General features: G+C 36.9%; 1 long non-coding RNA gene across 1 annotated transcript; it reads right to left on the bottom strand.

Annotated features, from left to right (window-relative positions):
* Positions 1 to 33007: 33007 nt before the first annotated feature.
* Positions 33008 to 42684, bottom strand: LOC143056638 (uncharacterized). The gene is made up of 3 exons (XR_012972433.1): positions 42399 to 42684; positions 41173 to 41280; positions 33008 to 33170 (listed from the first exon to the last, which is right to left on the bottom strand). It is a non-coding gene; the product is annotated as an uncharacterized LOC143056638 (long non-coding RNA).
* Between the last annotated feature and the right edge of the window lie 29405 nt (positions 42685 to 72089).

Here is a 72089-nt window from a genome sequence, read left to right as displayed (position 1 = left end):
CTAATAGACAGATCAGTTTAAAGGAAAATAACAAAAATACCGAACTCCGAGGAAAATCCAAAACGGAAAGTCCGTAATCAAATTGCAAAATTAAAACCTCAAACACACCAAAGGAATGGATAACAACTGTCATATTCCTATCTTGGTACATACATTGTCTTATGTAGAAAATTGGGGATAAAACATGGTTTCATAGCTTAACCTCTCTAAGTGCATATATTATTCAATTCAGTTTTATGTCTACAATATCTTACCCATATTGAAGCGAGTTTGATAACAGCAATGAATTAAAGAACGTCCATTTCAAAGTATGTAAACATAACAACAAGGATTAAAAGAAGTATCGTATCACATCAATTTTCTGAAATTTTTTATTTTCGGAAACGATTTTCAGAAAATAAATGTAAAACGATACTTCTTTTGATCATTGCTCTGCATAAATATGTTTAAAGGGAGAGACTAATATATAAGGTGTTTTGAACCAGAATGAACACAATGTAATTATTTCTTTAACACTTACTAATTATGTATTAAATTACTATTTGAATACCACTAATTTAACAAAATTATGTTTTGTTTTAAAGTTCACCCTGTTACTAGTGAGCTGAAATAGAAACACACATTTCCTTAATGAGGCTTTTATTTAAAATTAAACATTTTGTTTTACGTCAGTCGAATATTCTAACTGCATATGAAACCATAAAAAGTAAAATAACTACCCCCCCCCCCCAAAAAAAAAAAAAACCAAACAACCAAAAAACCCTAGCTTAAATGAAAAGTTAGAATGTAAAGTTCTTTCTTCAATGACAAATTCAAAAGCTCAAGCACATTTAACGAATGAAAAACAACAATCAAATTCTGACTTGGAACAAGCATTTGTTTATGTAGAACATGGTAGATAAAAAATGTTTTATAGCTAGCTAAACGTCTCATGGGTATGGCAGTCTAATAGAATTGCATTTCATAGACACCAAAATTAAAGTGTAGACGTAGAGTCAATTCTTGATAACAAGCAAGTGCTATTTTTGATATAGAATATTAACAAACAAAGTCTATAATCTTCCTACAAACAGTTTAAAAAAAAGAGAATTTTCTAAGGATCTCTTGTAAAATAATAGTTTAACATTCTTAATTACAGCTTATTTCCTAATGCATGTATAGCAAAGCTTTGGTTAGCTTGCTTGCTTTCTTTCTATATTGTGCATTTGTAACTGGGATAACGTTCAATCAAATACATGCATTAATAAAATGCATTAAAAAATTAATCTATGCAAATGATATAGGTAACCATAAAGCAAAAATATCTAACGTCTTAACATTTTTGAAGAAAAGAAAGACGAATCGACAATAAATAATTAAAGGTAAGAAATACAAAGACATACTGCTCTGAACAGGTAAATACGTTGAGTCACATTATATCAAAACATTCAATGATCTAACATACCGATAAAAGGTCAGGGTTTTAAACATGACATAAGTTTAGTTTATCATTTCTCAATGCACGGTTTTAAATGTATACAAATTCAAAATATCATTGATGTGAAAGAATGGACATTTTGTAAAGCTATAATTTTTTCAACATGAGATATCTTCAACTCATTTATTATCATGAACGAAAAATGATAAAAATAGTGTACATCAAGTAGTTTAACAATGTTAAATTTAAGTAGACAAAAAAAAACAACAAAAAACGAAATATCATTACATCCCAGCTCCTTTGTTCTAACAGGGGTGATCTGAGCCGGATCACCCCAAACAGATCACCACAGTTTGAGTTTCTTTGTTATGCATGCTTTCCTTTGTTCTGTAACATTTTGGCGGGAATGTCAAATCCACCATAAAACTTATAATTAATTATACGGAAAAGACTATCTATCAAAATTCAGGTAGAAAAATCCAGTGTATATGCTGGGATTCGAACTCAAGACCTTTAGCATATCAAGCCACGACACAGTCATACCACTACACCAGGACGACTGGATACGAACTTACAGTGATTTAGCATACTTAAAGGAAGCAAGATCTTTTTTGCAGTCAATCAAGGCGTGCGTCTAAATTGGCGGAATCTCGAAGTACATACATACATACATAAGTGGAGCGAGTTGACAGACCTTTATTCAGTGGGGTTTAAACCTTTGTCGTTAATAAGTGAGATGTCAGACTGATTGTTCAATTTGATTTTACACTTTTTCAAAAGTTGGGCTAGTCGGTAAACAAGAGTGGGGCGATTTTTTTTATAAAGTGGCGATATAGTGTAACCGATTGGCAAGTGGGGCGAGTTGACATTGTTTGATATCTACTCATCGTGTTCATTAATAGTTATCCCACTCGGACTTGGTGTGTCAGTGTAAGATCACCCTCAGGCACCCGGCCATCGGGGTGATCTTACACTGACACACCGCGTCCTTGTGGGATAACTATTAATGATTGCACACAATCCAAAGTGTTCTGATGCGTTGACAGGTTAATCGCGTCATGCTATGCATACATAATCTCAATAAGTTATTCGCAATACCAATCCACACTCATTCAATTCATCACTTATACAGAAATATGAAACAATATTAGAACTGCAGACAATTCGCTTGTGTGTTGAAACACATGCACAACATATGCCAAAATTGCATTATCGTGAGAACAGTCGTTCCAATAGGATTATACATATAGATAAAGAGATAATACATGAATATAAGAAAATGTGGTATGAGTGCCCATGAGACAATTCTCCATCCAAGTCACAATTTATAAGAGTAAACTATTATAGGTCAAAGTAATGTCTTCAATACGGAGCCTTAGCTCGCACCGAACAGCAAGCTATAAAGGGTCCCCAAAATACTATCCATGTAAAATCATTCAAACAGGAAAACCAACTGTCTAATCCATAAAAAATCGAGAAACGAGAAACACTTATGAACCACATCAACAAACGACTACTATACATCAAACTCCTGACTTAGGACATGTGCAAACAATTGCAGCATTTTTAAACATGCCCATATACTACAAATATGTCACTTCCTAAGTTGCATTAAACATTTGAAGGCATATACTATAGTTGAACATAATTTTGTCTTCTTTTTGTGTACAAATTGACATTATCTACTTACACTGTCAAACATTCGATCGTTTGAAAATGGGCAGCAAAATCGAAATATTAATACGGAAAAGAAAAAAGTCCGAAAGATCTTAAAAAGCAAGATTAAAAATAAATCTCAAGATACAAGAAGAGATTGATCTTGATTCAATCACATATAGAGAAACATCTTTCAAGATGAATTTTCAGTTTGAATAACTTTTCGTTCAAATTCTTTTCCATCTAAAGGATTTCATTCTTATCATTTTGTTAAATTTTAGGCATTATTATTTTGAATTACAATACATATTTGAAAATATTCTATTTTTTCAAAGACAGGTAAGTTTTAGATACAAGACGGAAAATACTGGATTATCTGCGAATGGAATATGATTTATTTTTACTCTGAAAAAAAGTAAATTAAAGATAAAAGAGGGACGAAAGATACCAGAGGGACAGTCAAACTCATAAATCGAAAATAAACTGACAACGCCATGACTAAAAAAGAAAAAGACAAACAGACAAATAATAGTACACATACCATATACCTTCAGCATAGTTGTTAAGCAATATAACAGGTACTACTAATACATCATCAACTGCTCGCTCCTACTGTGCATTCTTGTGTATTATAGATTTTAATGGGATTCGTCATATTAATCTTAAAATTATAAGTCATCTGTGTTGTTTGTATTTTGTCTTATTATTTTTAGTGAAGATGCCAGTCTATATGACTTTGATCCTTGGATATTAAGCTATCGATACATAATGGGCTTTTATATTTTTATGTTAGTTTATGTTCTGTGTGATGGTAAACTAGACAGCTTGAAGGCGCTTTTGGTACATCAAGTTTATAAATCATTATTTGCATTAGTCTTTTCCCCCTCTTAAAACATTTTTAGATTCAAGACAAACCGGACATATATATATAATATAGTTAATTGCTATTGATTAGTATTGCAATGTGCATTGTGTTTAAATGTAATATCAGTATTTAGTTCTATTATAACCTTATATCAATCCTATTTCTATCTTATTTTTTTAGACATAATTTTTCAAATATGACGTCATATTTGTGCTGTTTCAGAAATTCAAATGTCTGCATGACGTAATATTGTGTCTTTTCACCATTTCGTTCGTATGTGACGTCATTGTTTAATTTTTGCATTCAGGCCTGGTTTGTCACTGAGTCGGGCGTGTCTATTTTCTGTGTTGGTCTTCAATGTATTATGTATTCGGGTTTTGTTTTCTGTAATTAGTTAAGACGTCAGTTTTATCATGTAAATCTTTTATATTCATTTGATAAAATTTACTGTTTGCAATAGCATAAATTGTTCTATATAATAAGGATGTTCTTATCACAAGCAGAAAACCCTAGCCGTATTTGGCACAACCTTTTTCAACTTTTGATCCTCAGAGCTTTACAACTTTGTACCCCACCCTTTTTGTTGACTTTCCAACTTTTATATCTGGGCGTCACTGGTAATTCTTGTTTGGACGAGGCACGTTTTTGACGTAATGAATTTTAAACCTGATGCCTTTTGTTATCTATTATTCATGTGTTTCTTTGCCTAATACGTTCTCCTATTTATTTGTATTGTAGTCCTGTATTATTATGTTGTCATTTTAATGTTATATTTAACAATGCCATCAAAGTGCGAGGTTTGGCATGCCACAAAACCAGGTTCAACCCACCATTTTTTTCTTTAAAAATGTCCTGTACCAAGTCAGGAAAATGGCCATTGTTATATCATAGTTCGTTTCTGTGTGTGTAACATTTTTACGTTGTGTTTCCGTTGTGTTGTTTGTTTTCTCCTATATTTGAGTGTGAATTCACAATACTATAAGACGTGTCACTTTTCTATCCCAAATTCATGTATTTGGTTTTGATGTTATATTGGTTATTTTCATCGGATTTTGTCTAATGCTTAGTCCGTTGCTGTGTGTGTTACATTTTTATGTTGTGTCGTTGTTCTCCTCTAATATCTAATGAGTTTCCCTCAGTTTTAGTTTGTTACCCCGATTTTGTTTTTTGTCCATAGATTTATGAGTTTTGAACAGCGGTATACTACTGTTGCCTTTATTTAGGTAATGCCAAATACTATTGTGTACCAATTGAATAGCCGCATTCAATTAAAAGCTCACATCTATAACAAAGGAATAGGTTCAGTAAGACCCATTTTGGCCCCAAAATATAGCAGTTTTACAAAATTGTTAAAATGTTAACTGTTTGTTATTTATTGGAAAGTAGAATGCTTCTGCTACATAAATATGGGTTGTTTTTTACAATAAAATGCACATATACCGGATACTAGCATCATTAAGTCATATTAAATTACTGAAATCACAATTTCAGCATTTTAGTTAAATTTTTGACGTCTTCAATGAAAATGGCCGCATTTGGGTTCATTCTTAATATTGAAGTGTAAGTAGTATTTGATGATAATACACAACATATATAAATGTTGAGGATGAACACGGATGGTCACTTTCATTTTTGACAAAAACCATCTGAAAAGGACATTTTTTTTGCATATTTGATAGATTTTACATATTTAATTAGTTATCAAAGGTACCAGGATTATAATTTAGCACGCCAGACACGCGTTTCGTCTACATAAGACTCATCAGTGACGCTCATATCAAAATATTTATAAAGCCAAACAAGTACGAAGTTGAAGAACATTGAGGATCCAAAATATCAAAAAGTTGTGCCAAATACGGCTAAGTTAATCTATTACTGGGACAAGAAAATCGTTAGTTTTTCGAAAAATTCAACGTTTTGTAAACTGGAAATATAAAAAAAATTACATAGCTTGAACCGGAGTGTTTTTAATGACTAAATCAGTAAAAATCTTACATATAAACTAATTAAATCAACTGAAATAGACACTATAGTGTTTAAAAAGTGTCAAAAATCTTTCGTCAGATGAACTTGAAATTTGAGGCCATAATCGGCCCTGACCGGACCTACTCCTTTAACAGTTAAAGTTTATTTTTCTCTGCTAAAAAGTGTATTTCGAAACCCATGAGTTGCATATCACACCAGTTTAAAAAGTAAAAGAAAACATTTATAATTTTCGAAAAGTTACAACGGCCAGGAAATCCGTTTAAGTTCTTTAATGATAGGCAATGCCATATTCGTTTATGTAGTGTCGAAAACAAAAACATTGTTTTTGTTCACACAACAAATTTTATAATCCAATGAAAGAAACCAACAAAGAATGTATTAATTTTCTTTACAGCCTTTCGCATTCGGGGTCATGCTAACAGTATCTTACCCATTTTGAAGTTATTATCCCTATTTCGGTATTCCAAGAAAAAGTATGCATATAAAGTGGAACATGAATAAGAATTTCCTTATTTAACCCCTGGTTATACAACTAGTCGTATTGTGAAATGATGCAGGTTCCAAAAATTGATTTTCCTCTGATATGATCGTAGTTTTTACCTTGATGACATCAATTTAAAGGTAGCTTTATTTGACACCGATTTTTCGGAAATTGAAACGCGGAAGTTCTGTGAAATTATTTAGATTCTGTTCAAATGTTGATTGCATTTGAATAAAAGTGTATTGAATCAATATTTTAATCATAGAAAACCGTTGGTGCAAGGCTTATATAATTGAAATGGGACACAGTTTACAAGGACTGACGAGATATGACATGATAATAGCAGTATGTCGTTATTGATTTAATTGACAAGTATGTGCACCATTGGTAACAATGAATGCACAAGCCCCTCAATGTCAATTCAAGCAAACAAGAATAGCAAAAGAAAACAATCATCAAAGAGATGATGCATATAAACAATAATCTTGTTTATCTGATTTTTTTAGCACTAAATAGTACGTAAACAACGCGTAGGATAAGATACTTGTTGGTTTGTGATTAGTTCGTGGACATAATTGGGGAAAATTAATGGTAATAGATAATTGGTAAATGAAAAAAACCAACAAAAAAACCGCATCTTATATTTAACCAAAATACTTCATATATTGAATTACCTTAAACTCTAAATTAACTATATTAGTTGGTGTTGATGTAATTTAACAAAATATATTAAAATGTATCAAAAAGATGAAAGCATTGCATTTTTTTTAAAAATATCATATGATACAATATTAAGGAGTAGTCAGAAAAAAAATTCACATGTGAATATACATGATATATGTAAATATATTGGCTATTCGAATCACACATCTGCTTACTAATTAATAAAACAATTGTCTGAATATATTTGAAAACATTTGCAATCACAAAAAAAAATAAAAATAAATGAATAAAAAAAAAGGACTAATAATAATAAAAAAAGAGAGAAAAACAAGCAGGCAATTTATTAGAAACTAAAAAAAACAAGACAAAAATAATTAGAAGCAAATACAAATAGAGTCTTAAAGTTTGTGCTATGATAATTTAATTTCATTTCAAGCTTTATTTGTATAATAAAGTATCCTAGCTTACTGTTGCCACACTGGTTAAGCTTTTGTATGAATTTTTACAATAAAAATAGCAAATGATACCGAAGAGATGGTATCCACAACCAAATAAGTTTTACAGATCTTTTCATTTGATTTGATTTGATAAATGCCATTTTGTGCTTCTTCGTTAAATATTTGTTGTTTTTATTGTGATTTAGATTAACAAAAAATGTTGAATGCTGTAACCCAATTTTTGACATTTTTACTTATGTCGATTTGTTTTGTTCACGCATCGTTGTCAATGTAATGGAATATGATGCGACTGTCATACAAATGAGAGGTATAGCTAGCTATAAAATCAGGTTTCATCCGCCCTTTTCGACATGAGAAAATGTCTGTACCAAGTCAGGAATATGATGTGTTGGAACTTTTGATTTTGCCATTTTATTAGGGAATTTCCCTTTTGAATTTTGGTATTTTTTTCAATGTTATTGTGAGTTTACTCTTTTTTCACTCAAAGCAAATGTTATATACTGTGGCTTTCATGACAAAGATGTATCCGCGAAGTTATTGGTTTGTTTTGACAATATGAAACCAAAACAATTTCTAATACAAATTACTACTCAATAGTCCGTTTTTTTAATCTTACAAAGTCATATTCTTAATTTTTGTTCAATTTATTCTGTTGAAATCGAAGCTTATGTCACTGTTAGCTAACCTTAATTAGTAGAGAAAGTAACAATCTTGTCATAAGGTATCAAACATTTCAAAATAAAGTATGGCTAGTTTAACTTTCAGATATATATATTATTGCATTCTGTCTAAGCAAACAGATTCTCGAATAAATCACTGTTACCTTTTCTCTATATACCATCTCTACCATGTAGACATATTTTGTCAAAAATAACTCGATTTTATTCAAAATTTACAAGTAACATAAAAAGGAGTATAATATGGTTCTGGATCGTTTATACATTAAAATAAGCATCAATCTCTTTATTAAAATAAGTATCAATCTCTTTATTAAAATAAGTATCAATCTCTTTATTGAATATATCGCCGCGATATAGCCTTTTTTTGCTAATGCGGCGTAAAGCAACCAACAATCAATCAATCTTTATTGAATACATTCTGTAAAACAAACGCTCGTTAATAGTGGTAATAACGTAATAATCAAATCAGTATAAGTGCATTTATTCATCAATCAAGTTTAATGCTAACAATAGCTTACCCATATTAAAATAAATCCTTTAACAGCAATGAATTAATAATGTCTGTTTCAAGATATTTAAAACTCACTACGATTTTCAGAAAATAGTTGTAATACGATTTTCAGAAAATCATTGTAATACGATATTTCTTTTGAATTTATCTAGGCTCTGCATAAATATATGAAACTTTATTGTATGCACATAAATGCTATAGCTGAAAGGTTTAAAGGGAGAAAATAAAAGTAAAGGGTTATACACTCTATTGCATGATGAAACATAATGAACAAAAAGCGGCAAGTATAATGTTATCTATAATTTCTTCATTGTGTCTGTGATTTAAATTATTTGAACACCTCAAAGTTAACAACATGATTGCGTTGTTTTCATGTACACCCTGTTATAAGTGAGCTGAAACAAATACATCAATCTTCTTAATAAGGCTTTTACTGAAAATGAAACATTTTGTTTTACGTCAGTCTAATGATGTTAATGCGTAATATTTATCATCAAGGTCTTAAATTAGATCGTTGGTTTTCCCGCTTGAATGGTTTTATACTAGTATTTTTGGGGGCCCTTTATAGCTTGCTGTTCGATGTGAGCCAAGGCTCCGCGTTGAATGCCGTACCTTGACCTATAATGGTTTACTTTTATAAATTGTTACTTGGATGGAGAGTTGTCTCATTGGCACTCATACCACAACTTCCTATATATTCTTGGTATTCTCTGAAGAACTGTTTTATAAAAAGAAATCTGCTTTGGATCTAGCTACTGTCGACTGAAGTTTTTACGTTCTCTTTAATCTCATCGATGCATCTATAGTCAGGGCAAGATTATATCGATTTTCTACCCGATGAATAGATTATCGGAGCGCAAAACCTGTCGGAATATTGGTTAGACAATGATATTCTTCTTCATACGCTATATGGCTTTTCAGCCTTTTTTGTATGCGTCACTGATGAAAGTTTGTTCAAGCACATTTATTTTTAAGGCGTTACATTAAAGCTCACTCCAAGAATAAACGATGAACGTTGATTTTTCTTTTCTGGATTTCAATTGTATTTCGAACGCATGAAATGCATATCACACCAGCCTGAGAGTAAAACAAAAATCAAGAATTTGAAGTTAAACTATCTAGAAAGCTGTTTAAGTTCTGTAATGACAGGCTATGCCATATTCCTTGATGTAGTGTTGAAAACCAAAAAATATTTATTTTTTCAAAAAACAGATTTTGTTATTCAATGGAAAAAAAACCAACAAAGAATGTCTTAATCATTATTTACAGCCTTTCGCATGTGGGGTAATGTTAACAGTATCTTACCCATTTTGAAGTTGTAATCCTTATTCCGGCAATGCAAGAAAAAATATGAATATAAAGTGGAACATGCATAAGAATTTCCTTATTTACCACCTGGTTATACAACTAGTCGTATTGTGCAATGATGCAGGTTACAAAAATATGTTTTCCTTGGATATGATCGTAAGTTTTTACCTTAATAACAGCTATTTAAAGGTAGCTTTAGTTGAGATCGATTTTTCGAAAATTGAAACGCGGAATTTCGGATAAAATTTCAGACTCTGTTCAAATATCGATCGTATTTGAATAAAAGTGTATTGCATCAATATGTTAATCATAGAAAACCGTTGGTGCAAGGCAAAAATAATTCAAATATAGTAAATTGAGAAATGGGTCACAGTTTACAAGGACTGAGGAGATCTGATATGATAATAGTAGAATTCCATAATTGATTTAATTGACGAGTATATGCACCATTGATAACAATGGATACACAAGCCACCCAAAGTTAATTCTAGCAAAAAATATTTGCAAAACAGCAATCCTCGAAGAGATGATGCATATGAACAATAATCTTGTTTATCTGAAATTTGTTTAGCACTAAATAGTACGTTAACAACTTTTAGGATAATGTACGTGTTGGCTGGTGATTATTTCGTAGACATGAATTGGTGAAAATTAATGGTGATAGTTTAAAATTGGTAAATGAAAAAAAAACCATCTTATATTTAACCAAAATTCTTTATACATTGTATGGCCTTAAACTCTAAATTGAAAAAAAGAGTCTAAATTACCTAGATTATTTGCCATTTTTGTAATTTAACCAAACAGGTTAAAATGTATAAAAAGATGAAACCATTTCATTTTTTTTAATTGACACAATAATCGGGAGAAGTCATAGAATATTTACATGTGAATATAGATAGCCTGGCTTTTCGAATCACATATGTGCTTACTAATTGGTAACTTATAAAACAATTGTCCTAAAATATTTGACAACATTTGCAATTACAAATAAATAAATAAAAAAAAAAAATAATAATAAAAAGAATAAAAATAAAAGAAAAATAAAAGAAAAACGAAGCAAAAATTTGTATAAATCTAAAAAGAAAAAAGAATAATAGTCAGAATTAAATGCAAATAAAAGTCTTTTAGTTTCTGCTCTGATAATTTAATTTGATTTCAAGCTTAATTTGTATAGCAAAGTAACCTAGCTGACTGTTGTCACATTGGTTAAGCTTTTCTATGAAGTTTTACAATAAAAGTAGCAAATGATACCCCGGAGATGGTATCCACAACTAAATTGTTTTTTGAGATGTATTCGTTTGATTTGATAAATGCCATTTTATGCTTCTTTGCTAAATATGTGTTAGTTTTTATTGTGATTTAGATTTAAAAAAAAGGTTGTATGCTGTAACCCAATGTTTGCCATTTTAAGTTATGTCGGTTTGTTTGTTAACGCATCGTTGTTAATGTAATGGGATTTGATGCGACTGTCATACAAGTGAGAGGTTTAGCTACTATAAAACCAGGTTTAATCCACCATTTTTGAAATGTCTGTACTAAGCCAGGAATACGATAGTTTTTATCCATTCGTTTGATATGCTGGAAGTTGTGAGTTTCCTCTTTTTTCACTTAAAGCAGAGGTGAATGTAAATGTTGTTTTAAGTAGATAAAAAAATATAATAGGCTGGTAGTTTTTCAATAGACGTGCGTTTCTTCTAGGCGAGTCTCATAAATGATGCCCTGATTATAACAGTTAAAATAACTATTTCCCAAGAAGATGGAATTTAATGGAAAATGTTAACTGTAATATGATAAGGTACCATCATGTCTAATTGTCACTTATTGTGGCAATAAATAACTCAATTAGGAACACAATAATAAGATATGGGTATTTAAAAAAAAGATTAATTTCTTAGACATGTTATATTTACCATTTGTTTGCTTTGCTATTCATCAATTTTATTTATGAAAAATGATAATGTTGCCTTAAAAAAGAATATTAACTTTGCCTTATTTCATATATTTCACATAAGTTTTATTAAAATATCGAGATATAATCTTCAATAAAACAATATTTATTTTCTGTATTTATCGGTTGTTTAACAGTAATTTCTGCACTTCTCCTGTTAAATCAATTTTTGTATTTCAAGAACGTTATTATCTACATTTTGTACGTTTTTTGTACGGAACACTGGCTATTTTCCAGACCATATAAGTATGTGAAATATACGTGTATGGCCATGACCGCATGTATATACTCGTATGGTCTGACCATACGCGAAGGGGCGAATCATATGAGTATAATATTCGTTTGGGTATTAACGCACCGGACAGTATGAGTATTTTTATTATATAATTATTTTTCGAATAATTATGACTTTCTTTGAAGGAATATCAAGCTCATTGTCTAAACAGAAAAGGACACAAGTTATACTATCTAAATGCCATTATCTGTCACATATTGTATTAAACTTGGTGTATCTATATCTGCTATGCTGCATACGTTTGTGTCAATTCAAATCGCTTTCGTACTGCCGATATTAGTCCGTAAAGGGCATTTTTCGGCTTTTTGTGTGATTCATGCACTATTTCAGAAACACATTTCTTCTTATTTCTGCTTATATCCATATAGTTGATGTGTTCTTGCCCATACGACTTTGCTGCGGTTGTAAGATTGTATAAATAGGGGAAAAAACACACACAAACAAATTATCTAGAAACATTTTATTAGAAACATCAAAGAAACTTTGATTATGTAATAAAATCATATTTACACACGAATATAAATTAAAAAAAAAATAGAAAAGAAACGAAAGAGGGTTCAATGTCCAGCGTTTTTAAGTTGAAAAATTGTCTGATTGTTTACCATTCACCAATATTTCTAGAAGTAATTTTCTAAAGTCGCTTATCCGTTTCGTAACGACAAATCAATAGTAATAACAACATCAAATCAATGTAGTTTTTATTTTTTACCGAAAAAATCGAATGAATTATTTCATGTTAGTCATGTAAATAATATAAGTATGTTGAATACTAAAAATTCTAAACCAAAATGCATTTAATCTTGTAAACCTTATAGTTTGCTTTTTGTAAAGTCTCATCGATGATAAAATTGAGAAGGAAATGGGGAATCTGTCAAAGAGATAACATCCCGACCATAGAGAAGACAACAGCCGAAGGCCACCAATGGATCGTCAATGCAGCGAGAAACAACTCTCGCACCCGGAGGAGTCCTTCAGCTGGCCCTTTAACAAATATACTACTAGTTCAGTGACAATAGACGTCATACTAAACTCTAAATTATACATAAAAAACTAAAATTCATACAAGACTAACAAAGACCAGAGGCTCCTGACTTGGGACAGGCGCAAAAATGCAGCAGGGTTACACATGTTTTTTTTAAGAAATCTCAACCCTCTCCCTATACCCATATCCAATGTAGGAAAAACAAACGCACAACAAAAAACCCAAAAAAACTTGTTTAAACATTTAAGAGAGACACAATTTGTGTTATTATTGTGTTGTAGGTTATCAAATAGGGCAATGTAAGTCGAACCTGCAAAACTTTATTGTAAGCGTATTTTTGTTTTACATATAACATGTATAAAGGTAGAAATCATGATTGAAATTCCAAAAATATATTCTAAAGGCAGTTAAATTCAACACTATGTAGTACTTTCCAATAATTTTTGGTAGGGAAAAGCAAGAGATTTTTCATATCAATTTTCAACACGTTATTTATTAATGCAATGAAAAACCAATTGCAAGGAATTGATGATTTTTTATTTATCTTAAACCACGTCTTGAAAATAATTTGGCTTGAGTAAACTTTTAAAATGTCGGTATTTGGCAAATGCAAGTCCAAAAACACAATGAAACAACAAATGTTAAAAAAATCAAATTTGAATCTTTCTACTGCTCTCAACAGCCAGTTTTCAAGAACTTGAAATTTAGTATCAGGCTAAATCAATAGTATTTTGACACTCTAAAATTTGAATGACCAAATATTGTCTGAAACCAAACATTCTTAATATCATAACTTATGAAATATAAGAAACAATACTATTCTGTTACCATATTAACCAGAAACATTCAACTTAAATCACGAGTAATCTCATTTACTTCTGTCAAATAATATATCATGTTTAACCAGACAAAATAAATTTGATTTCATGAATGATTTAAGGAAGTTTGCTGCTTAGTTTCAAAATAAATAGCTTTTCATAAAACTAGTATATATTGATAGAGGATTAATTGAGGAATCAAAAAAGCACAAAATATAGGGGTCAATGTGCATGTTTTCATGATATTAGCTATTGGAATTTTGGCGGGAAAATATTATCTCTTGATTTTTCATACCTTTACCATGGACCAGTTAAAGTTCTCAAAAACTATTAAAAATAAATAGAATTTTATAAGACTTTTACCAATGACTTATACATGTTATAATAACATATGTAAAATATTTATAAAAAGAAATGTGGGTCAATTGGTATTTTTTAAGGCATTTCAATGGATAAATCCAGAGGATTCCGGAAATCTGACAAAAATTCCAAAACATGACAAGCGAACCTCCTTAAGACGATTCCGAATGCGATTTAAAATTTAATTAATCTTTTTTTTGTTTTTTTCATCGACATCATATGCGTATATAAGTAAGAATGTTAAAACCATATTTTTTTTTTATATATATATAAACCATAAAGGCAAAATCTTCCGACTCCATTATGTACAGTTAAGGTAGATCATAGGTATATATTTCGTGAGATGGAATTTTCTTATACTTTGCCAAAATGAAGGTTTTACTATGCTTTTTAAAAAAATATAATAAAAAGTATGGGTCACCGTCCTATTTTCTAAGCTACGAGTTGTTGAAAAATGCTGAAAATTGATTAGATTTTCCATGAAAAAACACATTTAAGTGCATAAAAAAAATCTATCAGATAGAATTTTGAAATGAATTGTGAGAAGATAGGTTTTATAATATGTTTTAAGAAAATAAAAAGAAAAAATGGAATACTCGAACTTGTTTTTATTCCTCAAGCAAAAATTAAAAAAATCACTATCAGGCCCAAGACCACAATTAATGATCCCGCTTTTTGTTATCCTCGAATATAGTTCCTTTTAATTATAGTATATTTTTTCTTCTTTACCTTTCTCGTACATTTCTTAGTTTTTCTGGGGTGGAAATGAAAGAAGAGAGCTAAAATAAACTTTTTGATGTTTTATTCTAACTGATTTTGATATGGAAAGAGTGATTAGACCAGGTGCAAAAAGGCGATATTTACAGTTTTCGGAACATTTCTTGACTTGTCCATAGGGGTATGGATGTGTATAGGCTCAATTTGTAAAATACAGCAGAGCAATCTTTCTGAATGTTGGATATATTTTTGGACTAAAACTGTACTTTACACACACACAAAATTTGACAAAATACTACATCTTTGTTGAAAAACCGTAATTTTGGTATAAGGTGTACTTTAAGCAGATGCTAATTTTAATAAGTATCAGTGGCAGTGCTACTGTTGTTTTTCCGTATTCATACTTCAATTTTTTTTAAAAGAAAAAAGGTTTGGTATTTGTTTCAAGTGTTTTTTGTTGTTCTTGTTATATATATATATATATATATAGACAATTGCTTTATAGATACTTATCTTTTTTGTCCAAACATGATTAGTTCCGCATGTATTCAAGTTATTTTTAATAAATGTGTTAACTTTAAATTGCTTGAACTATAAATCATTTTGTATTGAAGGTTTTAGTCAATACCAATTTAGTTTCACATCAAAACTAGAACACATTTTTGGTAAAGTTCAAATTAAATTAAAAATTTGCACCGCTTCAAACATGAAATAAATGAAACTGCGTATAGACCATTATTTTCTAATACAATGTGCTTCTAGGACAATCCATCTGTGTTTTTCCTTTTAAGAGCCCTATTAACACGCCAATGGTAGGATTTGAATCTTGTATAAATGACTAAGACTCATTTGAGAGGTGGCCCTGATCCCGAAATCCCGGGCTTATAAACATGAAATCCCGAGGTGCGTATGTTAACGAAATTCATATCCCGGCATCCCGAAATTAAAAACAAAATATGCCTACATCCCGTCCTTCTGTCCGGCTTCAGATTAAAGTTTTCACTTTCAACAATAAATTTTTATGCCCCATTTATAGGAATTATGTTTTCTAGTCTGTTCGTCCGTTCGTTTGTTCGTCCGTCCTTCTGTCCGGCTTCAGGTTAAAGTGTTTACTCTCAACAATAAATTTTTATGCCCCATTTATGGGACTTATGTTTTCTAGTCTGTTCGTCCGTTCGTTTGTTCGTCCGTCCTTCTGTCCGGCTTCAGGTTAAAGTGTTTACTCTCAACAATAAATTTTTATGCCCCATTTATGGGACTTATGTTTTCTAGTCTGTTCGTCCGTTCGTTTGTTGGTCCGTCCTTTTGTCCGGCTTCAGGTTAAAGTTTTCACTTTCAACAATAAATTTTTATGCCCCATCTATGGGAATTTTGTTTTCTAGTCTGTTCGTCCGTTCGTTTGTTCGTCCGTCCGTTTGTCCAGCTTCAGATTAAAGTTTTTGTCGAGGTAATTTTTGATGAATTAGAAGTCCAACCAACTCAAAACTGTGTTCCCTATGATATGAGCTTTCTAATTTCAATGCCAAATGAGATATTTTACCCCATTTCACGGTCCACTAAAGATAGTAAATGATAGTGACGATGCGGCATCCGTATACTATGGGCACATTCTTGTTTCCACATGTTTTACTTATTTCAATATATATGCAACTGGTATATAACCCCTTTTATCGGTAATTTGTACATTTTTCCTTTGGTGTGTACTCGCTGATAATGTCAGTATCAGTGGACTGTCCGTGATATAAAAATTATTGGGTCAGTACGCAAATGACATGCGCGAATGCAACACGTAAGGATCTACTTTTCCCTTTCATTCACAAAATTGCGCGTAATTTTTTTCGCAGAAACGCACGAGATTTTTGGCGAATTAAACTTTCACAAAGTTAGTTTAGCCTTTTTGAACGATTGTTGTGAAAATGTAAACAGAAAATGTATGAAAAACCCGATAAACTTTAAAAAAAAATTGAGTTAATCTATAATTGTTATATGAAGCTTTCCTTGCTATTCACTAGGAAGTACAACTAACATATCGTCCATGCTGATCCAATTTTTATTCATACAAAACCTGTTCCAAGATTTTCCTTTTCTGTTTCTTGAGAAGTATTTGTTTTACCTGTTCAGTCACTATAAAGTGTTACAATTCATATTTAAACGCAACACATAGATAGTGACCAAAAAGGTACCGCTATCGCATGAGAGAAGCTAGAAAGAAATGAAATTTAAGCATTTTCGATATTTTTGTGGGACCATCATATACAATTTTAAAAGATGTGGTTTCATTATCAATATAAAGACAGATATTCATAGAATAAAGAACAAAAAAATGAACATATTCAAATGCGGATCTATAACTATAAAAGTATGCATTGACCAGAATTGTAGCTTGTATAAGGGGTGACTGTGACCCGGGTCGTGTTCCCCTAAATTCGCGCCTTAAATGGAAGGGGACTGCAGGGCCTTTAAACTTTCGTATTTCTGGTCCGTGTTGAAAATAATATAACTTTGAAAAAGCAATAATCAAGCTCAAAGCTTAATGACGTCTATTAAAATTTATCCACTAAACTAAGTAAAATGTAATTATAACTTATCATTGAACTTAAAAATGATGATCGATGAGAAATCTGCTGATTCATATCATATCATTCTATAAGGGGGATAGGACCTTTATAGGGGACTCTAGGATCGGGTGCTTTTTTAGCTCGGGATTGAGGGATTGGTCTTTTCGGGATCCGGGAATTCTTTTTTCGAATTTCGGGACCTCGGAATTTCGCGTTTTTAAGTCCGGGATCTCGGGATCAGCTAGGACCCCTCCTACCCTGACTATGCTGATGCTTTGTGGAAAATAAAGAAAATTGACTTACCGATATCCTACCATCAAGTGTGATTCGACGCGAAAAAGAAGTTCGTTTGTTATTTTCTCTTTTATTGTAGTGATTTTTATTTTTTTTCTAAATTACCGATAAACAGAATAAAGGACTTTTTGTTTTTGATACTGACTTTATCACAGAAAATATCATGCTCTCCCTTCGGGCTCACCTGATATTTTACTGTGATAAAGTCAGTATCAAAAACAAAAAGTCCTTTATCCTATATAGATATTAAATATTTCAGAAAAAAGTAAGCAGAATACATAGAGTCTCTGTATATTATAGTAGTATAATCGTAGTTTACAGGTGGATAAACGCGAAAACATAATTGTCTCTAAGGAGGTATAGGGAAAACGGTACTATTACATTTTCCTAGCACTAGGTTGGCCTTTTGTGTACCCAAGGCAGGTGATTGGATGTAAGGGTACAATATATTTTTTTAATTATCTATGAATAACTGTAGTGTGTATATTTACAATATAAATTTTAAAACCTATTGAAATATTTTCTAGAGAATTGTTCGAAAAAGCTTCTAAAATTTAAAAACATTGGTGCAAAATGACGGTGGGCATGGATAACATAAACAAGCTCCGTTGGAAATTGGTCATCATACTATTTGGCTTCAGTTTTAAAAATAGAATAATAAAGTACTAACACGACACATGACTGTTTTATCCAGGTTTTTACTATAAAAAATGGTAAAATTAGGAATTGTTAGTATTGTCGCCTATGGCAGAATAAATAGTACCGTTTTCCCTATAATAGTTGTTGTTCTTGCGATCTAAAAACCATGATATTGAGAACGCTCTGATTGGTTTATTTGTTTCTCATTTTTGTAATCTATCATACGATTGGTTGTTCGTGTGCATGTTTAAAACCAGAAGTCTTATATATGACTAAAAGGCAGTCTGATAACAGAGACAATATCCCTAAACCTATTTTGTCGTTTTTCTCTCAAAATAATTCAATCTGAATAATCATGAGAATGGATGACAAATGCGACTATGCATGTTACCTAAAGAATACAGAGGCATGATGATTAATTTATTGTAGAAGGAAGAGAAGCGACACACAAAATGAGGTTTTCTCGTTTAATAGTATAGATATGTATCTGAGCTCTATTAGGCTTTCAATATGTTTCCGATGACGGTTACACGATTTATTAAGTCAATTTCTGTCAAACGTGTACCTTGTGTTTCATAGTTGAAAGTTTTCAATACTCAGAGTTTCAATGTGATATTTCAGTGTTATAAATGTCACAAATCATGTCCGGAAATTGTTTTAAAAATGGACAGGCAACATTCATAATTCAGTATGTCACTATCTGTGGAATACGTCAATGACAATTGTTGTAAAGATGTCAAATAAGGAATAGTGATCCAGAAATAGTATAATCAAGTTGTCTCTTAAATGTTATTGCTGCTACAGTTTTGTCTATCTGTTGAACGAAGATTTTCAAAAAGGGGAAATAACTCATTTTTCGAAATTACATCCAGATAAGTTTGAGCATGAAATTTGTAATTGCTGGAATATGTAATATGATATAATTACCCTCATTACATCTAACAATAGTCTTTTCATAAAAAAGGACTATTTTATCGTGAAAATATTCATATGAAATATCATATGAAATATTTATTTACAAATAGAACCTAGAAAAGGGAGAATTTCAAGGTAAATGACTAGTATTCCTCTACTTGCAACTTTCTGCAACATTTACCCAAGAATTCTTTTGCAGCATTTTCTTGACAAACAGCCATTATTTTATATTTAATAGTCTTTTATGTGAGGATTTCATTTGATGGGATCATGTTAAATTTATGAGAAACTTATAGCAGAGCTTTAGTTTATATTTAGGGCTATCAACATAGAATCAATGGTAAGTAAAGAAAGACGAGACATTTTAGCGTGTGTACTCTTCGTGTCTTAATCTCAAAAACAGGTAATACGGTTTAGTCTTGTAAAATGAAATTCAAACCAAACAATGCAGAAGTGAATCTACTTCATTACCGTGTGATGTTTCGTCTGTTTCAAGGGATCCAATTTGTCGTTTTTTTTAACACTTTTCAACACACAATCGAAGATCATTCACAGGTGTTGGTATTGTGATTTCAATCGGAAATTCAAAATAACCTTAGTGGATGTCAAAGTTGACAATGAAACCCTATATAGCTAGTTAGTCTAATATTATGCTTTTATTAAGTGCTAGAAACAATCAAAGTAGAATTATTTCTTAGAAAAGGTGTAGTTCGTGATGAAAAAATACTAAGATATATGTGTATGTACAACCTGTCAATCTCGTCGTCCTTACTTTGAATCAACTTGGAAGTGATTCGGATGACTTGTTTAAATCTTCAATTGCTTTGAAATCGTTCGGAAGTGATTTGGAATCTGTTCAGATTCCCTTGGAAACGACTTGGAAGTTGACTCGGAAACAACTTTGAAGTCAAGTTGGAAACTATTCGGAAGATTACTTAAAAGATCTTGGAAGTCAATGTGTAATTTTACGAATGATGAACCGGAAAATAGTTCTAATACTCCAAGTTTCAATTCATAACTTCCGTATACAAATTTTCGAAAATTACATTTGGGATTCAAAGCTACGTGAATTAGAACTTTGTGTATGTGTGTTTATTGTGTAACATGATAAAATAAAAAAATCAACATGTATTATATAATGTTAAACTGTCCATATTAATCTAACTCGACACACCTATCGTTGGAGAGTTAGTTGTCTCGTTTGCATTCATACCACATTTTCTTGTATCTTATATGGAACCCCTATTTTTTTGAACGATCAATGCATTTGTATGGGGACATGTGGTTGGACCCCCCCTTTGTCCTGGGTTGGGACCCCCTTTAAAAATGGCTGGATCCGCCACTAGGAAAAGTCAATGATAACACTTTATCAATATCAGGAGTACGAACCACTTTCTAGATTAAACGTCATCAGGGACGCTCAAACACAAATATTTGAAAGACAATGATACATAAGCACTGCAACAGTAAACGAACTACAAGAGCAAAACAGGCAAAAAAAAAAAGAAACAAAATATTAATCTGAAATAACAAAAGTAATAACTCAAATGAGTAACAGAACAAACATTTGTTGACAACAAGGATTTTTACTATACTATATATAAAAATATTAATTTTCGCGAACCATTTAGGTCACGGAAATTCCAAAATATGGCATCAGTAAGGAGAGTTGTGCAAATAATGGGAATACACAGAACTCCCATCCAAATTATCTTTAGCTAAAAGTATTCATCATTTTCTATTTTATATGTACTAACAACATTCCATTTTTCTATAATTTCGATTGAAATATTCCAAAATCTGAGTTAAAATCGATCGAATGCCCCAAATAAACATTGTCTGATTGGTTGAAGTACTGTGGCGTCGATGATTAGCATAATAAGCCTCGATGTAAAGAATAAGCCTCGATGTAAAAGCACGGTAGGCACTTAAAGTTAACCATCGAGGGACGTTAACTACCGAGGGTAGTAATGAATATTCATCTTTACCGGATGATTGACAGCGATGTAAATAAAAACATGAGAGTGATTACCGTGTGTCAACGTCATATCAAATTAATTCAATTTAATTGTTAGAAATACTGTTTTCTGCTGAAAATTAAAAAATAAATCTATGTACAATACAGTTAATATTAGCAATTAGAATTAGACGGTAGACAAGCATCTTTTGCCTATTGATTCTTTTTTGCATGCCTATTTGGTTATATTATAATGCACTAATTGTTTTGATACTGTTTAATTTTTAAATAAGACCCATATGTGAACCATTTATGCACTTTTAATATAAAGATCAGATTCACACAGGATCATACAGTTCGAGCTAACTATTTTATGTACGAGAGCTATTACTGATGTAACGGTGATGCTTAGATAATCTCCCTTTGCTAGAATATGGGATGACGCAAAATGAACTATATCACTGTGCAAGAACGGAATAGCAAAGTGAATATATAAATCAAACTGTATTGGGATGATTTGGTAAACGTTTATCCAACTTACTGGATATTTTATGAAAGATTTTGCCATTTGTATAGAGGAATTATACCTTTTCAAAAAAACTTGGGAGAATAATACACTAATTATAGAATTTTTGGTAACTTAAGCGAACTAAAATTGTCAAATATACATCAAATTTTTTAATGTAAATTTGTTGCGTGCAATTGTTAAATATTTAATGCGATGAGTGTCATTATAGCCTGAAATGAGATTTTAATTGATTAAATCAAACGCAATACTTCAAAATGCGAGTCATAATTATTGTCGCAATAATAAAAACCTCGCATTAATTTCTGAATTTACAGACATCTGTACCGTCAGCGTACCGTGATCTGTTAAAGGTTTTTTTTAATAGTTAATTCCGGTGTCACTTTGTCTCTTTTAGAGAGTTGTCTCATTGGCAATCATGCCATATCTTCTTTTTTTATATATATATAATAAAACAAAAACCTGAACGACTTTACATTATAAATTAAAATGCATCCTAGTCGTGATGGAGACAGAGTCAAATGAACAAATGGACTAGATGAAACTGAACGAAAAAAAGAAAGAAAACACCAATTTGATCTGATAGGGGTGAATTCTATTCTTTATTCAAACTCGAGTTTGGTTTGGAACCGTATCTATTGCGATTATTACCCAAGGACAGATATTACATATCTAAACTTCGATGCTCGAATTTGAAGTTACCTATTGAGACGGGTAGATGGGCGGGGATCGCGAGGGAAAATAGAATATGTACATTATGTAATGAGGGAATAGGGGATGAGTTTCATATATTGTTTACCTGTAAAAATGCTGATGTGTCTGCTCTTAGATCAAAGTTTTAACCAAATTACTATGTAATGAATCCAAGCAAGAAGAAATTCACTGGCTTGTTGTCTATATGTAACGTACAAGTTCAAAGGAAATTATCAATTTTCGTGAAGAAAATCATAAAATACTTAATCTAATTATACCAATTGTCTTTTAAAATATACTATGTATTTGTGTTTCGTTTGTCCTGTCTCGCTATATATTATTTTAATATGGTTGTATATATTATTGTAATCTTGTAAACATGATTATGTGTCTGAGGTTATGAATAAAATCTTGAAATCTTGATACGAGAAAAGATTATATTTGCTTCGGCTTTTGCCATTTGCGCCAATCTGCACTTAATTAGCGCCTATTTTTTTTTTATTTCTTTGCGCCAAATTTATTTTCTTCATTTGCACAAATTAACAGGTAAACACAAGTCATGAGGCATATAAGATGTATAGAATTTATTTATATAATAACAAAAATATTCCTTCTGGCCTTTTGCCACCTGTCACTTGCTCACACGTGACAGGGAGGAGGAGGGGGATTGAAAGCAGGATAAGTTTATTGCAAGTGTACATCACACTTGAAGTAGCACTTTATAAAATAAGATTGTAACTGTTTGACATAAAAAGCACATTTGCATATGCACAAATCTTTTTTAACTGAGTATTGTCATGCAACACTTCTGTTGAACTGCAACCTTGTGATATCTTCCCTACAATAAAGCATCCCCTTTTTTATCAAAATTTTTATAAGTTAAAGCCTGTTTTTTTCTTTATGGCATCGGTTCCATATATGAAAGTAAATGTTCGGGTACCAGAAGTGTGATTAAATGATGATACCCATGAGCTCAACATGTGTCTATACACACATTTATCTATATTGTAGCTTGTGTTCATTGAATTGATGCGTTTGGTTAAACAAGTTTAATTTTATCATCTAAATTTATCAGACCTAACCTTTCGAATCAATTTGGCGCAAATTAAAAAATGTCAATGTGCGCCAATGAAAAAAAATATGCTTTTTCAAAATTGGCGTAATTGTCATACGTACATTCACCGATCACATATTACTGGTTAGATTAAAAAATAATATATGATTTAGATTGAGAAGTACTTTAAGAAATTGATTGATTGTTGTTTGCCATCAGTACAGCCGCAAATATTTCAGACAAGTTCAGGGAGAAAACTAAATAATGAATACAATAGGGAATGTTACTGGTCAAATAAATGTCATCGGTCATTCAAAGTGAAGTATAGATACGAAACTTTGGACTGTCGATTGAAAATAGTTTGTTTTGATAACAACCGCCGGTAGGTATAGACAAATACGGTTGATAGACGGTATATAGGAGCACTAAATTCTATGTTAACCACCGACAGTAGGTATAAAGAAATACTATTGAAAGACTGTATATAAAGGAGCACTATATTTTACGTTAACCACCGACGGTAGGTATAAAAAAATACTATTGAAAGACGGTATATAGGAGCACTATATTGTATGTTAACCACCGACGGTAGGTAAATTCAGATACTTCTGACAGACGGTATATATGAGCACTATATACGGACCATATAATACGTTATATTGACCATCGACGGTAGGTATAAATGAAAACTGTTGATAGACGGTTTATAGGAGCACTATATTGTATGTTAACCACCGACGGTAGGTATAGACATATACTGTTGATAGACAGTATATAGGAGGACTATATTGCATGTTAACCACCAACGATAGGTATAGACAAATACTGTTGATATACGGTATATAGGTGCACTGTATTGCATGTTAACCACCGACGGTGGGTATAGAAACAGGTTAGAAACATAGTGTTGATAGACGGTATATAGGAGCACTATAATGCATGTTAACCACCGATGGTAGGTTTAGAAAAATACTGATAATAGACGGTATATAGGTGCACTGTATTATATGTTAACCACCGACGGTAGGCAGAGAAAAATAGTATTGATAGACGGTATATAGGAGTACTGTAATGCTTGTTAACCACCGATGGTAGGTATAGACAGGTACTGTTGATAGACGATATATAGGAGTACTGTATGGCATGTTAACCACCAACGGTAGTTATAGACAAATACTGTTGATAGACGGTATATAGGAGCACTATATTGTATGTTAACTACCAACAGTAGGTATAGACTAAAACTCTTGATAGACAGTATATAGGAGGACTATATTGCATGTTAACCACCGACGGTAGGTATAGACAAATACTGTTGATAGACGGTATATAGGAGCACTATATTGTATGTTAACTACCAACAGTAGGTATAGACTAAAACTCTTGATAGACGGTATATAGGAGCACTATATTGTATGTTAACCACCGACGGTAGGTATAGACAAATACTGTTGATAAACGGTATATACACATGTAGGAGCACTATATTGTATGTTAACTACCGACAGTAGGTATAGACAAATACTGTTGATAGACGGTATATAGGAGCACTATATTGTATGTTAACTACAAACAGTAGGTAAAGACTAAAACTCTTGATAGACGGTATATGTAATAGCACTATATCGTATGTTAATCACCGACGGTAGGTATAGACAAATACTGGTGATAGACGGTATATAGGAGCACTATATTGTATGTTAACTACCGACAGTAGGTATAGACAAATACGGTTGATAGACGGTATAAAGGAGCACTAAATTCTATGTTAACCACCGACAGTTGGTATAAAGAAATACTATTGAAAGACTGTATATAAAGGAGCACTATATTTTACGTTAACCACCGACGGTAGGTATAAAGAAATACTATTGAAAGACGGTATATAGGAGCACTATATTGTATGTTAACCACCGACGGTAGGTAAATTCAGATACTTCTGACAGACGGTATATATGAGCACTATATACGGACCATATAATACGTTATATTGACCATCGACGGTAGGTATAAATGAAAACTGTTGATAGACGGTTTATAGGAGCACTATATTGTATGTTAACCACCGACGGTAGGTATAAACATATACTGTTGATAGACGGTATATAGGAGCACTATATTGTATGTTAACCACCGACGGTAGGTATAGACTAAAACTGTTGATAGACAGTATATAGGAGGACTATATTGCATGTTAACCACCAACGATAGGTATAGACAAATACTGTTGATATACGGTATATAGGTGCACTGTATTGCATGTTAACCACCGATGGTGGGTATAGAAACAGGTTAGAAACATAGTGTTGATAGACGGTATATAGGAGCACTATAATGCATGTTAACCACCGATGGTAGGTTTAGAAAAATACTGATAATAGACGGTATATAGGAGCACTATATTGTATGTTAACTACCGACACTAGGTATAGACAAATACTGTTGATAGACGGTATATGGGAGCACTATATTGTATGTTAACCACCGACGGTAGGTATAGACAAATACTGTTGATAGACAGAACATAGGAGCACTATATTGTATGTTAACCACCGACGGTAGGTATAGACAAATACTGTTGATAGACGGTATCAAAGAGCACTATATTGTATGTTAACCACCGACGGTAGGCAGAGAAAATAGTATTGATAGACGGTATATAGGAGTACTGTAATGCTTGTTAACCACCGATGGTAGGTATAGACAGGTACTGTTGATAGACGATATATAGGAGTACTGTATGGCATGTTAACCACCAACGGTAGTTATAGACAAAAGGTATATAGGTGCACTGTATTATATGTTAACCACCGACGGTAGGCAGAGAAAAATAGTATTGATAGACGGTATATAGGAGTACTGTAATGCTTGTTAACCACCGATGGTAGGTATAGACAGGTACTGTTGATAGACGATATATAGGAGTACTGTATGGCATGTTAACCACCAAAGGTAGTTATAGACAAATACTGTTGATAGACGGTATATAGGAGCACTATATTGTATGTTAACTACCAACAGTAGGTATAGACTAAAACTCTTGATAGACAATATATAGGAGGACTATATTGCATGTTAACCACCGACGGTAGGTATAGACAAATACTGTTGATAGACGGTATATAGGAGCACTATATTGTATGTTAACTACCAACAGTAGGTATAGACTAAAACTCTTGATAGACGGTATATAGGAGCACTATATTGTATGTTAACCACCGACGGTAGGTATAGACAAATACTGTTGATAAACGGTATATACACATGTAGGAGCACTATATTGTATGTTAACTACCGACAGTAGGTATAGACAAATACTGTTGATAGACGGTATATAGGAGCACTATATTGTATGTTAACTACAAACAATAGGTAAAGACTAAAACTCTTGATAGACGGTATATGTAATAGCACTATATCGTATGTTAATTACCGACGGTAGGTATAGACAAATACTGGTGATAGACGGTATATAGGAGCACTATATTGTATGTTAACCACCGACGGTAGGTATAGACAAATACTGCTGATAGACGGTATATAGGAGCACTATATTGTATGTTAACTACAAACAGTAGGTATAGACTAAAACTCTTGATAGACGGTATATATAATAGCACTATATCGTATGTTAATCACCGACGGTAGGTATAGACAAATACTGGTGATAGACGGTATATAGGAGCACTATATTGTATGTTAACCACCGACGGTAGATACAGACAAATACTGTTGATATACGGTGTATAGGAGCACTATACTGTATGTTAACTACCGACAGTAGGTATAGACAAATACTGTTGATAGACGGTATATAGGAGCACTATATTGTATGTTAACCACCGACGGTAGGTATAGACAAATACTGTTGATATACGGTAAATAGGAGTACTGTATTGCATGTTAACCACCGACGGTAGGTATAGATAAATACTGTTGGTAGACGATATATAGGAGCACTGTATTGTTATTGGTTGCTGTCTTTGATATTGATTTTACGTTAATCGTTTCAGCATTAATCGGGCTGTTAGTTTTCGTTTTTCGTCACATCTAGTCAGGAATGGGTTTTAATAGCATTTTACATGAATACATATGTGTAACTCATGGCTGATTCACATTCGTTTGTCTTTGGTGGATAAGTTTCCCATTGGCAAACATGTAAAATTCGTATATAGAAAATATATACGTATAGATAATATATATATAATATAAAAAAGTAGATGTTGTATGACTGCCAATGAGACAACAGTAGTGTTTGTGGGACAGAATGACCCCAATTAAGGTGGACGTCTGACGCTGACGCCATATTCGAAAGTTGGCGCAGACGCCGACGACATATTTGGGCCTTAAAGCGGACGCCATAGTCGACCCTGAAATCAAGACGCAAAAGTTTTTCTGATTAATATAAATAGTATATCTTGGAGAATTCTTACAGTTGTTATAAACATGTATAAGCAGTTAATTATTTAAGAGGTAGAAGATTCTTTTCAGAATTATCACAGACTTATTACCTAGGGGTTGGGTAAGCGTTTATCAAAGACAAATTCTCGTCCATTTTCGAGAATATACCGTCCACTTTTAAGGGTATGACGTCACTTTAAAGGGTAGTCTGATGCAACATTAAGGTATAGCGTCCAAGTTTAAAGCTCAAATATGGCGTCGGTGTCTCGATGTCCGAATCATACGGTCCAACCTCAAATTCGCGTCCCGATTTCATAGTCGACCATGGCGTCCGCGTTAAGGCCCAAATATGGCGTCGGCGTTCACACCCAGGTCCCAATATAGCGTTAGCGTCCGACGTCCACCTTTATGGGTTCATTTTGTCCCACAAACACTACTGACAACTCTCCACAAGAGACCAAAATGGCACAGAAATTAACAACTATAGGTCACCGTACGGCCTTCAACAATGAGCACAGCCCATACCGCATAGTCACCTATAACAAGTCCCGAAATGACAATGTGAAACAATTGAAACGAAAAAACTAACGACCTAATTTATATACAAAAAATGAACGAAAAACAAATATGTAACATATAAACAAACGACAACCACTGAATTACAGTCTCCTAACTTGGGACAGGCACATACATAGAGAATGTGGCGGGGTTAAACATGTTAGCGGAATCCCAAACCTCCAATAATCTGGGACTATGGTGTAACAGTACAACATAAGAACGAACTATAAAAATCAGTTGAAAAAGGCTTACTCATCAGATGGAAAAAAATACAAATATATAAGATCCATACAATACATACAGACCATATATCGAAACCAATATATACTAAGCATTCAGCCAATCAAACAAAATGCATCTTAGAACCAAAGATCATTTTCACACTGTATATGGGTTAGAGATCTTAAAACAAATTAGACCCATAGATAAAGCATACAGAAAATGCATACAGACTGTATATAAGAGCCACAGGCAGTGAAACACTTTATCTTGCAGTAACAGGCAAAACATACAGACTTTTATTTCAACTTGGAACAACTTACAATGCATACATACTGTGTCTCTGATCCATAGACAGTGTTAACCGACTAAATCTAAGATATACCGACAATAGAAGTATCTTAAACTCATAGTCAAAGCATATAAACAATGTATAAAGACTAAGAACGACGTACAATACATAAACTTAATTTAATTTACAACAAAGAAAATGCATACAGACTGTATCTGGGAAGCACAGACAATGCATTGACTGTGTGTAATCAAAGAACCTGTGTGAGCACGCTCACATACTTCACAGCCCGACATTGTCACTAAGCAAACAAAATTTCAACAGATTATTTAGTTCAAACACGCATGAAATTCTGTTACAAGTGTAATTTCAGAAGATATGCAGAAGTATATTTAGGCCGAAATTCTAAGTTCAGAAGGCATAGTTCCTAATTCCTAACAAGAGTACACACGTTGAAATTTCTCTCCTTATTTATGTTGATAGACCCAAATATAAAGTTTTACTACAATTATCACATAAACTTATTAATAACATGACCAAAGAAAATGAGATCAAGGTCATATGACCAAAATGAGGAATACATTTACACCTTACAATCATTCAATACAAATCAGGTCAAGGTCAGATGACACTTGGCACAAAAACTAAACACTGAACAATGAACCTCGAAAATGAGGTCAAGGTCAAATGAGACTTGCGAGGCTGACATCATAAGATATTTCCAGATACCAAATAAAGTTGACCTATTGCATATAGTATTAGAAAAAACGAACAAAACTCAAAAGCTTAACTTTGACCATTGAACCAAGGAAATGAGGTCAAGATCAGATGACACCTGCCAGTTGGACATGTACACCTTACAATCCTTCCATACACCAAATATACAAGACATATTTCATATAGTATCTGAGATATAGACTTGACCACCAAAAACTTAACCCTTTTTACTGATCCATGAAATGATGGCGAGGTCAAGTGAAAACTGTCTGATGGGCATGCTGACCAAGGTACGCAAGTACTAAACATAGTTACCCATAATATGAGAGAAATTACAAAAACTCTTAACTTTTTTTCAAGTAGTCACTGAACCATGAAAATGAGTTCAAGGACAATGGACATGTGACAGACGGAAACTTCCAAACTTAAGGCATCTGTATTTAAAGTATGGAGCATCCAGGTCGTTCGCCGTCTAAAATATAAAGCTTTTAAGAAGTGAACTAACGCTGTCGCCGCCGCCGCCGGATCACCATTCCTATGTCGAGCTTTCTGCGACAAAAGTCGCAGGCTCGACAAAAACAAGAATGTGTCCATCGTACACCGTTCCCCACTTGCCCTATCATTATCTTTGTTCAGTGGACCGTGAAATAGGGGAAAAAAACCTTTTTTGGCATTAAGCTTAGAAAAAAACATATTATTGGAAACATATGTACTAAGTTTCAAGTTTATTGGACCTGACCTTCAACAAAAACTACCTTGACCAAAACATTTAACCTGAAGCGAGAAAACGGACGAAGGAGCAGACGCATAGACCGGAAAACTAATGCCCATTTACTATCGTAGGTGGGGCATAAAAAAATTAATCATGATTTTCTGCCAATATGCACATTTACATAGCATGTCCTAACTATCTAAAAAATTCATGAAACTCTGTTGTGGTCTTTAGACAGATTTTATGACAAACTGTTGTAGGAGTATATAGAAAATCAATGAATTGATAATTTCATAATTTCCTCATTATCTACAAAGATTTATAAAACTCTGTTATGTGGTTTCAGAGGAGTTGCAATAACGAGAACAGGACTGACAGACCGATGGATCAAAAACATTGTACCATAAAGAACTTTGTTTGGTTTGGTATAATAAAGGGTCTGCTAAATAATGTAAGGCTGAGATAAATTAGTCATTTGGTCACACCAGTTTTTTGGCGAGGTTCGTTTTGTTCAGTCTGTGATGTTCTTTGTTGTGTTTTGCATTCTGTTGTTTGTTTTTTAATCTTTCTTTTTTTTCCCGTGGTTTTGTCAGTTTATTATTGACTTATGTGTTTGAATAAGCCTTTAGTATATTTCGCCTCTCTCTTCGGTCAATTTGATTATGTGGGACATACAGATTTAGACCCAAACTTGTCTCTGATTGTTTCGTGATTATTGCAGATGTAAATCATACTATAAAATTGAGTATGGAAATGGGGAATGTGTCAAGGAGACAACAACCCGACCATAGAGCAGACAACAGCCGAAGGCCACCGATAGATCTTCAATGTAGCGAGAAACTCCCGCACCCGGAGGTGTCCGTCAGCTGGCCCCTAAACAAATATGTATACTAGTTCAGTGATAATAGACGTCATATTAAGCTCCGAATTATACACAAGAAACTAAAATTATAAATCATACAAGACTAACAAAGGTCAGAGGCTCCTAACTTGGGACAGGCGCAAAATTGCAGCGGGATTAAACATGTTTTTTGAGATCTCAACCCTCCCCTATACCTGTAGCCAATGTAGAAAAAACAAACGCGAAACAATACGCACAGTAAAACTCAGTTTAAGAGAAGTCCGAGTCCGATGTCAGAATATGAAACAAAAGAAAATTAACAAAATGACAATAATACATAAATAACAACAGACTACTAGCAGTTATTGACATGCCAGAACCAGACCTTAATTAAACTGATTGAAAGATTATGTCTTCATCATATGAATATCAGGCACAATCCCTCCTGTTAGGGGTTTAGTATTATACCGTCATGAAATATACAACCCTCTTATTTACAATATCATTTGATCAACACCTATTTACAAGGGTCTATTTGATATGATTTTTCTCATTGTTGAAGGCTGTATGGTTGCATATAACTGCTTACATCCACTTTATTTGAACTTGAGTGGATACATGTAGGCGTCTCATTGGCAATCATACCACATCTCCGTATTTTTACAGTATTGTATCAGTACTGTTATCTAATAACAGGACAAAACAAGACAGCAATTTGCCAAAACTAAAGACATACATACTTGATTTTACTTCTCTAAAGATATAAACAAAATTTTCATAGTTCGTATCTGAACATGTACACAGCCATGGGAATTTTAAGGGACTATATTTCAGTGTGCATATATTTAGTAGCTAATCTAGTTACTTCCTGTTTATCAGACCGGTACCTTAGAAAAGAATTGTGACAATATATCCAATCTTTTCAAAAACCAAAGACTAACGTCACTAGGAGCAGCAGTTAGTTGTCATAGATACTCTAGATAGAAAGATAATCTGCCACTTTTATAAAAGAGACTACACATAGTTTTTGAAAGGGTATAATCGGTTTGTGCCGAAATTACTTTCTTTAGTACAGAAACTCATTTGTGCTAAATGGTAATCTCCACCCACATTTAGGACTGGCAGTTATTTGTAGTTTTTATCAACAGCTTGCACTTTTTCTAAATTATATTTGCTTCTTTTAAGACTGACCAAAACTGTTTTTTTACCATTGTGGTTTGATTAAGGTAGTGTATATCAAACAGCTGTTGGAAATATTTTGGACAACCCTCTTATTTACAATATCATTTGATCAACACCTAGTGGTCTTTGGTGGTATCTCGCATAACATTAATAAGGTCTTTTTTAAAAGGCAACTTGAAATTATTGGTCCCATATCTATGTGCTATAGCAAATGTATGGGCTGCTGATCTGCATATATGATAGCAAGATATTCTTATGTTTTCAATGACCCCTTATTTCTTCACTCCACTTTATAAGATAGAAATAAATGTTATTCCATATTTTATTGTTTTTTTTAAAGGTATCATAATTTAGACATAAAGACAAAACTAAGCACAGTGAAAAAAGTCTACTCTGTCCTGTAAAGTTTGAGATGTTTTTGTTGTTCAATCTTTGTCACTTGTATGGAAACACTAAATCTTGATAACCTACAACAGAAATATTATCACTTTTATTTCAATTCAATTGTTGCAGTTATCATGCATGTAATAGAGAAAATGATAAATTAGACCAGATCTCCACATTAATAATATCAAAACTAGAGGCTTCAAAGAGCCTGTGTCACTCACATGATACTTTTATTTACAATTGATGCATGATACAGAAATTGTCCATACCAACCGTCAGTGTTTACAATACAATACAGTACTTCTATACACTGTCTGTATACAGTATTTGTTGGATTTTGTCCATACCTATCGTCGATGTTTGACATAAAATACAATACTCCTATATACCGTATATCAACAGTATTTGTCTATACCTACCGTCGGTGGTTAACATACAATACAGTCCTCCTATATACCGTCTACCAACAGTATTTGTCTATACCTACCGTCAGTGGTTAATATACGATATAGTACTCATTTGCACCGTCCATCAACAGTATTTGTCTACACCTACCATCGGTGGTTAACATGCAATAAAGTGCTCCTATATACCGTCTATCAACAGTATTTGTCTATACCTACCGTCGGTGGTTAACATACAATATAGTGCTCCCATTAACCGTCTATCAACAGTATTTGTCTATACCTACTGTCGGTAGTTAACATACAATATAGTGCTCCTATATACCGTCTATCAACAGTATATGTCTATACCTACCGTCGGTGGTTAACATACAATATAGTGCTCCCATAAACCATCTATCAAAAGTATTTGTCTATACCTACTGTCGGTAGTTAACATACAATATAGTGCTCCTACATACCGTTTATCAACAGTATGTGTCTATACCTACTGTTGGTAGTTAACATACAATATAGTGCTCCTTTATACTGTCTATCAACAGTATTTGTCTATACCTACCGTCGGTAGTTAACATACAATATAGTGCTCCTATATACCGTCTATCAACAGTATTTGTCTATACCTACTGTCGGTAGTTAACATACAATATAGTGCTCCCATATACCGTTTATCAACAGTATTTGTCTATACCTACCGTCGGTAGTTAACATACAATATAGTGCTCCTATATACCATCTATCAACAGAATTTGTCTATACCTACCGTTGGTGGTTAACATACAATATAGTGCTCCTATATACTGTCTATCAACAGTATTTGTCTATACCTACCGTCGGTGGTTAACATACAATATAGTGCTCTTTGATACCGTCTATCAACAGTATCTGTCTATACCTACTGTCGGTAGTTGCTCCTATATACCGTCTATCATCAGTATTTTTCTATACCTACCGTCGGTGGTTAACATACAATATAGTGCTCCTATATACCGTCTATCAACAGTATTTGTCTATACCTACCGTCGGTAGTTAACATACAATTTAGTGCTCCTATTTACCGTGTATCAACAGTATGTGTCTATACCTACTGTCGGTAGTTAACATACAATATAGTGCTCCTATATACCATATATCAACAGTATATGTCTATACCTACCGTCGGTGGTTAATATACAATATAGTGCTCCCATAAACTGTCTATCAACAGTATTTGTCTATACCTACTGTCGGTAGTTAACATACAATATAGTGCTCCTATATACCATCTATCAACAGTATATGTCTATACCTACCGTCGGTAGTTAACATACAATATAGTGCTCCTATATACCGTCTATCACCAGTATTTGTCTATACCTACCGTCGGTAGTTAACATACAATATAGTGCTCCTATATACCGTCTATCGCCAGTATTTGTCTATACCTACCGTCGGTGATTAACATACGATATAGTGCTATTACATATACCGTCTATCAAGAGTTTTAGTCTTTACCTACTGTTGGTAGTTAACATACAATATAGTGCTCCTATATACCGTCTATCAACAGTATTTGTCTATACCTACTGTCGGTTGTTAACATACAATATAGTGCTCCTATATACCGTCTATCAACAGTTTTAGTCTATACCTACTGTTGGTATTTAACATACAAAATAGTGCTCCTATATACCGTCTATCAACAGTATTTGTCTATACCTACCGTCGGTGGTTAACATGCAATATAGTCCTCCTACATACTGTCTATCAACAGTATTTGTCTATACCTACCGTTGGTGGTTAACATGCCATACAGTACTCCTATATACCGTATTCCTATATACCGTATACCAACAGTACCTGTCTATACCTACCCTCGGTGTTTAACAAGCATTACAGTGCTCCTATTTACCGTGTATCAACAGTATGTGTCTATACCTACTGTCGGTAGTTAACATACAATATAGTGCTCCTATATACCATATATCAACAGTATATGTCTATACCTACCGTCGGTGGTTAATATACAATATAGTGCTCCCATAAACCGTCTATCAACAGTATTTGTCTATACCTACTGTCGGTAGTTAACATACAATATAGTGCTCCTATATACCGTCTATCAACAGTATTTGTCTATACCTACTGTCGGTTGTTAACATACAATATAGTGCTCCTATATACCGTCTATCAACAGTTTTAGTCTATACCTACTGTTGGTATTTAACATACAAAATAGTGCTCCTATATACCGTCTATCAACAGTATTTGTCTATACCTACCGTCGGTGGTTAACATGCAATATAGTCCTCCTACATACTGTCTATCAACAGTATTTGTCTATACCTACCGTTGGTGGTTAACATGCCATACAGTACTCCTATATACCGTATTCCTATATACCGTATACCAACAGTACCTGTCTATACCTACCCTCGGTGTTTAACAAGCATTACAGTGTTCCTATTTACCGTGTATCAACAGTATGTGTCTATACCTACTGTTGGTAGTTAACATACAATATAGTGCTCCTTTATACTGTCTATCAACAGTATTTGTCTATACCTACCGTCGGTAGTTAACATACAATATAGTGCTCCTATATACCATCTATCAACAGAATTTGTCTATACCTACCGTTGGTGGTTAACATACAATATAGTGCTCTCATAAACTGTCTCTCAATAGTATTTGTCTATACCTACCGTTGGTGGTTATTATACAATATAGTGCTCCTATATACCGTCTATCAACAGTATTTGTCTATACCTACTGTCGGTAGTTAACATACAATATAGTGCTCCCATATACCGTTTATCAACAGTATTTGTCTATACCTACCGTCGGTAGTTAACATACAATATAGTGCTCCTATTATACCATCTATCAACAGAATTTGTCTATACCTACCGTTGGTGGTTAACATACAATATAGTGCTCCTATATACCATCTATCAACAGAATTTGTCTATACCTACCGTTGGTGGTTAACATACAATATAGTGCTCCTATATACCGTCTATCAACAGTATTTGTCTATACCTACTGTCGGTAGTTAACATACAATATAGTGCTCCCATATACCGTTTATCAACAGTATTTGTCTATACCTACCGTCGCTGGTTAACATACAATATAGTGCTCTTTGATACCGTCTATCAACAGTATCTGTCTATACCTACTGTCGGTAGTTGCTCCTATATACCGTCTATCACCAGTATTTTTCTATACCTACCGTCGGTGGTTAACATACAATATAGTGCTCCTTTATACCGTCTATCAACAGTATTTGTCTATAACTACCGTCGGTAGCTAACATACAATATAGTGCTCCTATATACCGTGTATCAACAGTATGTGTCTATATCTACTGTCGGTAGTTAACATACAATACAGTACTCCTATATACCATATATCAACAGTATATGTCTATACCTACCGTCGGTGGTTAATATACAATATAGTGCTCCCATAAACCGTCTATCAACAGTATTTGTCTATACCTACTTTCGGTAGTTAACATACAATATAGTGCTCCTATATACCATCTATCAACAGTATATGTCTATACCTACCGTCGGTGGTTAACATACAATATAGTGCTCCTATATACTGTCTATCAACAGTATTTGTCTATACCTACCGTCGGTGGTTAACATACAATATAGTGCTCTTTGATACCGTCTATCAACAGTATCTGTCTATACCTACTGTCGGTAGTTGCTCCTATATACCGTCTATCATCAGTATTTTTCTATACCTACCGTCGGTGGTTAACATACAATATAGTGCTCCTATATACCGTCTATCAACAGTATTTGTCTATACCTACCGTCGGTAGTTAAAATACAATATAGTGCTCCTATTTACCGTGTATCAACAGTATGTGTCTATACCTACTGTCGGTAGTTAACATACAATATAGTGCTCCTATATACCATATATCAACAGTATATGTCTATACCTACCGTCGGTGGTTAATATACAATATAGTGCTCCCATAAACTGTCTATCAATAGTATTTGTCTATACCTACTGTCGGTAGTTAACATACAATATAGTGCTCCTATATACCATCTATCAACAGTATATGTCTATAGCTACCGTCGGTAGTTAACATACAATATAGTGCTCCTATATACCGTCTATCACCAGTATTTGTCTATACCTACCGTCGGTAGTTAACATACAATATAGTGCTCCTATATACCGTCTATCGCCAGTATTTGTCTATACCTACCGTCGGTGATTAACATACGATATAGTGCTATTACATATACCGTCTATCAAGAGTTTTAGTCTTTACCTACTGTTGGTAGTTAACATACAATATAGTGCTCCTATATACCGTCTATCAACAGTATTTGTCTATACCTACTGTCGGTTGTTAACATACAATATAGTGCTCCTATATACCGTCTATCAACAGTTTTAGTCTATACCTACTGTTGGTATTTAACATACAAAATAGTGCTCCTATATACCGTCTATCAACAGTATTTGTCTATACCTACCGTCGGTGGTTAACAAGCAATATAGTCCTCCTACATACTGTCTATCAACAGCATTTGTCTATACCTACCGTTAGTGGTTAACATGCCATACAGTACTCCTATATACCGTATTCCTATATACCGTATACCAACAGTACCTGTCTATACCTACCCTCGGTGTTTAACAAGCATTACAGTGCTCCTATTTACCGTGTATCAACAGTATGTGTCTATACCTACTGTCGGTAGTTAACATACAATATAGTGCTCCTATATACCATATATCAACAGTATATGTCTATACCTACCGTCGGTGGTTAATATACAATACAGTGCTCCCATAAACCGTCTATCAACAGTATTTGTCTATACCTACTGTCGGTAGTTAACATACAATATAGTGCTCCTATATACCATCTATCAACAGTATATGTCTATACCTACCGTCGGTGGTTAACATACAATATAATGCTCCTATATACCGTCTATCAACAGTATTTGTCTATACCTACTGTCGGTAGTTAACATAGAATATAGTGCTCCTATATACCGTCTATCAACAGTATTTGTCTATACCTACCGTCGGTGGTTAACATACAATATAGTGCTCCTACAATGTATATACCGTCTATCAACAGTATTTGTCTATACCTACTGTCGGTAGTTCACATAGAATATAGTGCTTCTATATACCGTCTATCAACAGTATTTGTCTATACCTACCGTCGGTGGTTAACATACAATATAGTGCTCCTACAATGTATATACCGTCTATCAACAGTATTTGTCTATACCTACCGTCGGTGGTTAACATACAACATAGTGCTCCCATACACCGTCTATCAACAGTATTTGTCTATACCTACTGTCGGTAGTTAACATACAATATAGTGCTCCTAAATACCGTCTATCAACAGTATTTGTCTATACCTACCGTCGGTAGTTAACATACAATATAGTGCTCCTATATACCGTCTATCAACAGTATTTGTCTATACCTACCGTCAGTGGTTAAGATACGATATAGTGCTCCTATATACCGTCTATCAACAGTATATGTCTATACCTACTGTCGGTGGTTAACATACAATATAGTGCTCCCATAAACCGTCTGTCAACAGTATTTGTCTATACCTACTGTCGGTAGTTAACATACAATATAGTGCTTCTATATACCGTCTATCAACAGTATTTGTCTATACCTACCGTCGGTGGTTAACATACAATATAGTGCTTCCATATACCGTCTATCAACAGTATTTGTCTATACCTAGTGTCGGTAGTTAACATACAATATAGTGCTCCTATATACCGTCTATCAGCAGTATTAGTCTATACCTACCGTCGATGGTTAACATACAATATAGTGCTCCTATATACCGTCTATCAACATTATTTGTCTATACCTACCGTCGGTGGTTAACATACAATATAGTGCTCCTATATACCGTCTATCAACAGTATTTGTCTATACCTACCGTCGGTGGTTAACATACAATATAGTGCTCCTATATACCGTCTATCAACAGTATTTGTCTATACCTACCGTCAGTGGTTAACATACAATATAGTGCTCCTATATACCGTCTATCAACAGTATATGTCTATACCTACCGTTGGTGGTTAACATACAATATAGTGCTCCCATAAACCATCTATCAACAGTATTTGTCTATACCTACTGTCGGTAGTTAACATACAATATAGTGCTTCTATATACCATCTATCAACAGTATTTGTCTATACCTACCGTCGGTGGTTAACATACAATATAGTGCTCCTATATACCGTCTATCAACAGTATTTGTCTATACCTACCGTCGGTAGTTAACATACAATATAGTGCTCCTATATACCGTCTATCAACAGTATATGTCTATACCTACCGTCGGTAGTTAACATACAATATAGTGCTCCTATATACCGTCTATCAACAGTATTTGTCTATACCTACCGTCGGTGGTTAACATACAATTTAGTGCTCCTATATACTGTCTATCACCAGTATTTGTCTATACCTACCGTCAGTGGTTAACATGGAATATAGTGCTCCTATATACCGTCTATCAACAGTATTTGTTTATACCTACTGGCGGAGGTTAACATAGAATATAGTGCTCCTATATACCAAGAGGGATAACGGATCTGCATCTAGAATTTATCATGCTGCCCTTTTTTTTGGATTTTTAAAATTCTTGTTATCCCTCAATTTTTACATTCATCCCAAATAATACAACAGTAGTCAATTAGGGGCAGAACACCCATTGTATTATGTTTTCTTGAAAGTTATATAAAAAAAATGTATTTAAGAAAGATGGTATATTCTGGATGATATATTAGCACAACCTTGGTCAATTTGATTTCTCCAGTTACTTAGTGGGCTGTCAATTTTGAAACTAATATTTTTTCACTTGAAGAATTTTGTAATTTATTATCAAGTTTGGTTGAAAAGTCTGAATAGTTTCTGCTTTGTTCCAGTAATCAAACATTTTGTTTCATTTGCATCTATGAACATGTTATTCATTTTACACCACTCTTCAACCCTGTATAAATCTTCTTGAACATCATCATTTATATTTTCTAGATGTTTCCCCCTGATTTATGAATAGTGGTGTCATCAGCATATACAACGATATAGGTCTGTTTCACAATTTTTAATGCATAAGGGAAGGTCATTTATAAATAGCACAAACAATAGAGGACAAGGTATAGAACATTGGGGAACACCAAATTTTACATGTTGTTGTTCAGAGTTAACACTACAAATGTATACCTTTTGTTATTCAGGTACGACTTAAAAACACTAACAGTAGTCTCACTAAATCCATACATGTCGAGCTTTAAACAAAGAAAATCATATTCTACCAAATCAAAATCTTTTTTTTAAATCTTAATAAAATTGCTAGGTTTAAATTACCATCTTTCATTTCTTGCAACCCTGTGTCAATGATATTAAATAAATGTCAAGCTCAATCCAGTATATATATGTATTCCAAGTTATGGACAAATGATAATGCTATTAAAAATACCAAATCATAACCAGTGCTTTTCTCTTTTTCTATTTACAGTATATGACTAGGTAATAATGATTACTTTTTTCAACTATTTTCATACTTTTTTGTTTCCTCTGCTTTTGTATCAAGGGCATAATTGTTTATGGCAAACTAAGCATCTGCATAATCAAACTATTCCTAACTATACTCTACCTCAAATTCTGGAAACTGCAAAATTTTTGTCATAGCAGTCTTATGGTAGCTGAACTATTTCTTTTTTTTGTAAATCTGGATTAATAAGTCTTTTGTCACATTCTGGGGCTATAGAAAAAAAAACATTACAGAATTATCAAAATTATGTGTGTATAATGTTTGTGTACAGTCATTCAACTAAAAAAGGACAAAAATTATTTTTTTGTGTATAAATAAATAATTGTGATTTTAATGTCTTAATATTATAAAAAAAACTTCAAAAGATTAAATTTAAATTATAATCTAAACATGAAAGAGCACATATAAATCAATCTTTTACTCAGATTTATATCTAAAACCAGTTATAACTAGCTATAATATCTTTGACTTCACAAATATCATCATCTAATTTTACAAATCAGTATTTATTTGGTGGCACTTCCTGCACCCTAAGTATGTTATGCCTTAGGTTTAATTTTGATGCAATCACATTTCAGAAGGTACATGTCTTGAACTGTTTTAATGAATAAATTACAGTTTTAAACTCAGTTTAGGCTGACCTGAGGTCAATAGTCTTAAACAATGTCATCAAACTATCAGTTTTACTGTAATATATTGATATTGTGACATTTATGGGAAAGAGCATATGAGTTAGTCATATTGGTCAATACAATGGAAAGTTTATAGCTGAGACTACTATAACACTATGTGTTATACTAGTATTCTCGGTTTATAACTATGTTAATGTCAATTATATACATGACATAATAATTAAATCATTTAAAAAACTATTCCACAGATTTCTCTCAAATCATGTTTACATTTTTTTAGAGAAGAGTCTGTCTGAAATATATTCAGGGGTAGTCCAAATAATTATGACTTCTTAAAAAGCTATATTATGGGGGAAAAAGGGGAGTGTCCTATTATGTTTTTTTTCATACAGGAGGAAGACGTCAAGGCAAAAAAAACCCCAACAAAACAAAATAAAATAATAGCCTGTCAAGACGTCCTTATATCATAAAAATTTGGTCTAATTTTGGGATAATACATTTAACTTCCTTTGATGTCTGGGAGGGGATAAGTTTTGACGATTAATTATTCTTGAAACTAAAACAATAATTATTTCTTATTGTTACTTTGTTAAGCGAGCGAGATGTGTGGTTCTCGAGTTATTTATAAAAAAAAGGGGGGGGTGTTACTATATCAAATTTACCCAGTTTGGAGACAATAAATATTTAAAATCTAACCATAAACTCCAATGTTCCTGCTTTTTTTTTAGCAGAACAAACACGATGGCATTCTCGTCTCTGTTGTAATCAATAGTTAACTCATTTCTTCTTCCAGGTTATTTAATTCTTAATCAATTATGATTATCAGCTGTCTATCTATTTACCAGTTTATGTTAAACTGGTCCGTAATTCCATCGTAGTGTATCGATAACTGAACACAACAAGGATCCAGTTTATTAAACGTATATAATATACAAGGTTCCTGAGTCAGTAACCGTAACTATCACCGTGCTTTGTGCGCATGCGCAAGAAACACCAACAATAAGGATAAAACAGGGTATACAGTTCCGTAATTTCGTGTATTTTTCTTATCTTCATACTAAAGAGCTCCAAAAGTAGGCGTGCTTAGGTGCACTGGGCGGGTCTAAAAACCGACTCTCGGTGGTTAACGTCTCTCGATGGTTAACTTTAAGGCACACGCTTCACATGAATAAGGAGAGTTTTACAAATAATGTGAATACACAGATCCTCCATCCTATTTATATTTTGCTGGAAATGTTGCAGTTTTCATCATTTCTGTTTTGATTCTGCTCACAACATTCCATTTTTTCTATAATTCCGATTTAAATATGTGGAACCCGCAATAAAAATAGATGGCCTCAATGATCTAATAGCAACGCAAAAAATTCCGTTATCCTGAGTTCTACGATGTTACATTAGCCTGGGATCCGGTCCAATCTAGCTGCGCGTCGTAAGGTCAAGATTAGCCAGGATCCCAGTCTAAATTAATGTTACATAAACCAACCAAATCACACATATACAGAACTTTGCGCTCAAATGTAATTCTTGGTGAAGTATACGGGTAACTTCGTTTACGGAAATTTATACACACTTTATAACTAACATATTACCTGGCTTTTACATATTCACGTTTTTTTATGCTGAACTGTAGTCGAATTCAATTCTATACATTTTTTTTTACATGAAGCAATAGGAGTAAGAATATTTATTTAACCAGCATCACAATGAACAAAATTATTTACCGGTATTTTTGTGAAATTTCAGTTCGATAGGTTATCAATTAGAGAAATTTTGGTAAGTATTACTTATTTATGTTAAGGTTCTACTGATGTGCTTCTCTAGACCTGTTTGACGGTCCGTTTTATCCCATTTATCTCAATACTATGTCCGATGACAGGAATGTCAACTCGACCTATTCGTGTCGAAATGAAAAATTCAACGGTTCATGCATTATTTTTGTATAATTTGATAACCAATCACATTCACGTTGCATGTTTGCATGAAAATGGTTATGTACATGTATTAGTGAATTGTAAGGGCGATGCAGCATGCGAGGTCAGTGCGCGATCACGTGACATTATTATTTGTAAACAAACATGCTCCCCGTGTAACACGTGTCTGAATTATCCTTTCAAAGTGTTATGACTCTTTCAATCACTATTTTATGATATTTTTGTTTTTGTTTTTAGGTTTGCATATCAGTAGTCCAAGTGAATTGTAGAAATAGTTCCGAGTTTTTTTTTTGTTTTTTTTTGATAGCCTATAGAATTAGAAGGTAAGTCTACATAAGTTATATTTACATGTAACTAAAGTCTAAAAAGATGACTCCACTTTCCCTCTATATATTAAAACCCGCTTACCAATTTAAAAAGCATTTGCTCCCCTTGAACGCTAATTTGTCATTTCCCTTTAAATTTGCTCAAAAGTCATACTTATAGTCCATTTACATTACTAAGATGTCAAAGAACAAATGTATGAAATATTTAATCGCCGAAAATCTCTAAAGACAAGTAGTTGAGATTTCCCAAATTGCAAAAGTCGTAGGAATATTGTTTGTCGTCAATACGTAGTCAACTACGTATCTATATGTCAGTAGTCTATTATATATAATGTGAATACACAGAACCCCCATCCAATTACGGTTATTTTTGGAAAACAAATAGTGTGATTTGTCAAATTCAGCTGATTTTTTAATCGTCTGGAAAAAAGTGTACATTTTATGAGGGGGGATAATCCCGAGCTTAAAAACACCCGATCCCGGAGTCCCGATAAAGGTCCTATCCCCCCTCTTTTATGGTCATGTCTAAGAATTACTGTTTAATCTTCATTTGGCAAGAATACTTCAATAAGATACCCCCATTTCTACCCTCATACATGTATATGGACAGATCATATGTTATCCTATGTCATTTGAAATTGTGACGCCAGAAAGCATTCCCCCCCCCCCCCCCCCCCATTCGATAGCTGATAATTGATTTTCTGTCAAAATCTTAATGAGGTCAAGGTGAATTCCGAGTATTGTCTGATAAGTTAAAGTCCGAGAAACTCGAAAAAAGTAAATAAACAAGGAAGAAAATAAATCTTTCTATATATTTCTTTCGCCAAATTCTTCAGCAAATGACGAATTTTTACCGCCACAAGTATTATTTTTTCGCAAATTGGGAAAATGGCGACCGCCAGCGGAAACCCTGTGTGAGGACACCCTATCAAGCTTGCGCTCGTGTTGTGTTAAAACATTTTTAGTATGCTGAAAAATACCAACAATAGAAAAATAAACAAATAATCGATATTGTAAAATATCATTGGTTGAAGAGCCAATGATTTACATACATGTACATAAATATAACAACCATAAAATACAACTAATTTGATTTACACCACAACTGTTGGAAAAAACCTTTATGTCTATCATGTACATGTTTATAACTTACCAGACTCAAGCTGGCAGCCACTTTTATCGGCCAATCAAGATAGCAGCCACTTTTTTCCAGCAGCCAATTTTGACGATATGTCTAAAAACCAAAAAACTGCATGAGACTCAAACGTTCCAAAAATCGCTAAATCTGAGTTAAATATAATTAAACAGCGGAGTTCGACACTTTCGCGGCTTGGAATGATTTTAAAAGCATTTCATTACTTTTAAAATATGTATGTGAAGTTAGCTGCCGGTTTGTTATTCGATATTCGATATTCAATATCAAACCGGTTGCTAGCAGTCGGTTCAATATTAAAATTTAGTTGAAAATCATTAAAAAGTATGATTTTCATAGTTAACAGGAGTGAAAAATTACGCTTCAAATAGTTTTATGACCCCTTCAAGCTGTCGTAAATTCTCGTTGTCCTCGAATATAAACCCTTATATAAATCACATATTTGTCTTAATGTAATATAGATTTTTACCAATAAAACGACATCAAAGATTCATCAAAGATTTAATTTAATATAAAAAATATAAAACTATAACTAAATCCGGCCACTCTAAAAACATTAAGAAATATAAATAGAAATATCTATGGAAAGCAAAAAAAAAAAAAAAGAATAAATATATAGTGAAAACCTACGGGAGACCGCTCAGATAACAGTGAGACCCCTGATGTTTCAATATCCCAAATTCAACGAAATTATAAACTCTGTAGTATATAAAATTAGGTGTAGATATAAACGTGACTAAAAATATCTTGGGTTATGGGTATTGAAAATACGTAAATGGGCAAGTTTGAACCTCTGTGGTGGCCAGACGGGCCCGGATCCCAGAAAAATATTTAAGTGGGGAATAGCTTGGGTCAATACCTTTGAAATGAGCTAGGTCCGGTTCGGAACTTTGCCGTAGGGATATGCCGAAGAGTACCGAATATGTGGTCGATATGAAAAATACGTAAATGGGCAACTTTGAACCTCTGTGGTGGCCAGACGGGCCCGGATCCCAGAAAAATATTTAAGTGGGGAATAGCTTGGGTCAATACCTTTGAAATGAGCTAGGTCCGGTTCGGAACTTTGCCGTAGGGATATGCCGAAGAGTACCGAATATGTGGTCGATATGAAAAATACGTAAATGGGCAACTTTGAACCTCTGTGGTGGCCAGACGGGCCCGGATCCCAGAAAAATATTTAAGTGGGGAATAGCTTGGGTCAATACCTTTGAAATGAGCTAGGTCCGGTTCGGAACTTTGCCGTAGGGATATGCCGAAGAGTACCGAATATGTGGTCGATATGAAAAATACGTAAATGGGCAACTTTGAACCTCTGTGGTGGCCAGACGGGCCCGGATCCCAGAAAAATATTTAAGTGGGGAATAGCTTGGGTCAATACCTTTGAAATGAGCTAGGTCCGGTTCGGAACTTTGCCGTAGGGATATGCCGAAGAGTACCGAATATGTGGTCGATATGAAAAATACGTAAATGGGCAACTTTGAACCTCTGTGGTGGCCAGACGGGCCCGGATCCCAGAAAAATATTTAAGTGGGGAATAGCTTGGGTCAATACCTTTGAAATGAGCTAGGTCCGGTTCGGAACTTTGCCGTAGGGATATGCCGAAGAGTACCGAATATGTGGTCGATATGAAAAATACGTAAATGGGCAACTTTGAACCTCTGTGGTGGCCAGACGGGCCCGGATCCCAGAAAAATATTTAAGTGGGGAATAGCTTGGGTCAATACCTTTGAAATGAGCTAGGTCCGGTTCGGAACTTTGCCGTAGGGATATGCCGAAGAGTACCGAATATGTGGTCGATATGAAAAATACGTAAATGGGCAACTTTGAACCTCTGTGGTGGCCAGACGGGCCCGGATCCCAGAAAAATATTTAAGTGGGGAATAGCTTGGGTCAATACCTTTGAAATGAGCTAGGTCCGGTTCGGAACTTTGCCGTAGGGATATGCCGAAGAGTACCGAATATGTGGTCGATATGAAAAATACGTAAATGGGCAACTTTGAACCTCTGTGGTGGCCAGACGGGCCCGGATCCCAGAAAAATATTTAAGTGGGGAATAGCTTGGGTCAATACCTTTGAAATGAGCTAGGTCCGGTTCGGAACTTTGCCGTAGGGATATGCCGAAGAGTACCGAATATGTGGTCGATATGAAAAATACGTAAATGGGCAACTTTGAACCTCTGTGGTGGCCAGACGGGCCCGGATCCCAGAAAAATATTTAAGTGGGGAATAGCTTGGGTCAATACCTTTGAAATGAGCTAGGTCCGGTTCGGAACTTTGCCGTAGGGATATGCCGAAGAGTACCGAATATGTGGTCGATATGAAAAATACGTAAATGGGCAACTTTGAACCTCTGTGGTGGCCAGACGGGCCCGGATCCCAGAAAAATATTTAAGTGGGGAATAGCTTGGGTCAATACCTTTGAAATGAGCTAGGTCCGGTTCGGAACTTTGCCGTAGGGATATGCCGAAGAGTACCGAATATGTGGTCGATATGAAAAATACGTAAATGGGCAACTTTGAACCTCTGTGGTGGCCAGACGGGCCCGGATCCCAGAAAAATATTTAAGTGGGGAATAGCTTGGGTCAATACCTTTGAAATGAGCTAGGTCCGGTTCGGAACTTTGCCGTAGGGATATGCCGAAGAGTACCGAATATGTGGTCGATATGAAAAATACGTAAATGGGCAACTTTGAACCTCTGTGGTGGCCAGACGGGCCCGGATCCCAGAAAAATATTTAAGTGGGGAATAGCTTGGGTCAATACCTTTGAAATGAGCTAGGTCCGGTTCGGAACTTTGCCGTAGGGATATGCCGAAGAGTACCGAATATGTGGTCGATATGAAAAATACGTAAATGGGCAACTTTGAACCTCTGTGGTGGCCAGACGGGCCCGGATCCCAGAAAAATATTTAAGTGGGGAATAGCTTGGGTCAATACCTTTGAAATGAGCTAGGTCCGGTTCGGAACTTTGCCGTAGGGATATGCCGAAGAGTACCGAATATGTGGTCGATATGAAAAATACGTAAATGGGCAACTTTGAACCTCTGTGGTGGCCAGACGGGCCCGGATCCCAGAAAAATATTTAAGTGGGGAATAGCTTGGGTCAATACCTTTGAAATGAGCTAGGTCCGGTTCGGAACTTTGCCGTAGGGATATGCCGAAGAGTACCGAATATGTGGTCGATATGAAAAATACGTAAATGGGCAAGTTTGAACCTCTGTGGTGGCCAGACGGGCCCGGATCCCAGAAAAATATTTAAGTGGGGAATAGCTTGGGTCAATACCTTTGAAATGAGCTAGGTCCGGTTCGGAACTTTGCCGTAGGGATATGCCGAAGAGTACCGAATATGTGGTCGATATGAAAAATACGTAAATGGGCAACTTTGAACCTCTGTGGTGGCCAGACGGGCCCGGATCCCAGAAAAATATTTAAGTGGGGAATAGCTTGGGTCAATACCTTTGAAATGAGCTAGGTCCGGTTCGGAACTTTGCCGTAGGGATATGCCGAAGAGTACCGAATATGTGGTCGATATGAAAAATACGTAAATGGGCAACTTTGAACCTCTGTGGTGGCCAGACGGGCCCGGATCCCAGAAAAATATTTAAGTGGGGAATAGCTTGGGTCAATACCTTTGAAATGAGCTAGGTCCGGTTCGGAACTTTGCCGTAGGGATATGCCGAAGAGTACCGAATATGTGGTCGATATGAAAAATACGTAAATGGGCAACTTTGAACCTCTGTGGTGGCCAGACGGGCCCGGATCCCAGAAAAATATTTAAGTGGGGAATAGCTTGGGTCAATACCTTTGAAATGAGCTAGGTCCGGTTCGGAACTTTGCCGTAGGGATATGCCGAAGAGTACCGAATATGTGGTCGATATGAAAAATACGTAAATGGGCAACTTTGAACCTCTGTGGTGGCCAGACGGGCCCGGATCCCAGAAAAATATTTAAGTGGGGAATAGCTTGGGTCAATACCTTTGAAATGAGCTAGGTCCGGTTCGGAACTTTGCCGTAGGGATATGCCGAAGAGTACCGAATATGTGGTCGATATGAAAAATACGTAAATGGGCAACTTTGAACCTCTGTGGTGGCCAGACGGGCCCGGATCCCAGAAAAATATTTAAGTGGGGAATAGCTTGGGTCAATACCTTTGAAATGAGCTAGGTCCGGTTCGGAACTTTGCCATAGGGATATGCCGAAGAGTACCGAATATGTGGTCGATATGAAAAATACGTAAATGGGCAACTTTGAACCTCTGTGGTGGCCAGACGGGCCCGGATCCCAGAAAAATATTTAAGTGGGGAATAGCTTGGGTCAATACCTTTGAAATGAGCTAGGTCCGGTTCGGAACTTTGCCGTAGGGATATGCCGAAGAGTACCGAATATGTGGTCGATATGAAAAATACGTAAATGGGCAACTTTGAACCTCTGTGGTGGCCAGACGGGCCCGGATCCCAGAAAAATATTTAAGTGGGGAATAGCTTGGGTCAATACCTTTGAAATGAGCTAGGTCCGGTTCGGAACTTTGCCGTAGGGATATGCCGAAGAGTACCGAATATGTGGTCGATATGAAAAATACGTAAATGGGCAACTTTGAACCTCTGTGGTGGCCAGACGGGCCCGGATCCCAGAAAAATATTTAAGTGGGGAATAGCTTGGGTCAATACCTTTGAAATGAGCTAGGTCCGGTTCGGAACTTTGCCGTAGGGATATGCCGAAGAGTACCGAATATGTGGTCGATATGAAAAATACGTAAATGGGCAACTTTGAACCTCTGTGGTGGCCAGACGGGCCCGGATCCCAGAAAAATATTTAAGTGGGGAATAGCTTGGGTCAATACCTTTGAAATGAGCTAGGTCCGGTTCGGAACTTTGCCGTAGGGATATGCCGAAGAGTACCGAATATGTGGTCGATATGAAAAATACGTAAATGGGCAACTTTGAACCTCTGTGGTGGCCAGACGGGCCCGGATCCCAGAAAAATATTTAAGTGGGGAATAGCTTGGGTCAATACCTTTGAAATGAGCTAGGTCCGGTTCGGAACTTTGCCGTAGGGATATGCCGAAGAGTACCGAATATGTGGTCGATATGAAAAATACGTAAATGGGCAACTTTGAACCTCTGTGGTGGCCAGACGGGCCCGGATCCCAGAAAAATATTTAAGTGGGGAATAGCTTGGGTCAATACCTTTGAAATGAGCTAGGTCCGGTTCGGAACTTTGCCGTAGGGATATGCCGAAGAGTACCGAATATGTGGTCGATATGAAAAATACGTAAATGGGCAACTTTGAACCTCTGTGGTGGCCAGACGGGCCCGGATCCCAGAAAAATATTTAAGTGGGGAATAGCTTGGGTCAATACCTTTGAAATGAGCTAGGTCCGGTTCGGAACTTTGCCGTAGGGATATGCCGAAGAGTACCGAATATGTGGTCGATATGAAAAATACGTAAATGGGCAACTTTGAACCTCTGTGGTGGCCAGACGGGCCCGGATCCCAGAAAAATATTTAAGTGGGGAATAGCTTGGGTCAATACCTTTGAAATGAGCTAGGTCCGGTTCGGAACTTTGCCGTAGGGATATGCCGAAGAGTACCGAATATGTGGTCGATATGAAAAATACGTAAATGGGCAACTTTGAACCTCTGTGGTGGCCAGACGGGCCCGGATCCCAGAAAAATATTTAAGTGGGGAATAGCTTGGGTCAATACCTTTGAAATGAGCTAGGTCCGGTTCGGAACTTTGCCGTAGGGATATGCCGAAGAGTACCGAATATGTGGTCGATATGAAAAATACGTAAATGGGCAACTTTGAACCTCTGTGGTGGCCAGACGGGCCCGGATCCCAGAAAAATATTTAAGTGGGGAATAGCTTGGGTCAATACCTTTGAAATGAGCTAGGTCCGGTTCGGAACTTTGCCGTAGGGATATGCCGAAGAGTACCGAATATGTGGTCGATATGAAAAATACGTAAATGGGCAACTTTGAACCTCTGTGGTGGCCAGACGGGCCCGGATCCCAGAAAAATATTTAAGTGGGGAATAGCTTGGGTCAATACCTTTGAAATGAGCTAGGTCCGGTTCGGAACTTTGCCGTAGGGATATGCCGAAGAGTACCGAATATGTGGTCGATATGAAAAATACGTAAATGGGCAACTTTGAACCTCTGTGGTGGCCAGACGGGCCCGGATCCCAGAAAAATATTTAAGTGGGGAATAGCTTGGGTCAATACCTTTGAAATGAGCTAGGTCCGGTTCGGAACTTTGCCGTAGGGATATGCCGAAGAGTACCGAATATGTGGTCGATATGAAAAATACGTAAATGGGCAACTTTGAACCTCTGTGGTGGCCAGACGGGCCCGGATCCCAGAAAAATATTTAAGTGGGGAATAGCTTGGGTCAATACCTTTGAAATGAGCTAGGTCCGGTTCGGAACTTTGCCGTAGGGATATGCCGAAGAGTACCGAATATGTGGTCGATATGAAAAATACGTAAATGGGCAACTTTGAACCTCTGTGGTGGCCAGACGGGCCCGGATCCCAGAAAAATATTTAAGTGGGGAATAGCTTGGGTCAATACCTTTGAAATGAGCTAGGTCCGGTTCGGAACTTTGCCGTAGGGATATGCCGAAGAGTACCGAATATGTGGTCGATATGAAAAATACGTAAATGGGCAACTTTGAACCTCTGTGGTGGCCAGACGGGCCCGGATCCCAGAAAAATATTTAAGTGGGGAATAGCTTGGGTCAATACCTTTGAAATGAGCTAGGTCCGGTTCGGAACTTTGCCGTAGGGATATGCCGAAGAGTACCGAATATGTGGTCGATATGAAAAATACGTAAATGGGCAACTTTGAACCTCTGTGGTGGCCAGACGGGCCCGGATCCCAGAAAAATATTTAAGTGGGGAATAGCTTGGGTCAATACCTTTGAAATGAGCTAGGTCCGGTTCGGAACTTTGCCGTAGGGATATGCCGAAGAGTACCGAATATGTGGTCGATATGAAAAATACGTAAATGGGCAACTTTGAACCTCTGTGGTGGCCAGACGGGCCCGGATCCCAGAAAAATATTTAAGTGGGGAATAGCTTGGGTCAATACCTTTGAAATGAGCTAGGTCCGGTTCGGAACTTTGCCGTAGGGATATGCCGAAGAGTACCGAATATGTGGTCGATATGAAAAATACGTAAATGGGCAACTTTGAACCTCTGTGGTGGCCAGACGGGCCCGGATCCCAGAAAAATATTTAAGTGGGGAATAGCTTGGGTCAATACCTTTGAAATGAGCTAGGTCCGGTTCGGAACTTTGCCGTAGGGATATGCCGAAGAGTACCGAATATGTGGTCGATATGAAAAATACGTAAATGGGCAACTTTGAACCTCTGTGGTGGCCGGACGGGCCCGGATCCCAGAAAAATATTTAAGTGGGGAATAGCTTGGGTCAATACCTTTGAAATGAGCTAGGTCCGGTTCGGAACTTTGCCGTAGGGATATGCCGAAGAGTACCGAATATGTGGTTGATATGAAAAATACGTAAATGGGCAACTTTGAACCTCTGTGGTGGCCAGACGGGCCCGGATCCCAGAAAAATATTTAAGTGGGGAATAGCTTGGGTCAATACCTTTGAAATGAGCTAGGTCCGGTTCGGAACTTTGCCGTAGGGATATGCCGAAGAGTACCGAATATGTGGTCGATATGAAAAATACGTAAATGGGCAACTTTGAACCTCTGTGGTGGCCAGACGGGCCCGGATCCCAGAAAAAATATTTAAGTGGGGAATAGCTTGGGTCAATACCTTTGAAATGAGCTAGGTCCGGTTCGGAACTTTGCCGTAGGGATATGCCGAAGAGTACCGAATATGTGGTCGATATGAAAAATACGTAAATGGGCAACTTTGAACCTCTGTGGTGGCCAGACGGGCCCGGATCCCAGAAAAATATTTAAGTGGGGAATAGCTTGGGTCAATACCTTTGAAATGAGCTAGGTCCGGTTCGGAACTTTGCCGTAGGGATATGCCGAAGAGTACCGAATATGTGGTCGATATGAAAAATACGTAAATGGGCAACTTTGAACCTCTGTGGTGGCCGGACGGGCCCGGATCCCAGAAAAATATTTAAGTGGGGAATAGCTTGGGTCAATACCTTTGAAATGAGCTAGGTCCGGTTCGGAACTTTGCCGTAGGGATATGCCGAAGAGTACCGAATATGTGGTCGATATGAAAAATACGTAAATGGGCAACTTTGAACCTCTGTGGTGGCCAGACGGGCCCGGATCCCAGAAAAATATTTAAGTGGGGAATAGCTTGGGTCAATACCTTTGAAATGAGCTAGGTCCGGTTCGGAACTTTGCCGTAGGGATATGCCGAAGAGTACCGAATATGTGGTCGATATGAAAAATACGTAAATGGGCAACTTTGAACCTCTGTGGTGGCCAGACGGGCCCGGATCCCAGAAAAAATATTTAAGTGGGGAATAGCTTGGGTCAATACCTTTGAAATGAGCTAGGTCCGGTTCGGAACTTTGCCGTAGGGATATGCCGAAGAGTACCGAATATGTGGTCGATATGAAAAATACGTAAATGGGCAAGTTTGAACCTCTGTGGTGGCCAGACGGGCCCGGATCCCAGAAAAATATTTAAGTGGGGAATAGCTTGGGTCAATACCTTTGAAATGAGCTAGGTCCGGTTCGGAACTTTGCCGTAGGGATATGCCGAAGAGTACCGAATATGTGGTCGATATGAAAAATACGTAAATGGGCAACTTTGAACCTCTGTGGTGGCCAGACGGGCCGGGATCCCAGAAAAATATTTAAGTGGGGAATAGCCTGGGTCAATACCTTTGAAATGAGCTAGGTCCGGTTCGGAACTTTGCCGTTGGTATATGCCGAAGAGTACCGAATGTGTGTTTAATACGGAAAATTACGTTATGGGACATCTTTGAACCTTTGTGGTGGCCAGACGGGCCTGGATCCCAGAAAAATATTTAAGTGGGGAATAGCTTGGGTCAGTACCTTTTAAATGAGCTAGGTCCGGTTCGGAACTTTGCCGTTGGGATATGCCGAAGAGTACCGAATATGTGGTCGATATGAAAAATACGTAAATGGGCAACTTTGAACCTCTGTGGTGGCCAGACAAGCCCGGATCCCAGAAAAATATTTAAGTGGGGAATAGCTTGGGTCAATACCATTAAAATGAGCTAGGTCTGGTTCGGAACTTTGCCGTAGGGATATGCCGAAGAGTACCGGATATGTGGTCGATATGAAAAATACGTAAATGGGCAACTTTGAACCTCTGTGGTGGCCAGACGGGCCCGGCTCCCAGAAAAATCTTTAAATGAGGAATAGCCTAGATCAATACCTTTGAAATGAGCTTGGACAGGTTCGAAACTTTGCCGTAAAGATATTCTTAGGAGTTCCGAATGTATTATTGTTGAAGAATCTCAATTAATGCGTTGTGTTTTCTATATTCGTTTAATTGTAGTGATAGGTAATGAATAATACAATAATGTCTCTCACTATAACGTTATAGTTACAACGTAACCATAGCATAATGTTTGTACTTTGCGTTTTTTCCGACGATCTTGGGGACGAGAAAACTGAAGTATGTAACGAAAAATTATAAGAAAATGTAAGTTCACAATATAGATCAAAGAAATTTAAATTAATGTCCATCTCAAATTAAAGAATCTAGTTCCTTATTCTCAACTGATCACAACTAAAGTTTATCTCATAGTTCATTCATTGATTTTTCTTCTGCCACATACGGTAGCTTCACTCAGCCGTAATTTTCCTTATGCGTTGTAAGTTTCTTTCCTGTATCTATTTAGCGTCTTGACTCTACCAGTTGAGGATGTGCTCGTTCGTCTAGGTAGCAATTTACCTTCTTGGAAATTTTCCTCAAATGGATGCATGTGCGATCTACTTTGTACGAGCCATTGTGATGTGTCTTGTGGTCTTCTTTTGACAACGGTCGTACCTGAAGGTATATCATCTGAACGGTCATGTTCATAGCAGCTTTGCCGTGGACTTTCCTTTTTCGCTGTGTTCTTGTTTTCAATGACGTTTACCATGCATAGCTGTAGATGTTGTCGGATGGTGGATGTTTCTATTTATTAGTCCTGATAACACACATCCGAACTTTGACTGTACAACGATGGGTCCTTTTCTTCTTATAACTCTGTCCTCGATAATTTACCAGTAGTAGTCGTCAATTTCGAAACGTTCTGCACTTAAGTTTAAATGTGGCAAGTTCCTTGTAGTCTGTGAAATCTTGTTTTAAATCGGAACGGCAATCTCTGGAACAATGAGTGTGTCGATATGGACTTTTTCTCCTGTTTCGGTCTGTAACTGTATTGTTGCATTGTCTAAGTTGCGAACCTTCTGGAATAAATCTCAAATCACAGACGGATGAATGCTTACTTTCTGTAGGATTTATTTCTAATTTATCTGTTAATTTCTGAGTTATCAAATTAAAGAAGGCTGTGCTCCCTCGTCAAATAAGATGTTACATTCTACTTCTTGGTCGTTATTTACAACTGGTGCAGTTGTTGTTTTCAGAAGAATGTCGTGACTCTGATGTGATAAATACATTACTGTAGTCTCGTTTGATGTTTCAACTACGTTGATTGCTGACTGTTGTATTGTAGGCTGCGGTGTCATACCTGGAATTACCTCTTTTTCTTTACATATACTAGTATGATGTATTCCGTTACACTTTTTGCATCGTTCAGTAGACTGGCATGCGGTCACTTGGTGTGACCCTTAACAGTTAAAGCATAACTGTTTCTGTTTTACAATTTGATTTTTTATGTTTGCGTCTGTTACTTCAGGGCACTCGGTCGGATAGTGCTCAGCTAAACAAAATATACATGTTTGTGTATTTACCTTCTTACGTGTGTCTGTGAATTTGCTCTTGTATGAAGGTGATTGCGTACCTATAAAAAGTGTAGTGGCGTACAATATGTCTAAATCCATGACTCCGTCGCCAGCTTCAAGTTTTTCAATCTCTTTAGTTATTTCTTTTTGTAGATTTTTCAATATCAAGTTATATCTCCCACGTATAGATTTTCTTATGTCAATCGGTAACTTGTCCCAAACTTAAGCGAACCATACATCTCAGGTGTTTAATAAAGTGACTTTAATCCTTGCGCATATGATTCAAGTTTGTCTCCGTAAGACCTCAAGCTAAATGCATCATTTGTCGGTGCGGGTAAGCTCATGAGTGATTTCATATAAGCATTAAAAATTTTGTGTGGGTTTCCAAATCTCTCTCTTAGCAAACAAACGGCTGTCTCATAATTGGCGTATGTAAGAGCAAATCCTGCTATGGTTTGGGCGGCGGTTCTTATAAGCTGGGCTTTCAGATAACTAAATTTCTGTATTGGTGTAAGGGTACTATTTTAGTGTATAGTACATTCGTAAAAGTCCCAAAATGTGCTCCACTGCAAAACATACCCGTCAAAATGTGGCTAATCTAATTTAGGTAATCTATGGTTTATATTACTAAATACATTTGGTAGTTGGGCTGGTGGTTGTATATACGAACATTTTCCTGAGTATTGTATGATTGTAAATTCGGACCAATAAAGTTGCGTGATTGATTTCCGGCAGGATTTTCCTCCGATGGAATTCGTTTTCTAGTGTTTAGCATGTAAACGGCTGATGTGTTTGTATTACTAGCGTTTGATGTAGGTATATAGCATTCAGTGTTAGCGTTCATTGTTTACTTTTCTTTAAATTAGATTTATTGTTGGGGGATTTGATTGTTTGCTTAAGTTTTCATATTTGCCTTACTTTACTATCTAAATTAAACATATAATCATCTGAGTCTGTAATTTCTTGTTCAATGTGATCCTTGTGTAGGATTTCTTTCATCTTCTCGTTTAAATCATGAATAATCTTCTTTTTCTGGGTTACGGCATACTCTATGGCTTTGAATTCCTCAATTTCGACGTTTTCAGGATTCTCCTTCAGCTCCTCGAATTTGATCCATAGCTTCGTCACTGCTACTCTGTTGTCGACATGTATTGCCTTTAACGTCAGCCACGGTACCATAAATGTTAAAGAATCTCAATAAATGCGTTGTGTTTTCTATATACGTTTAATCGTCATGATAGCTTATGAATAATACAATAACGTCACTCACTATAGCGTTATGGTTACAACGTTACCATAGCGAAATGTTTGTATTTCGCGTATTTTCCGACATGATTATTATGAAAATTATGTTAAGGCACAACTTTAAACCCCAATAGTGGTCAGAATTGCCATGATCCCAGAAAAATATTAAAGCTCGAAACTTTGCCGTAAGGATATGCTAAGAAGTTCCGAATATATGGTTTGTAAGTAAAATACGTTATATAAACTTCGGAACCACTGTAATGCAGATGGCTCAGGATTATATAAAAAAAAGTAGTGAATAGCCTGATTTCATACCAGTGGTGTAGAATAGAGAGTGCTGCCACACCTTCAATTTTAGTAATTAACAGTGAACGTGAAAGGAAGAAGGTGACAGTGAAAAAGAAAGTGACGTCATATATGTAAGTAAAGTAATGACATTACACAGGTAAATTAGCGTTATGGTGTAAAAGTTAAAGTAGTCTGATTTAAAACTGTTTACTAAAGGTGTTTAACGTTTTAGGATAAGGTGTGTAAGGGTAAGGGGTGTTAGGGTTAGAATTTGAATAGGAGTACGGGGTGGTGTTTTTTAAATCGAAAAATAAACAGAATATAGAAATATTTTTATAAGTATTAAGATTAGGATGGCATCTTATAATCAATATTATTTCATTGATCTGAATACCTTTGTCACAAAAGAAAAACAAAAATGAAAGGACCTGCCAACAAGTGAGGTGAACCAAATTATTGACACTACAAGTGTGGATGAAATATTTTGTGATAGTTACCTACTAATCTTGAAGTCAAGGAAGTGGGTAACAAGTAAGGTGTGGGCTTATAGTGTCTTGTAGTACGAAACGACAACGTTGGAAGGACCGTTCATCAGACGTACGATCGCCTACACCCTAATTAGAGAGAAAACCGCGTAGAAGTACGTGTCCTTGTTTTCCTTTTCACATCTAGTAAACATTAGATTAAAAAAAATACCAGTGGTGGTTAGGGGTGTAAAATTGAAAAAAAAAATCATCATAAAAGACATGTGTGTGTAAGGTTTTAAATGAACAATGGCATTAACAAACAAAAACATACCGGGTCCGCCTAGATTGTCATTTAATATACATACTATACATAATAAAGAGGTTGCGCTAGGTTTATAAAGACAATACCAACTGGACATTTACAAATAACGGTAAACTAACTACAACGAATGGCAAAGGATTTGGGGTTAAAAGGATATAGTATGAACCCAAAAAGACGTGTTGGTAAAGCTTATTGAAGACAAAACGCATCAAGTGTTACCCAATACAGATGTGTTCACTAAAAATGAATTAATAATAAAAGCAAAGAAACTTGGTATACCTTATAGATCTAGGTAAAGGAAAAACGATTTCAACAAGACATAGCTAAAGAACCTGTTATTAAGGTGACAGATGGTAGAAAAGAACTACAGTGCTCATTGAACCATTTGTTAATTTATTTTAAGGCAAGTCGAAGTGCTTTAAAAAATTTGATTAGTAAAATTTCAGAAGCACACAACTTACCTACGCCTTTCAGTGAAACTAGCACAGAAGAAGGCCATTATTAACGTGAGCTCAAAATCACATCATGAAGAGGTGGATCAGAAAAGTACATTTTTCGAGTGAGTCAATACAAAAAATAGGAAAAGGAGTTGAACAAAAAGGGGGAGGGGCTAGTTATTGTCCTTGAAACATATTGACCAAATTTAAAGGCTAATTAATACCATGTATACTTTACGTGTTTCGGTATGGTGTTGAAATAAACAACAACTATTAAGAAAATGTGTGTAGTGTACCCGTTAAGAATTCAAAGCACATCAGAAAGAATAGAACTCAAACAAACATGTTGTATTTAACCAATGCTACTAAACAACATTAATGTTGGATAAAAAGTTTATCACATTTGTTCATTCCCCAAGTGTCATCCCACAATGGTAAAGTGTGTTTGTCGAAGATGTATGAACCACTGTTGAAGTGAGGATTTTTAGACGAACATTTAGTGTATTCTGATAAGCGGAATGGAGTGAAAATCGAGATTCCAGAAGAAGATACCTTTACAATATCTTACAACATAGTACAAACGTAAAATGCAATTTCCTTATGTTATTTATGGTGACATGTAATGTAGCTCAGAACAGATAGACACTTGCCAACCTGACAAATTAAAAGCTTACACGAATGCTAACCAACAAAATACACCTTCTGGTTTTACTACCGTGTCAAGTATGCTCATGGGGAATACAAAGAAACAAAAATGTACTCAGTGGAAGACATTATCAAGAGATTTGTGGCTTGTATGGAAGAGATAATGAAGGAGATTGCAGACATGTACATTGATAAAAAGACCTGGTGATGACTGAAGAAGATCCCCAATGTTTTACAGCGAGTTAAGATTGTCACATGTGCGATGATGAATTAGGTGACGACAAAGTGCATGATCACGAACACTTGACAGGTAAGTATCGTGGTGCAGCACATAAAAAAATGTAACTTAGCCTGTCAATTATCTATCTTTGTTTCCATTTTGTTTCATTACTTAACAGGGTATGACTCCCACTTGTTCGTAAAGGCGTTGGGGTTTACCGATGGTGAAGTGAATTGCATTCCCAACACTGATGAAAAGAACATGTTTTTTTTCTAAGAAAGTGGATGGGTAAGAAATGCTATTCATTGATTCGTGTAGGTTTATGATAAATTCGTTCGACACTTTATATAGGTAGCTAAAAATTTAAAGTTGAACCAAATTTAAGGTATGAAAGTCGAGATTTTGGTAGTACAATGAATAAGTGATAAAAAAAGGTTTATCTTACGATTTCATGAAGGGTCATTACAACATGACGAAAACACAACTAATATCTGCTGACCGACTTAACAATGAACACATTAGTGTGGCTGACTATGCTCATGTACATGTGTTTACTATGTTTTTTAGAAATTTGAAACAGTGTTGTTCCCACGGGTTGGTATTAACCAAAATGCATCGTTTGTCAAAATATTAACAATCAATTTGGCTTAAAATTTTCATTGACCTGAACACTAACCTTAGAATCATAGCCAGCATCGTATCTGAAATGTATTCTTTTAAACTGATGAACAACTCAATGTTTGAAAATACCCTGGAAAAGACACGTTAACGGGTGAATATAATATTAATGACTACTGATAAGCAACCGTTGAAACTAATAGCTAAACCCAACTGTGACCAATTCGTGGTGTATAACGAGTCCATGGTAGTAGTAAACATAAAGAAAACCAAACTAAAGTTTGACAAGCCTGTGTACTTAGGAGCATTCATCTTAGACATTTTAAAGATTTTAAATGTACGACATTCATTTGGACTTTGTGCGTAAAACCAACGGAAACAAAGTTCGACTACTTTTTACCGACACTGATAGTTAAGCATATTAAATTTAAACCGACGACTTTTACAAAGACATATCTCACATTCAAAACAGGATTGACACATCAAACTATTGTATGGACAATCCGTTTTTGGAATTCCGACCAACGTCAACAAAAAAAAATTATTGGTATGCATGTGGTGGTCAAATGATAGCTAACTTTGTAGAGCTTCTTACAAGGTGTGCTAATATCGAATGGATGATGGTCAACACACCAGGAAAGCTAAAGGAACGAAGAAACAAGTCAATTGACAGAACATTACATTTAACGATTACAAGACGTGTTTGGTGACCTTTTAACCCTTCCATTATGAGACCTGGGACCCATTGGACGTGATAGTTTAAGACGACAACCAGCAAAGTGTATTGTGATTCTTACGGACTTTCATTCCCCCTTACGTAATGGCAAATTACTTGAAACTTAAGATCTACTACATCACCGATGAACTTCAGATAAGAGCACCAGTGATCTGTGGACACTTTTGTTTGTACATTGTATTTGTCACAATTGTTGTCTGAAGGAAAACCTTGATGAAGTTGCGTTTCCAGGACAGACAAATTTGGACTGTATGGAAATTGAGAAATAAATAGGAGTCAATTGCTTGAAGAATTAAACATGAACAACAATTGTATCACTAACATTAAATCTCCGAATAATAATACGGATGCTGCAACAAAACGACGAGTCATGCGTCAATTGAAATACTATTCGAAACAATTAGAATTACAATTACAATCCGTGTGTAACCAGATGTAGAGGGATATAAAATGACTAGAGAAAGGATATGATACAACCATTAAAGAACTCGAGAAAAAGGAAAATGAGTTTAAGACCACTCTGCACCAAGAACTCGAACCGGACCTAGCTCATTTCAAAGGTATTGACCCAGGCTATTCCCCACTTAAATATTTGTCTGGGATCCGGGCCCGTCTGGCCACCACAGAGGTTCAAAGGTGTCCCTTAACGTAATTGTCCGTATTAAACACACATTCGGTATTTTTCGGCATATACCAACGGCAAAGTTTCGAACCGGACCTAGCTCATTTCAAAGGTATTGACCCAGGCTATTCCCCACTTAAATATTTTTCTGGGATCCGGGCCCGTCTGGGCACCACAGAGGTTCAAAGGTGCCCCATAACGTAATTTTCCGTATTAAACACACATTCGGTACTTTTCGGCATATACCAACGGCAAAGTTTCGAACCGGACCTAGCTCATTTCAAAGGTATTGACCCAGGCTATTCCCCACTTAAATATTTTTCTGGGATCCGGGCCCGTCTGGCCACCACAGAGGTTCAAAGGGGTCCCATAACGTAATTTTCCGTATTAAACACACATTCGGTACTTTTCGGCATATACCAACGGCAAAGTTTCGAACCGGACCTAGCTCATTTCAAAGGTATTGACCCAGGCTATTCCCCACTTAAATATTTTTCTGGGATCCGGGCCCGTCTGGCCACCACAGAGGTTCAAAGGTGTCCCATAACGTAATTGTCCGTATTAAACACACATTCGGTACTTTTCGGCATATACCAACGGCAAAGTTTCGAACCGGACCTAGCTCATTTCAAAGGTATTGACCAAGGCTATTCCCCACTTAAATATTTTTCTGGGATCCGGGCCCGTCTGGCCACCACAGAGGTTCAAAGGTGCCCCATAACGTAATTTTCCGTATTAAACACACATTCGGTACTTTTCGGCATATACCAACGGCAAAGTTTCGAACCGGACCTAGCTCATTTCAAAGGTATTGACCCAGGCTATTCCCCACTTAAATATTTTTCTGGGATCCGGGCCCGTCTGGCCACCACAGAGGTTCAAAGGTGTCCCATAACGTAATTGTCCGTATTAAACACACATTCGGTACTTTTCGGCATATACCAACGGCAAAGTTTCGAACCGGACCTAGCTCATTTCAAAGGTATTGACCCAGGCTATTCCCCACTTAAATATTTGTCTGGGATCCGGGCCCGTCTGGCCACCACAGAGGTTCAAAGGTGTCCCTTAACGTAATTGTCCGTATTAAACACACATTCGGTACTTTTCGGCATATACCAACGGCAAAGTTTCGAACCGGACCTAGCTCATTTCAAAGGTATTGACCCAGGCTATTCCCCACTTAAATATTTTTCTGGGATCCGGGCCCGTCTGGGCACCACAGAGGTTCAAAGGTGCCCCATAACGTAATTTTCCGTATTAAACACACATTCGGTACTTTTCGGCATATACCAACGGCAAAGTTTCGAACCGGACCTAGCTCATTTCAAAGGTATTGACCCAGGCTATTCCCCACTTAAATATTTTTCTGGGATCCGGGCCCGTCTGGCCACCACAGAGGTTCAAAGGGGTCCCATAACGTAATTTTCCGTATTAAACACACATTCGGTACTTTTCGGCATATACCAACGGCAAAGTTTCGAACCGGACCTAGCTCATTTCAAAGGTATTGACCCAGGCTATTCCCCACTTAAATATTTGTCTGGGATCCGGGCCCGTCTGGCCACCACAGAGGTTCAAAGGTGTCCCATAACGTAATTGTCCGTATTAAACACACATTCGGTACTTTTCGGCATATACCAACGGCAAAGTTTCGAACCGGACCTAGCTCATTTCAAAGGTATTGACCCAGGCTATTCCCCACTTAAATATTTTTCTGGGATCCGAGCCCGTCTGGCCACCACAGAGGTTCAAAGGTGCCCCATAACGTAATTTTCCGTATTAAACACACATTCGGTACTTTTCGGCATATACCAACGGCAAAGTTTCGAACCGGACCTAGCTCATTTCAATGGTATTGACCCAGGCTATTCCCCACTTAAATATTTTTCTGGGATCCGGGCCCATCTGGCCACCACAGAGGTTCAAAGGGGTCCCATAACGTAATTTTCCGTATTAAACACACATTCGGTACTTTTCGGCATATACCAACGGCAAAGCTTCGAACCGGACCTAGCTCATTTCAAAGGTATTGACCCAGGCTATTCCCCACTTAAATATTTGTCTGGGATCCGGGCCCGTCTGGCCACCACAGAGGTTCAAAGGTGTCCCTTAACGTAATTGTCCGTATTAAACACACATTCGGTATTTTTCGGCATATACCAACGGCAAAGTTTCGAACCGGACCTAGCTCATTTCAAAGGTATTGACCCAGGCTATTCCCCACTTAAATATTTTTCTGGGATCCGGGCCCGTCTGGGCACCACAGAGGTTCAAAGGTGCCCCATAACGTAATTTTCCGTATTAAACACACATTCGGTACTTTTCGGCATATACCAACGGCAAAGTTTCGAACCGGACCTAGCTCATTTCAAAGGTATTGACCCAGGCTATTCCCCACTTAAATATTTTTCTGGGATCCGGGCCCGTCTGGCCACCACAGAGGTTCAAAGGGGTCCCATAACGTAATTTTCCGTATTAAACACACATTCGGTACTTTTCGGCATATACCAACGGCAAAGTTTCGAACCGGACCTAGCTCATTTCAAAGGTATTGACCAAGGCTATTCCCCACTTAAATATTTGTCTGGGATCCGGGCCCGTCTGGCCACCACAGAGGTTCAAAGGTGTCCCATAACGTAATTGTCCGTATTAAACACACATTCGGTACTTTTCGGCATATACCAACGGCAAAGTTTCGAACCGGACCTAGCTCATTTCAAAGGTATTGACCCAGGCTATTCCCCACTTAAATATTTTTCTGGGATCCGAGCCCGTCTGGCCACCACAGAGGTTCAAAGGTGCCCCATAACGTAATTTTCCGTATTAAACACACATTCGGTACTTTTCGGCATATACCAACGGCAAAGTTTCGAACCGGACCTAGCTCATTTCAAAGGTATTGACCCAGGCTATTCCCCACTTAAATATTTTTCTGGGATCCGGGCCCGTCTGGCCACCACAGAGGTTCAAAGGGGTCCCATAACGTAATTTTCCGTATTAAACACACATTCGGTACTTTTCGGCATATACCAACGGCAAAGCTTCGAACCGGACCTAGCTCATTTCAAAGGTATTGACCCAGGCTATTCCCCACTTAAATATTTGTCTGGGATCCGGGCCCGTCTGGCCACCACAGAGGTTCAAAGGTGTCCCTTAACGTAATTGTCCGTATTAAACACACATTCGGTATTTTTCGGCATATACCAACGGCAAAGTTTCGAACCGGACCTAGCTCATTTCAAAGGTATTGACCCAGGCTATTCCCCACTTAAATATTTGTCTGGGATCCGGGCCCGTCTGGCCACCACAGAGGTTCAAAGGTGTCCCTTAACGTAATTGTCCGTATTAAACACACATTCGGTATTTTTCGGCATATACCAACGGCAAAGTTTCGAACCGGACCTAGCTCATTTCAAAGGTATTGACCCAGGCTATTCCCCACTTAAATATTTGTCTGGGATCCGGGCCCGTCTGGCCACCACAGAGGTTCAAAGGTGTCCCTTAACGTAATTGTCCGTATTAAACACACATTCGGTACTTTTCGGCATATACCAACGGCAAAGTTTCGAACCGGACCTAGCTCATTTCAAAGGTATTGACCCAGGCTATTCCCCACTTAAATATTTTTCTGGGATCCGGGCCCGTCTGGGCACCACAGAGGTTCAAAGGTGCCCCATAACGTAATTTTCCGTATTAAACACACATTCGGTACTTTTCGGCATATACCAACGGCAAAGTTTCGAACCGGACCTAGCTCATTTCAAAGGTATTGACCCAGGCTATTCCCCACTTAAATATTTTTCTGGGATCCGGGCCCGTCTGGCCACCACAGAGGTTCAAAGGGGTCCCATAACGTAATTTTCCGTATTAAACACACATTCGGTACTTTTCGGCATATACCAACGGCAAAGTTTCGAACCGGACCTAGCTCATTTCAAAGGTATTGACCCAGGCTATTCCCCACTTAAATATTTGTCTGGGATCCGGGCCCGTCTGGCCACCACAGAGGTTCAAAGGTGTCCCATAACGTAATTGTCCGTATTAAACACACATTCGGTACTTTTCGGCATATACCAACGGCAAAGTTTCGAACCGGACCTAGCTCATTTCAAAGGTATTGACCCAGGCTATTCCCCACTTAAATATTTTTCTGGGATCCGAGCCCGTCTGGCCACCACAGAGGTTCAAAGGTGCCCCATAACGTAATTTTCCGTATTAAACACACATTCGGTACTTTTCGGCATATACCAACGGCAAAGTTTCGAACCGGACCTAGCTCATTTCAATGGTATTGACCCAGGCTATTCCCCACTTAAATATTTTTCTGGGATCCGGGCCCATCTGGCCACCACAGAGGTTCAAAGGGGTCCCATAACGTAATTTTCCGTATTAAACACACATTCGGTACTTTTCGGCATATACCAACGGCAAAGCTTCGAACCGGACCTAGCTCATTTCAAAGGTATTGACCCAGGCTATTCCCCACTTAAATATTTGTCTGGGATCCGGGCCCGTCTGGCCACCACAGAGGTTCAAAGGTGTCCCTTAACGTAATTGTCCGTATTAAACACACATTCGGTATTTTTCGGCATATACCAACGGCAAAGTTTCGAACCGGACCTAGCTCATTTCAAAGGTATTGACCCAGGCTATTCCCCACTTAAATATTTTTCTGGGATCCGGGCCCGTCTGGGCACCACAGAGGTTCAAAGGTGCCCCATAACGTAATTTTCCGTATTAAACACACATTCGGTACTTTTCGGCATATACCAACGGCAAAGTTTCGAACCGGACCTAGCTCATTTCAAAGGTATTGACCCAGGCTATTCCCCACTTAAATATTTTTCTGGGATCCGGGCCCGTCTGGCCACCACAGAGGTTCAAAGGGGTCCCATAACGTAATTTTCCGTATTAAACACACATTCGGTACTTTTCGGCATATACCAACGGCAAAGTTTCGAACCGGACCTAGCTCATTTCAAAGGTATTGACCAAGGCTATTCCCCACTTAAATATTTGTCTGGGATCCGGGCCCGTCTGGCCACCACAGAGGTTCAAAGGTGTCCCATAACGTAATTGTCCGTATTAAACACACATTCGGTACTTTTCGGCATATACCAACGGCAAAGTTTCGAACCGGACCTAGCTCATTTCAAAGGTATTGACCCAGGCTATTCCCCACTTAAATATTTTTCTGGGATCCGAGCCCGTCTGGCCACCACAGAGGTTCAAAGGTGCCCCATAACGTAATTTTCCGTATTAAACACACATTCGGTACTTTTCGGCATATACCAACGGCAAAGTTTCGAACCGGACCTAGCTCATTTCAAAGGTATTGACCCAGGCTATTCCCCACTTAAATATTTTTCTGGGATCCGGGCCCGTCTGGCCACCACAGAGGTTCAAAGGGGTCCCATAACGTAATTTTCCGTATTAAACACACATTCGGTACTTTTCGGCATATACCAACGGCAAAGCTTCGAACCGGACCTAGCTCATTTCAAAGGTATTGACCCAGGCTATTCCCCACTTAAATATTTGTCTGGGATCCGGGCCCGTCTGGCCACCACAGAGGTTCAAAGGTGTCCCTTAACGTAATTGTCCGTATTAAACACACATTCGGTATTTTTCGGCATATACCAACGGCAAAGTTTCGAACCGGACCTAGCTCATTTCAAAGGTATTGACCCAGGCTATTCCCCACTTAAATATTTTTCTGGGATCCGGGCCCGTCTGGGCACCACAGAGGTTCAAAGGTGCCCCATAACGTAATTTTCCGTATTAAACACACATTCGGTACTTTTCGGCATATACCAACGGCAAAGTTTCGAACCGGACCTAGCTCATTTCAAAGGTATTGACCCAGGCTATTCCCCACTTAAATATTTTTCTGGGATCCGGGCCCGTCTGGCCACCACAGAGGTTCAAAGGGGTCCCATAACGTAATTTTCCGTATTAAACACACATTCGGTACTTTTCGGCATATACCAACGGCAAAGTTTCGAACCGGACCTAGCTCATTTCAAAGGTATTGACCCAGGCTATTCCCCACTTAAATATTTTTCTGGGATCCGGGCCCGTCTGGCCACCACAGAGGTTCAAAGGTGTCCCATAACGTAATTGTCCGTATTAAACACACATTCGGTACTTTTCGGCATATACCAACGGCAAAGTTTCGAACCGGACCTAGCTCATTTCAAAGGTATTGACCCAGGCTATTCCCCACTTAAATATTTTTCTGGGATCCGGGCCCGTCTGGCCACCACAGAGGTTCAAAGGGGTCCCATAACGTAATTTTCCGTATTAAACACACATTCGGTACTTTTCGGCATATACCAACGGCAAAGTTTCGAACCGGACCTAGCTCATTTCAAAGGTATTGACCCAGGCTATTCCCCACTTAAATATTTGTCTGGGATCCGGGCCCGTCTGGCCACCACAGAGATTCAAAGGTGTCCCATAACGTAATTGTCCGTATTAAACACACATTCGGTACTTTTCGGCATATACCAACGGCAAAGTTTCGAACCGGACCTAGCTCATTTCAAAGGTATTGACCCAGGCTATTCCCCACTTAAATATTTTTCTGGGATCCGGGCCCGTCTGGCCACCACAGAGGTTCAAAGGTGCCCCATAACGTAATTTTCCGTATTAAACACACATTCGGTACTTTTCGGCATATACCAACGGCAAAGTTTCGAACCGGACCTAGCTCATTTCAAAGGTATTGACCCAGGCTATTCCCCACTTAAATATTTTTCTGGGATCCGGGCCCGTCTGGCCACCACAGAGGTTCAAAGGGGTCCCATAACGTAATTTTCCGTATTAAACACACATTCGGTACTTTTCGGCATATACCAACGGCAAAGTTTCGAACCGGACCTAGCTCATTTCAAAGGTATTGACCCAGGCTATTCCCCACTTAAATATTTGTCTGGGATCCGGGCCCGTCTGGCCACCACAGAGATTCAAAGGTGTCCCATAACGTAATTGTCCGTATTAAACACACATTCGGTACTTTTCGGCGTATACCAACGGCAAAGTTTCGAACCGGACTTAGCTCATTTCAAAGGTATTGACCCAGGCTATTCCCCACTTAAATATTTTTCTGGGATCCGGGCCCGTCTGGCCACCACAGAGGTTCAAAGGTGCCCCATAACGTAATTTTCCGTATTAAACACACATTCGGTACTTTTCGGCATATACCAACGGCAAAGTTTCGAACCGGACCTAGCTCATTTCAAAGGTATTGACCCAGGCTATTCCCCACTTAAATATTTTTCTGGGATCCGGGCCCGTCTGGCCACCACAGAGGTTCAAAGGGGTCCCATAACGTAATTTTCCGTATTAAACACACATTCGGTAGTTTTCGGCATATACCAACGGCAAAGTTTCGAACCGGACCTAGCTCATTTCAAAGGTATTGACCCAGGCTATTCCCCACTTAAATATTTGTCTGGGATCCGGGCCCGTCTGGCCACCACAGAGATTCAAAGGTGTCCCATAACGTAATTGTCCGTATTAAACACACATTCGGTAGTTTTCGGCATATACCAACGGCAAAGTTTCGAACCGGACCTAGCTCATTTCAAAGGTATTGACCCAGGCTATTCCCCACTTAAATATTTTTCTGGGATCCGGGCCCGTCTGGCCACCACAGAGGTTCAAAGGTGTCCCTTAACGTAATTGTCCGTATTAAACACACATTCGGTACTTTTCGGCATATACCAACGGCAAAGTTTCGAACCGGACCTAGCTCATTTCAAAGGTATTGACCCAGGCTATTCCCCACTGAAATATTTTTCTGGGATCCGGGCCCGTCTGGCCACCACAGAGGTTCAAAGGGGTCCCATAACGTAATTTTCCGTATTAAACACACATTCGGTACTTTTCGGCATATACCAACGGCAAAGTTTCGAACCGGACCTAGCTCATTTCAAAGGTATTGACCCAGGCTATTCCCCACTTAAATATTTTTCTGGGATCCGGGCCCGTCTGGCCACCACAGAGGTTCAAAGGTGTCCCATAACGTAATTGTCCGTATTAAACACACATTCGGTACTTTTCGGCATATACCAACGGCAAAGTTTCGAACCGGACCTAGCTCATTTCAAAGGTATTGACCAAGGCTATTCCCCACTTAAATATTTTTCTGGGATCCGGGCCCGTCTGGCCACCACAGAGGTTCAAAGGTGCCCCATAACGTAATTTTCCGTATTAAACACACATTCGGTACTTTTCGGCATATACCAACGACAAAGTTTCGAACCGGACCTAGCTCATTTCAAAGGTATTGACCCAGGCTATTCCCCACTTAAATATTTTTCTGGGATCCGGGCCCGTCTGGCCACCACAGAGGTTCAAAGGGGTTCCATAACGTAATTTTCCGTATTAAACACACATTCGGTACTTTTCGGCATATACCAACGGCAAAGTTTCGAACCGGACCTAGCTCATTTCAAAGGTATTGACCCAGGCTATTCCCCACTTAAATATTTGTCTGGGATCCGGGCCCGTCTGGCCACCACAGAGGTTCAAAGGTGTCCCTTAACGTAATTGTCCGTATTAAACACACATTCGGTACTTTTCGGCATATACCAACGGCAAAGTTTCGAACCGGACCTAGCTCATTTCAAAGGTATTGACCCAGGCTATTCCCCACTTAAATATTTTTCTGGGATCCGGGCCCGTCTGGCCACCACAGAGGTTCAAAGGGGTCCCATAACGTAATTTTCCGTATTAAACACACATTCGGTACTTTTCGGCATATACCAACGGCAAAGTTTCGAACCGGACCTAGCTCATTTCAAAGGTATTGACCCAGGCTATTCCCCACTTAAATATTTGTCTGGGATCCGGGCCCGTCTGGCCACCACAGAGGTTGAAAGGTGTCCCTTAACGTAATTGTCCGTATTAAACACACATTCGGTACTTTTCGGCATATACCAACGGCAAAGTTTCGAACCGGACCTAGCTCATTTCAAAGGTATTGACCCAGGCTATTCCCCACTGAAATATTTTTCTGGGATCCGGGCCCGTCTGGCAACCACAGAGGTTCAAAGGTGCCCCATAACGTAATTTTCCGTATTAAACACACATTCGGTACTTTTCGGCATATACCAACGGCAAAGTTTCGAACCGGACCTAGCTCATTTCAAAGGTATTGACCCAGGCTATTCCCCACTTAAATATTTTTCTGGGATCCGGGCCCGTCTGGCCACCACAGAGGTTCAAAGGGGTCCCATAACGTAATTGTCCGTATTAAACACACATTCGGTACTTTTCGGCATATACCAACGGCAAAGTTTCGAACCGGACCTAGCTCATTTCAAAGGTATTGACCCAGGCTATTCCCCACTTAAATATTTGTCTGGGATCCGGGCCCGTCTGGCCACCACAGAGGTTCAAAGGTGTCCCATAACGTAATTGTCCGTATTAAACACACATTCGGTACTTTTCGGCATTTACCAACGGCAAAGTTTCGAACCGGACCTAGCTCATTTCAAAGGTATTGACCCAGGCTATTCCCCACTTAAATATTTTTCTGGGATCCGGGCCCGTCTGGCCACCACAGAGGTTCAAAGGGGTCCCATAACGTAATTTTCCGTATTAAACACACATTCGGTACTTTTCGGCATATACCAACGGCAAAGTTTCGAACCGGACCTAGCTCATTTCAAAGGTATTAACCCAGGCTATTCCCCACTTAAATATTTGTCTGGGATCCGGGCCCGTCTGGCCACCACAGAGGTTCAAAGGTGTCCCTTAACGTAATTGTCCGTATTAAACACACATTCGGTACTTTTCGGCATATACCAACGGCAAAGTTTCGAACCGGACCTAGCTCATTTCAAAGGTATTGACCCAGGCTATTCCCCACTTAAATATTTTTCTGGGATCCGGGCCCGTCTGGCAACCACAGAGGTTCAAAGGTGCCCCATAACGTAATTTTCCGTATTAAACACACATTCGGTACTTTTCGGCATATACCAACGGCAAAGTTTCGAACCGGACCTAGCTCATTTCAAAGGTATTGACCCAGGCTATTCCCCACTTAAATATTTTTCTGGGATCCGGGCCCGTCTGGCCACCACAGAGGTTCAAAGGGGTCCCATAACGTAATTTTCCGTATTAAACACACATTCGGTACTTTTCGGCATATACCAACGGCAAAGTTTCGAACCGGACCTAGCTCATTTCAAAAGTATTGACCCAGGCTATTCCCCACTTAAATATTTTTCTGGGATCCGGGCCCGTCTGGCCACCACAGAGGTTCAAAGGGGTCCCATAACGTAATTTTCCGTATTAAACACACATTCGGTACTTTTCGCCATATACCAACGGCAAAGTTTCGAACCGGACCTAGCTCATTTCAAAGGTATTGACCCAGGCTATTCCCCACTTAAATATTTGTCTGGGATCCGGGCCCGTCTGGCCACCACAGAGGTTCAAAGGTGTCCCATAACGTAATTGTCCGTATTAAACACACATTCGGTACTTTTCGGCATATACCAACGGCAA

This window comes from Mytilus galloprovincialis, chromosome 13, assembly GCF_965363235.1.
Source record: "Mytilus galloprovincialis chromosome 13, xbMytGall1.hap1.1, whole genome shotgun sequence".
NCBI classification, from domain to species: Eukaryota; Metazoa; Mollusca; class Bivalvia; order Mytilida; family Mytilidae; genus Mytilus; species Mytilus galloprovincialis.
Note: the sequence above shows the minus strand (reverse complement) of the source record. Positions and strands in the feature narration are given on the sequence as shown.